At 37.6% G+C, this 72089-nt stretch overlaps 3 protein-coding genes across 4 annotated transcripts; 2 read left to right on the top strand and 1 right to left on the bottom strand.

Moving 5' to 3' along the window:
- Positions 1 to 13965: 13965 nt before the first annotated feature.
- On the top strand, positions 13966 to 46572 carry LOC141428215 (sterol O-acyltransferase 2). 2 transcript variants are annotated; one of them, XM_074088063.1, is made up of 10 exons: positions 13966 to 14189; positions 23046 to 23286; positions 25747 to 25898; positions 28809 to 28945; positions 36692 to 36831; positions 38665 to 38794; positions 39745 to 39891; positions 41502 to 41639; positions 44344 to 44521; positions 46360 to 46572. In XM_074088063.1, the coding sequence occupies exons 2-10, from the start codon at positions 23057 to 23059 to the stop codon at positions 46512 to 46514; spliced, it is 1407 nt and encodes a 468-aa protein (XP_073944164.1). In that variant the 5' UTR covers positions 13966 to 14189; positions 23046 to 23056; the 3' UTR covers positions 46515 to 46572. The 2 variants fall into 2 exon arrangements, with proteins under 2 accessions (XP_073944164.1, XP_073944163.1); XM_074088062.1 differs by lacking the exon at positions 13966 to 14189 and adding an exon at positions 21046 to 21076.
- A 4079-nt stretch (positions 46573 to 50651) lies between these two features.
- LOC141428198 (syntenin-1-like) lies at positions 50652 to 56841 on the bottom strand. The gene is made up of 5 exons (XM_074088026.1): positions 56626 to 56841; positions 56259 to 56498; positions 55570 to 55901; positions 54657 to 54920; positions 50652 to 54130 (listed from the first exon to the last, which is right to left on the bottom strand). The coding sequence occupies exons 2-5, from the start codon at positions 56487 to 56489 to the stop codon at positions 54082 to 54084; spliced, it is 876 nt and encodes a 291-aa protein (XP_073944127.1). The 5' UTR covers positions 56490 to 56498; positions 56626 to 56841; the 3' UTR covers positions 50652 to 54081.
- A 1309-nt stretch (positions 56842 to 58150) lies between these two features.
- Positions 58151 to 64920, top strand: LOC141428197 (uncharacterized). Its single transcript, XM_074088025.1, has 6 exons — positions 58151 to 58315; positions 58409 to 58608; positions 60469 to 60579; positions 60703 to 60882; positions 60987 to 64393; positions 64777 to 64920. The coding sequence occupies exons 1-6, from the start codon at positions 58284 to 58286 to the stop codon at positions 64786 to 64788; spliced, it is 3942 nt and encodes a 1313-aa protein (XP_073944126.1). The 5' UTR covers positions 58151 to 58283; the 3' UTR covers positions 64789 to 64920.
- The last annotated feature ends 7169 nt before the right edge of the window (positions 64921 to 72089 follow it).

Raw genomic sequence — 72089 nt, 5'->3', positions numbered from 1 at the left:
CCGGAATTCTAACGTAGGTAGAGTATAATTGAACAACGATTGATGCATATTTTACCAGTTCAATATTGAAATGTACCCCCGGAACCAGCAGCGCGTCAGCTTCAGTTTAATTAATGACAAATGGATAGCCATCGTAATTGTTACCCACGGAGGAATGTTGGTGGCAGTTATTTGCATAAAGATACCACTTGTTAGTGTCGAACAACATTAATAACCTAAGTCAAAGTCAGTGATTAAATGAAATGCGTAAATTTTAAAATATCAGTAGGTACTTTATTTTTATTTTCTTTGATTGAACAAATCTTTATTCTATACCTAATAATGAAAATTTTGTATTAAATAAATATAAATAGATGGCTAAGTAAACGTTACAGCATTATTTAAGCAGTAACTACTTAATTTACGTAGGTAGGTAATTCGGAACTTTTCGAAATCTTAAAAACAATTTATTTAACCTGTTTGCTGAAACGCGACACGTGATCTTCCTTTATGTCAAGAGCATATTTTATTATAGGTTGGTAGAAAAATAAACGATAAAAAGCTTTTATTGCAAATATTGGAATACCACTAAACCACTCAGTTGAGGCATGGTAGGTACGTAGGTACAATGTATCGTAAAAAGCGTACGATTATTGATATTTCTTATATGATTTGATATCCCCAGAATTCGGATGCAATATGTAGGGAATATATACTGCTCTTTACATCTGGGCTTAACATGTATCTCCAAAATAATACATCCTATGAAATAGAATTATGGTGGGATAGGACATTTTTGTTGTAAGCTATTCATTTTCTGACCACACAGTAATATTTACAAATGACTAGAGTATTGAAATTTCAGAATTATTACTGAGAAACCAGACCTTCTTCATCACTGTCTCACGGGTTACTAGGAATTAGATATCTATGTAGAGGTAAAAAATATATTGCATTATCAATATCACGCATCTGTGGGTATGAAGCTAAGTATGTACAGATTACGGATAAAATAAATATCGTCTCTACTTCAAAAATCCGTGTAGGTACCCGCCTAAAAATTGGCAAGTACCTAATACCTACTTCCTTACATATTAGAAAAAAATGTATTCGTTAAAAAAAAGTTTGTTACTGACTGTACAACCATGCATTGTCATCTAAACTACATTTCCGTGCCAAATTTCAAGTTGAAGCAATTAACCGTTGAGGAGTTCCGTCCTGCGCAGACGATCCTGGTTGGACCACCAGAGCTTACATAAGCATGCCGAATTTCGCATTTATCCGACCACTGGATCTGGGTCAAATTTGACTTTGGAAGAAATCTCCCAAACCTATTACTTAAAGGTAAATAGGTACTTTAAAATTATTGTCGAACTAGCCGTTAACCGCGACTCAGTCCGCATAGAATTCGGTTATCGCTATCCCACGGGAACTATGCAATTTACCGGGATAAAAACTATTCTATGTTCTTTCCCGGGACTCAAACTATCTGTACACAAAATTTCATCTAAATCGTTTCAGCGGCCTAGACGCGATGAAATAACAAACAAAGAAAAAGACTTACAAACTTTCGCATTTATAATATTAGTAGGATGTATTTTGATAAATCTTACTAACGCACCTAGTAAGATTTATCTTTCCAATCAAAGTTTTTAAAACTACATAAGTATAACACCAATACTGAAATTTCCAGCGAAATAGGCTGAAAGAGCTAGCTAAATAAAATAGATTGTTCACTGACCAGATAATCTGGCGAGCATGAGCCGGCTACAGTTGAGTGCTCCTGCTCGTCACACACATATCTTCCCGTAACCCTTGACCCTACTGACATTCCGAAATGTAAATCGCTGAACTAGCCAAAAGAAAGGAAAATTGTAGTTAGTGTGACAGCTGTTAAAGGAACAGAAAAGAAGGGTTAAGGAAATAATGTTTTAGAGGCTGGAAAGTAAGCAATAGATAGACGAATTTGTTTGAAGGCTGATGACCCAAAGGGGAGGCCTTCGATAATACGAGTTCTTCTATTGCACTTTTGGCCGAGACTAAAGATTGCGATTTTCACGACCACTGCGAGGAAATAAAAAACATTTATCACAAAACAAACAATAACAATCCAAAATCCAAAAGATAATGTACAGGTATTGAAACAGTCTTCAATTCGAAATGATTTATGTAGATGAGGATAATACAGAGGTATGCATACCTAAACAGGGCCTGATTTTAGTCGGCGTTTCTATCAACTTTTAAAATTCAAAAAGTAGTTATTGTGACATAACTACAATAGTTGGACATATGGTATTTTAAAGTTTTTTGTAGGTATTGATATATTGTTTAATATTGTACAACATTTTTTATTCCATCGTCAATAGTTTCCGTAGCGCATGCGATGAAAAACATTATTGAAGTTATTTCTAGAAATAAATAAATCCTTTATGTTTTAGGGATAATGTAGCAAAGTGGGTAATAGTGAAAGAATGTTTGAAATCGCTCTAGTAGTTTTTGAGTTTACCTATTCGTTACAAACATACAAAAAAAAACATCTTTCCTCTTTATATAATATTTAGATATAGGGACAGGTTACACATATGTATGCAATAAGCATGGTCAGCATTCCCCGCGCGCCTGCCTCATAAGGCTTAGCGCCCCGCTCCTTTAGTCGTCTCCCGGACACGGTTCGTAATATACGTAATTGAACCAAACCTCAGTATCTCATTTAACTCCCAGTATAATATCCTAAATTAGATATAAGTCTAGAATCTATATGATGTATATTAGGTAAAAAAAAATCGCATCATACATATTATTGTTCTTATGTAAGTATCCAAAATCATGTTCGTATGTTCACACTTATGATTTAATTTGATATAGTTTCTAATAAACAATTATTCTGTAAGGTTGTGCTTTCTATCAAGGAAACTAAGGCAGTGCAGTGTAACCGACCATAAGGCATCAAGCTAAGCTGCACACTACCTACATATTATGGCAACCACCAATTATACGAGTAAAGTGAGTTTCACACTACGAAGCTATTACGTGCATTGGTCGTTTCACCTGTAGTAGGTACAAACGAGGATATCTCGAATATCAATGTGTCCATTTTGTACTAGTCCGTGAGCCCAGCCCCAAGTTACCTACGTAACATGACATCACGATGGGCTGCATGATGCCACGTGTTCCGTAATTATGTCATGTGACGTAAAATTACCTTAAAATTTTGACCGGAAGTGAAAGATTTTCTCAAACTTTCGGCTAATTTTAGGTGCGATAGTTTTTTGATTCTTACTCAGCACAACTTTTTCCACCGTGTACCATGCATTTTATCGTGATGTCATGTTACGTAGGTAACTTGGGGCTGCGCTCACGGACTACACTCGTATAAGTATGGCTGATCGACCAACTTATCTGTGAATCAGACCAAGCAATACTTACACTTTATGCGAACAGCATTAAAACTTTTTCGATTCACAGATAAGTTGGTCAGTCTGTACCTATCTGTTCAGACTTTTAAAACCTAACAGGTAAGTTCTAGACAGAAATAATGTTTGGTCCAGGTAGTTTGTTATTTTGATTATTTTTAAAATGATTATTCAATGAACACTAAAATAAGCATACTTATTTAAGGGTATATTTAACACAAATAAAATTATTCATATAAGTAAGCGTGAAGTTCCCAATCTGCAACTGACCCCGTGAACTACATTCCTGCAAGAAGAAAACGGATGGTTAGAGAATGAGAAGGTAATATACAAACAAATACATATACGATGAGGAGTTAAATAAAAGTTGTAAAATCATGGTACATCCGAATAATAAAAATCGGTCAAGTGCGAGTGCGAGCGACTCGCGCATGAAGGGTTTCGCACTTCCGTACCATGTTTTAAAAACAAATAGTTCAATAATATTTTTTTGTAAAAATTCCAATACAAGCTTTTTTGCTGGCAGTACTTTTTGCCCCTGATTACCAAAGTAGGTAGTCGTCAAGACGAATCAAATGAGACCAAAATCGATGCGGTCGTGTCGTTTTATTACAGAGTTCCTATGGCCAACATCTAACTTCACCATCAGATCAGCTCTTCGTCATAATAATATTGCATTGTCATCGGATTTATACATGCATGCAAAATGTCAGCTCAATCGGTTGAAGATATCCACTTAAAATTTTATTTAAGTTGAAATATTTAATATTTTAATATTTTATTGAAATTATTTAATTCCACCTGAACAAACATACTTAATAAGTTACATTACATTACAAGTTAATAAAAACATATCACCAAAATGTAAGCACTAGGTGCAAGCATTTTGAATAAAGAACAATTTTAAATTCTCATCCTCTTTGGCTTGGCTGTCGCCCTGTCGGTGGCTGAATAGCGTTTTAGACTCTTGCCATACGCCGAAAAAAAAATTGGCTGAACGCAGTAATTCGGCCGAACGGCGCGTACTTATTATGAATTAGGTAGTGAATAAATCTTAACCTGATTTTAAAATTTGACCTTGTAAATAAATAGTGTTACTTTGTACCTACCTATGAATTATAACGGACATTTTTTAGTGTAAAAAACATTAAATACAGCGGTTGTGAGTGCTTTATTGAAGTTGGCTCTTGTGAAGTGTGTGTAGTGTGTGTCGGAGGTTTGTGGATCATACATTTTTAAGCATTGTAAGTCTTAATGCTGCACAAAAAAATAAACCACGGTCGTAGAGACAATTATTATAATTATCTAAGGTTTTATAAAATAGCACTAATAAAACACTAATAAAAGCACTTATAAAATCGCAAATTATGTAGTTAAACATTAAACAACATTGGGTCACGGGCGTTGCCCCTAGCAACTGACGGCCGTCATCTTGGCAGCCTAGCAATCAAAAACCGCTGAATGTAACACGTTTCTTGTATGACTCCCTTTAATTTGTAACTTTATTTTATTTTTAGTATTTGTTGTTGTTGCGGCCACTGTAATACATAATCTGTGAAAATTTCTAGTGCCTAGCTATTACGGCTCAAGAGATAGAGCCCTGTGACAGACGGACAGACAGACAGACAGACAGACAGACAAACGACAGACAGACAGCGGAGTCTCAGTAATAGGGTTCCGTTGGCACCCTTTGGGTACGAAACCCTAAAAAGGCTCTAAAGACATTTTAATTTGTTGGTACTTATCCATTGAAATGAATCACGCAAATGAAATTATTGCTGCTCAGCGATGCACGGGTGGAGGCGTCGAATTACTAATTGTAAGTTTAAATAATTAATTTATGGACCGCCTTTATTCCCTGCGCACGCCCATTGCGAGGCCATTACAGTGATTGCAAGTCCGCTGACCCTCTAGCTATAATCTATTAAATAAATAAAGCACTCGTAATAACCTTGTCTTGTAAAATTAACCACAGAAGCTCAGTAGTTGTTTATGGTTAAAACGAGCGCTTACTTTTTATAATAGAGTTGGTCGTGTAATTGTAAATTATTTTAATCTGATTATAATTTTACTTAAGTAGTCCAAAAAACTCAAAGAATTTAGGATACTACATTTCAGATGCTTAAGGCTTAGTTTAATTTGTTGTGTTTATTTTAAACAGGCAAGCAACAGGCTTATAACCTCGTAGCTTTCCGCTGCAGCCGTAGATGGTCTACGTGACTACGAGATGCGCGGGAAGCACGAAATCGCTGCACGTTTTTTCGTCGTACGTGACATAACACACCCCCTAAATAACTCTGTTAGGGTGTCCAGTCTCTTGACTGCTTTTTGTCAACTATTTACATATTAAAACAGGTGCTACAAAAACTCATCAGTGGAGAACATAAACTGCTCCGTTCTGCACGAATGACAGTATAATGTCATGACGTTAGGCTATATGGCTTTGAGTTACTTTAGGAGTACGTCACATTTCAGTTTATCTGCGGATCCCTTTTGTACAATATTCCGTATTTTATTAGGTGTCATAAACTGTATGATTGAAAGGAATAAATATACACATATTGCACTCTCTGTCGTTGTTATCGGGTCCGCAATATACGATGATAAACAGACGTAAAAAAATCGTAAAGCTGTATCAGCAATAAATTCGACACTTACTTATTACGATCGCTACCTAAGTATCTATACGTTATTTGTCTTTAGATTAGCTAGTCGTGATTTTTTCTTACTAAATAAATTATTTTTACATAGTTAAATTAAATAAAGATATAAGTAAATTATCTATATTGTATTAATATTAGCTGAACTAATAAAACAAGGCATAATATTATGAACATTAATTACTTTCGCGGGTCGTTAATATGCTTAGTTAATACTGTCGTAGTAATTCACCATTTATTTAAATGTTTAATTTATTTGGTACATAAATATATCACGAATCGATTAATCGAAGGAGAAATAAATCAATAAATAAGTAGATGTATATCTACTTATTTATTGAATCTCCACACGTACATGACTACATGTTAACGAAATAATTAAGTTTATTTAACCAAAACTTTTTTGAAAAACATCAACACAAACGCAATTCATGCAACCAAATAAAACTAAGATAAAAGGAGCAACAATATACACCTAATTAATGATCGAAAAAAATTTACTGATGATCACGTGGCGTGGACATTCGAGGGAAGTTGGAAGTTCACCGCATGCTGGCCTATCTATGGCTTAGTTATAGTTTGAAGGCGGAGCCGCAGGGGAGGCCTGCGATAATACGAGTTCATCTATTGACCATTTTTCTCGTACACCATAGAAACTTATGTCAGTTTGAACACGAATAATCTGGTCGGTATTTCCATGTCGATATTATCCGGGCCGGTAAATAGTGTCACCCCTCCCACCGATTTTAGTTTTTCTCTTTGGTTCTCTTTGCTTTGGTTTTTCTTTTGTGACATAATTATTTTTTTAAACGAGTCCTTTCTTAGTAGCCAGTACGCAACCACATATTTAAAAACCGGCCAAGAGCGTGTCGGACCCGCCCGAAATAGGGTTCCGTAGCCATTACGAAAAAAAATATTTTTCTAAGAATTTCGTATTTCATACGGAATCTTGCAAGTTTAGGTATATTTTATACCTTAGGCTGCTATACCATATATTTTTTTATTGTACCATTTTCTCGGCATAGTTTACATATATATCCGTGCAAAATTACAGCTTTCTAGCATTGATAGTCCCTGAGCAAAGCCGCGGACGGACGGACAGACAGACAGACAGACATGGCGAAACTATAAGGGTTCCGTTTTTGCCATTTTGTCTCCGGAACCCTAAAAATCAAAACTTCATCCTCGTCATGTCCGACCTGCTGCGATGCTGTGGCGTTTTTTCATACTTAAAAAAATCAAGCATTTTGTGCATATTATGCGTTTAAGAAAAAAAACACCTCATAAAAGTCATGAATAACGCATTCTCATTGGTCAATTTAATTTTACATGCAGCAGACGATTACTTTTGATTGGTCTAATTGTGGTTACAGCACGCCAGGAATTAAATTCAGAAATTATTTCTCAAAAGTCGTATCGTATTATGAAATACATATCGATGGTGGAAGTCTCAATTGGCGTAAGGGACAAAATACCGAAAATCACTTTTAAACATAGAAAATTAGAGTTTTTTTTCTCTGTCGATTGTAGTATTCAAGTTACGATACGCCCTTACTTTTGCTGTTATCAACATTTATTATTTTAAAATAAAATAGCTTAAGGGACATGATATAAAATATTTGAGCTGAAAAATGGCGTAAATGTATTATTTTTTTAATATTTGGGTCGTAAGGGGCTGTGGCAGTCTCATATGTCCTTTACGACTCGACTCATGACGTTAAAAAAAAACCAACAAATATAATAAAAGGGCGTATGGGTCAATTATTGTTTCATTGCCCTTTACACCCCAACATTTTATAACGAATAAGATAAAAAAGCAAGAAGTTGTTGGGCGTAACCTTACCGCCTGTACCTATTTCTTGTACCTAACATCAAAATACTAACGCGTCTACCTACCTTCCACGCGCCCAGCGTTTGCGCATTGCACATTCGGTCAGTCGTGTCAGACACGTCAAACACGGAGGACGTATTTGATTGCCTACGTTTGTTCTTTGTCAACGCGCGTATTTTTTATAAGATGCCAAAAGCAAAACAAAAAAAGAAGATTAAGTTGATGGATCCCCTAATGGCTTGACGTCGAGCTAACATTTCCGTAATGGAATTTCAGTCAAGGATGTTGAGGTAAATTTCTCTTAGCTACTTTGTTTATTTTAAGCTACTAAGTTACAGATCCTAATAAAGGAAGCCTGTGCCCAGAAGTGGGACGTATATAGGCCGAGATGATGATGCATACATAATAATAATTGGCCTGTATAATTAATTATGTATGTTGAGGGTTAAAAATGGTATAATCGGAACGTCGTAAGGGACATTAAAAAACAGCAATTTATAAAATAACTAGCTTTTGCCCGGCTTCGCTCGCGTTAAATGTGGGGTAACACAGATTTACTTTCTACGATCTTTATTTTCGTATTTTAATTGATTTTTCGTAGAATTCTATTTGCAAATTTTTGAATTTAAAAATCAACCTAGATAGTCATAATTCGTACAAACTTTGAACCCCTATTTCACATCTTTAGGTCAGGGTTGTAGTTTTAGGAAACCCACGTGTTTTATTTGCCCGCGACTTCGTATCTTACGTGGCATAGATTGTTCCCGCGGGATAGGAATAACTAAATTCAATAGAAAACCACACTGTCCGCGATTGAATTGAAACAGTTTTCCATTATTTCAGGTATCGATTTTTAAAAAGCTTTCACTAATAGATTTTTATAAATCAGCTCAGTTTTTCCAGAGATTCCCCCAAACCAAACAATCAAAGAAGCAGACAAAGTTAAATATTTCCTTATCCCATGGGAATTTCGAAAAATCCTTACTTAGTGCACTTCTATGATATTTATCTACATGTGTGCCAAATTCAGGTCTGTAAAACCTGTATTTTAACTACGCGCCGTCTGTCAGTCAGTCAGCCTGTCACAGTATACTGTTTTATAGGTATGGATAAATTTTGTTACGTAATGAGTTGATTGGTTTGGTGTAGGTACCTACTTAATGTGTCCTCCTAACCGTTAAGGAGTTATACCTTCTATCATCAGCTCACCTGAATAAACAGAAAGAATACAACTAAAGGTGTACCTATACATGCATATGATATTTAAAGAAACTTCCTCTAACTCCTAACCGTCAAGGAGATTAACCTTCCATCATCAGCTCACCTAGATAACATGAAAGAAAACAACTATCAGTCTACACGTAAATATAATATTTAAAAAAATATCCTCTACTCCTGACCGTTAAGGAGTTTTACCTTCCATCATCAGCTCATCAACATGAGAAGATGTCTACCAGACGGAAATACTTAAATAACTCGAGAAAATATTATATAAAACGTAATGCGTGCCTACAAAATTTGAGGGTTGCCCTTGATTTCCCTGAGATCCCGTCATCAGATTCTGATTTGGTGACATGGGACTGCCTCGGGAGTAGATATTCCTTCGAATAAAAAAATAATTTTAAAAATTGGTACACAATTGAGTGAGAAATCAGTGAACATACATAAATAAATATATATAGCGGAACGCATAACCTCCTCCTTTTTTTGAAGTCGGTTAAAGGGCTTTTTGCAGCGTACGTGCAGTATAAACTTTTGAATTTTGAAATTTCAGCTTTCTACAACCAGTAAAACGCAAAATCCTGTTTTTTCCCGTTCCCATAAGAATTTCGGGAAATGCTCTCTCAATGCTCCCCTACACTTCCCAAGGAACCCACTTGCCAAGTTTCAGCTTTCTACGACCAGTAAAACGAAAAATCCCGTTTTTCCCCGTTCTCGTATGAATTTTGGAAAGTCCTCTCTCAATGCTCCTCTACATTTACCAAGCAACCTACATGCCGAATTCAGCTTTCTACCAGTAAAAGAAAAGTCCCCCGTTTTTTCCCTTTCCCGTGTTTTCCCGTTTATGTCAGAATTTCGGGAAATCCTTTTGTAGTACTATCCTACACTCCCCAAGGAACCTAAATGCCAAATTTCAGTTATTTAGATATTTTCTCGTTCCCGTGGGAATTTTTGAAAGCCCTCTCTTAACGCTCCTCTACACTCCCCAAACAAGCTACATGCCGAATTTCAGCTTTCTAGGACCAGTAAAACGAAAAATCCCGTTTTTTCCCCTTTCCCGCGGGAATTTCGGGAATATATTTCTAAATGGTTCTCTTCACTCTTTAAGCAACCTACATGCCAAATTGCAGCCTTCTACGACCAGTAAAACGAAAAATCCCATATTTTCCCCTTCCCGTCAGAATTTAGGGAAATTCATTTGTAGTGTTCCCCTACACTTCTCAAGGAACCTCAATGCCAAATATCAGTTTTCTAGGACCAGTAAAACGAAAAATGGATTCCGTTAAACTGAATATAAATCCCGTTTATTCCTTATCCCGTGGGAATTTCCCAAAACACTTAAGACTGTTTTTTTATTATTATAATCACCTACTTCTATGCCAAATTTGAAGTCTAGTACTAATTATAGTTCATAGGATTCCATGAAACTGAATATATAAATTCCGTTTTTTCCTTATCCCGTAGGAATTTCCAAAAATCCTGAAATCGATTTTCTGATTAATGTAATACCTACTTGTAAATCAAATTTGAAGAGTCTAGTTATTATAGTTAACTGAGATAGGGTCACTCGGAATCGAATATATAAATCCCGTTTTTTCCCGTTTCCGTAAGAATTTCCAAAAATCTCCAAATTATTGGATGCTTACATTGTATAAGGTATCTATGTGCAAAATTTTAAGTCTCTAGGTCCAGTGGTTTCGGCTGTGCGTTGATATATCAACGATTGGTTTTTCATTGATTTTATCACCACATTACCCCCTTTTAGGGGTTGAATTCTCAAAAAAACTGAAACACGTGTTTACTTATTTATTGTTAAGAGTACTCCTGTGAAGTTTCGAATAAAATAGTCTAACTAATCTTGTTTCCCCATACTAACTTTGGACCCCCATTTCACCCCCTTAGAGGGTGAATTTTGAAAAATCCTTTCTTAGTGCACCCCTAGACCTTAAAAGTAACCTACGTGCTAAATTTGGAATCCCTAGGTCCAGCGGTTTGGGCTGTGCGTTGATACATCAGTCAATCACCTTTGCCTTTTATATATATAGATAAATTCTTTTATGGCGTAAGGGGTATAAAAAGCAAGAGCTAGAGTAAATTGTCGGTCGTAAGGGGCAGTAGCAAACAGACATTTAAAAAAAGGTGTAATTGGTACGTCGTAAGGGGAATTAAACAACAGCAACTTATAAAATAAGGAATACTCTTATGGGCGTAAGGGACATCAAAAGCTAAAACTAGAGTAAATTGTTAGTCGTAAGGGACAGTAACAAACAGACATTTTAAAAATTGAGGTTACTTTATGGGTGTAAGGGGCACTTAAAGTAAAATACCTTGCTTGCTTCTTTTAGTTCATTAAAATACCTTGTGAATGTTAGATCGTAGGAGGCATCAAAACAGATGGTTTTAGAACTTGTAGTGATTGAAACAACAACTCAAGCAGCATACTCCAAATGTGCAAGAAATAGTGCAAGCAAGCGTGCAAGAAAGCATGCAAGCAAGCGTGCAAGAAAGCATGCAAGCAAGCATGCAGGCTGGCAAGTGAGCATGTAATTGTGTCAATCAAATCAACAAACATGCAATTTTATCGGCCTGGGTTAGATGAACATCGCGGGTTACCCGATCCCGCGATGACCGGTCTATGGTATCTCCTCCAGCGCTCATGAAGCGGGCTGGCGTCCCACTCCCTCACAGCTGCAATCAGTGTGTTAGAGGAAGCATAAATAGTGCAAGCATGCATGCAAGCAAGCGTGACGCCAAAAGGCAAGCATGCATGCAAACAACAAATCAAGCAAGAATACTCCCAAATGTGCAAGAAAATGTTCATCATGTCAGCCGAAAGACGTCCACTGCTGGACATAGGCCTCCCCCAAAGCTCTCCACTCAGACCGGTCTTGTGCTTTCCGCATCCACCGCGATCCCGCGATCTTAACCAAGTCGTCGCTCCATCTTGTTGGAGGCCTACCGACAGCTCGTCTCCCGGTCCGCGGACGCCATTCGAGAACCTTCTGGCCCCATCGGCCATCCGTCCTGCGAGCAATGTGCCCCGCCCACTGCCACTTTAGTTTCGCAATTCTTCGGGCTATGTCGGTAACCTTAGTTCTACTGCGGATATCATCATTTCTAATTCTATCCCGCAGAGAAACCCGAGCATAGCCCTGTCCATAGCCCTCTGAGTGACTTTGAGTTTTCTCATGAGACCCATCGTTAGCGCCCACGTCTCAGATCCGTAAGTCATCACTGGCAACACACACTGGTCAAAGACTTTTGACTTCAAACACTGCGGTAATTTGGACGAAAAGACACTGCGAAGCTTCCCGAACGCTGCCCAGCCGAGTCGGATTCGACGAGTGATCTCTTTCTCAAAGTTGGACCTACCTAACTGGACCGTTTGTCCAGGTATACATACTCGTCAACAACTTCGAGCGCAGAGTCTCCGACTATTACGGGAGTTGGTACAACATGGACATTAGACATGACTTTCGTCTTGTCCATGTTCATTTTCAGGCCAACTCGGTCGGAAACTCTACTGAGGTCAGCGAGCATAGCACCGAGGTCCTCCATGGTCTCAGCCATGACTACAATGTCGTCGGCGAATCGAAGATGAGTGAAGTACTCGCCATTAATGTTGATGCCCCGTCCTTTCCAGTCCAAAACCTTAAAAGCATCCTCCAATGCAGCGGTGAACAGTTTCGGAGAGATCACATCTCCTTGTCTGACTCCCCGCTGCAGAGGAATAGGCTTCGTGCTCTGATCCTGTAATCGGATGGACATAGTGGCGTTTTCGTACAGACACTTCAACACTTCGATATACCGATAGTCAACTTGGCACCGCTGGAGAGCCTGCAGCACAGCCCAAGTCTCGATCGAATCGAAGGCTTTCTCGTAGTCCACAAATGCAAGGCAAAGGGGGAGGTTATACTCTTCAGTCTTCTGTATAACCTGCCGCAGCGCATGTATGTGGTCTACGGAAGTATAGCCTTTTCGGAAGCCGGCTTCCGAAAGAAAATGTTACAAATTACATATTTTTTAAGGGGACGTGCAAAATTATGGCTTTTGCGCGTTATTTTAAATAATTAAAGTGGTTCTTTGAGTTAATTCACTATTTTTTAAAATTTTTCTACAGGAACTTACGTCCAAATATGTAGCAAATAAAATATAAAATGTCCTATAAGACCAAAAATCGGTTACTACATTATTTATTTATTTACGGTTTATGGGTGTAAGGGGCTATGACACCTGTATGTCACGGGCGTAAGGGACAGCTATTTTTCTTATTAAGCTTTTTACGAAAATATCTATAGTTTTACGTTGAAAAGCAAGAAAATTCAAGATTTTACGTAATTATAACGTCCTGCTAAGTTAAACCTTAACAATGCTGTGAGGGTTTGAAAATTACCAAAAACTTCTTTTCGCTCTCCTGAAAAGTAGCATTTTGTCCCTTACGTCAATTGAGACTTCCACCATCGATATATTGATACGACCTTTTATCGTAATGTGTTACATTGTTGTCGTTTTGCGAGCCATAAATGAGTCAGCTGTTAAATGTATATATAGGCAGTTTTGGGTACTGGATTTAGGTTATCTATGGCCACATTTTCGAGCAGTGTCGTGAAAAAAATTTTACTCGAAAGTAGAAAGTCGTTTCAGGGTTACAGTTCAAACCAATCTTCGTACTATAAAATGAGGGAGGTTTTTTTTTTAATACTGGGAACAACATAGATTAGCTTGACCGTAATGTAAAGCTTATTGTAAGTTAATAGATAATTGTTATTCTAGTATTACATCATTGACCAACCGTTAATCGATTGTTAAAATTACGATAAGACTTTTATCGTGAATTGATAGTCATTGACTTTTCGACTGAGACTCAGTTCACCGTTAGTAGTCCATTAAATAACACTGTTGACACTGTTTTAGTGGTTTAGTTCTACAGTAAACATCCGGATCGTGGGACCCGGTGGAACGCATGTGCCACGTCACAGTGTGGTATCAGGTCTCATGGTCGGAAAAACAAGCTGCCAGACTCAAGAGACTTTTTTGTGACGAGTTAATTATAATTTAAATTTATTGGGATTGCATAGTATTTAGGTAAGTAAACGACGGATAAAATAATGAATTGTAAGCATAAAAATAGGATTAGAATTTTTTTATGATTGACTAATTAGTGTAAATTTATTAGTATAGGTATTCATAACACAGAAACATTTAAAATAATTATTATTATTTCTAAAATACTTATCTAGGTTATAAGCAGGTACCTACTAGTAAGTGTTTAACCTAACTTTGAAGGGGATTAAAAGGATTTTTTAAGCTTAATGTTCTTAGTACGGCTAAGTAATTTTATCCCACAAGTTATCTTTTCTGTTGTATAACTGGCTATCTTCTTTACTATACATTGTATTTTATCTGATGTACATATGTCACTTCAATAAACAAAGTCTAATACAACATTCGTTGTCAGCACGAAACTCTATATTAAACTGAGCAGATGATGAAACTCTATTTTTGACTTATAAAAAGCTACCGTACAACGGCATAACCTACTAAACACTGGCGAAATTGTCCTCCAATGAACAGAGTCATATTTTTATAAAAATCTAATCTAATCTACTTATAAAAACTACATATTCTTTATTAAACAGTGAATCTACTAGTTTTTATCAGTTCACGAAGATATTTTCATACTATTTTTGTTGTGACATCAAACAGCTTTACGTGTAAATATGACAAATAAATAAAAACCAGTCATAAACAGAGACGGTTATTCCGTATGGAAATTCAAAATGCGTATGTACCTACCTTCTGCATGAAGAGTTATGGGAGACGATCATCGGATATTCTGATGATAGCAAAATTCCTACTGAGATAAAATCACGTAACGATCAGAAGGAGTTATCGAAAATATGTCTCCCTTCAGATGGTATGGCAATAACTCATGTAAGGTCATGCAAAACAGCCAAGGAAGGACAAGGACAAAGGTTTAGGGCGACGTAGGTATAAGCCTCGAACGGAAACTCTACAGGTACTGCCTTGATGATTTTGATTCCAATATAGAGACGTACATAAATGCTGTCATGTTAACTGTGCAAGATTTAGCCGAGATTGGCAAAATCATGGAAGATGCTTCAACAGCTGCGATTCTTCTTGGAGGTTTAAGTCCCCAATATGCACCTTTAGTAATGGCTTCGGAAAATTCCAACAGACATTACAGTGGATTTAATTATATTATATATATTATATCGATGGTGGAAGTCTCAATTGGCGTAAGGGACAAAATACCGAAAATCACTTTTAAACATAGAAAATTAGAGTTTTTTTTCTCTGTCGATTGGTAGTATTCAAGTTACGATACGCCCCTTACTTTTGCTGTTATTAACATTTATTATTTTAAAATAAAATAGCTTAAGGGACATGATATAAAATATTTGAGCTGAAAAATGGCGTAAATGTATTATTTTTTTAATATTTGGGTCGTAAGGGGCTGTGGCAGTCTCATATGTCCTTTACGACTCGGCTCATGTCGTTAAAAAAAAACCCAACAAATATAATAAAAGGCGTATGGGTTAATTATTGTTTCATTGCCCTTTACACCCCAACATTTTATAACGAATAAGATAAAAAAGCAAGAAGTTGTTGGGCGTAACCTTACCGCCTGTACCTATTTCTTGTACCTAACATCAAAATACTAACGCGTCTACCTACTTTCCACGCGCCGAGCGTTTGCGCATTGCACATTCGGTCAGTCGTGTCAGACACGTCAAACACGGAGGACGTATTTGATTGCCTACGTTTGTTCTTTGTCGACGCGCGTATTTTTTTATAAGATGCCAAAAGCAAAACAAAAAAAGAAGATTAAGTTGATGGATCCCCTAATAGCTTGACGTCGAGCTAACATTTCCGTAATGGAATTTTCAGTCAAGGATGTTGAGGTAAATTTCTCTTAGCTACTTGGTTTATTTTAAGCTGTCCTGACAGATCCTAATAAAGGAAGCCTGTGCCCAGCAGTGGGACCTATATAGGCCGAGATGATGATGCATACATAATAATAATTGGCCTGTATATTAATTATGTATGTTGAGGGTAAAAATGGTATAATCGGAACGTCGTAAGGGACATTAAAAAACAGCAATTTATAAAATAATAAATACTTTTATGGGCGTAAGGGTATAAAAAGCAAGAGCTAGAGTAAATTGTCGGTCGTAAGGGGCAGTAGCAAACAGACATTTTAAAAAAAGGTGTAATTGGTACGTCGTAAGGGGCATTAAACAACAGCAACTTATAAAATAAGGAATACTCTTATGGGCGTAAGGGACATCAAAAGCTAAAACTAGAGTAAATTGTTAGTCGTAAGGGACAGTAACAAACAGACATTTTAAAAATTGAGGTTACTTTATGGGTGTAAGGGGCACTTAAAGTAAAATACCTTGCTTGTTTCTTTTAGTTCATTAAAATACCTTGTTAATGTTAGGTCGTAGGAGGCATCAAAACAGATGGTTTTTAGAACTTGTAGTGATTGAAACAACAACTCAAGCAAGCATACTCCCAAATGTGCAAGAAATAGTGCAAGCAAGCGTGCAAGAAAGCATGCAAGCAAGCATGCAAGCAAGCAAGCAAGCAAGCAAGCAAGCAAGCATGTAAGCAACCACCTAAGCAAGCTTGCAAGTGAGCATGTAATTTTGTCAATCAAATCAACAAACATGCAATTTTATCGGACTGGGTTAGATGAACATCGCGGGTACCCCGATCCCGCGATGACCGGTCTATGGTATCTCCTCCAGCGCTCATGAAGCGGGCTGGCGTCCCACTCCCTCACAGCTGCAATCAGTGTGTTAGAGGAAGCATAAATAGTGCAAGCATGCATGCAAGCAAGCGTGAAGCCAGAAGGCAAGCATGCATGCAAACAACAAATCAAGCAAGAATACTCCCAAATGTGCAAGAAATAGTGCAAGCAAGCATGCAATCAAACATGCAAGCAAGCATGTAAGCAATAATGCAAGCAAGCAGAGTTAGTACGCCAGTGGTGGTAGTGAAAATCATTTCATCATCATCGTCATCAACAACATCATCAGTTCGTTTATCGCTACCCCCTGGAACTATACTATTTTCCGGGATAAAAAACTTATTTACTTGGCGATTTTTAACAGCTGCAATATCTTCCTTGACCCTCTCAGCTATAAACAAACAAGTCAGCTATAGCCGAGCATTTGTTGGAGTCAGGACCAAACCACTAGATTGAGCTTCACAATCCCAAAATTCTGACACGCAACGTCATTTTTTACTCAAGAATGGTACGTGAAGCAGTTGAAATAAAAAAGCATAAAAATGTCAACCGGGACGATGGATATAAGCTTGCATCTTCGTGGAATCCTGTTATTAATAAGTGTCGACGTCGGGATGAGTGTTGTGAGTCGGTGTGATGAGGTGACAAATAAAAATCACCAATTGCGGGTAGTTCGTGATACGAGTGCTGGTACTATTAGTGATCAAGTGCGGGTAGTTCGAAGGACTCGCGCTGCTAGGCAGACTTGACACCCCACACTTCAGTCCACTCGTGACCACGGCCACTGCAATGTTGCCGAAACGTCGAGGTAAATATTACTCGTGTCGATAAGTCCCATTGGTGGTATTTTGACTATGAGTGAGAATCACGAAAGTTTAGAACGTTATAAAATTTATTTGAGTTTTATTTAACTTTTAACTTATAATATCCATTTAAAGAAAATGTTACAAATTACATATTTTTTTAAGGGGACGTGCAAAAATACTGCTTTTGCGCGTTATTTTAAATAATTAAAGTGGTTCTTTGAGTTAATTCACTATTTTTTTTTAAATTTCTACAGGAACTTACGTCCAAATATGTAGCAAATAAAATTAAAATGTCCTATAAGACCAAAAATCGGTTACTACATTATTTATTTATTTACGGTTTATGGGTGTAAGGGGCTATGACACCCGTATGTCACGGGCGTAAGGGACAGCTATTTTTCTTATTAAGCTTTTTACGAAAATGTTGTGTTGTTGTGTTGTGTGAATGTGTGTGTTTCACGTTGAAAAGCAAGAAACTTCAAGATTTTACGTAATTATAACGTCCTGCTAAGTTAAACATTAACAATGCTGTGAGGGTTTGAAAATTACCAAAAACTTCTTTTCGCTCTCCTGAAAAGTAGCATTTTGTCCCTTACGTCAATTGAGACTTATATATTATATTATTGAATGAACTGAATAAACCAGCTTTAGATAACCCAGATACTGCTCTTCGTACACGAATGAACCAGAACAAGCCTTCCACATCCGAATCGAAGAAATCTATTGTGTGTTACGACTGCATGGAGCCAGGACATAAGCGTCCAAATTGTCCCCATAAAAAGGACAAGAAGAAGAGACCCGTAAATCACAAAAATTCTCTATGTGCACTGAATGTCAATGACGGATTAGATAGAGCGTGATAAATGGTTTATTGATTCTGGAGCTTCAGCACACATGACGTCACGAGCTGATTGGATGAATAATGTGAGAAGTTCATCTATTGGGACTGTAACTATTGCAAATGGAGATGTACTGCCCAGTAAAGGCATTGGAGATATTTCCATCAGCACTTGCGGTCAGAATACTAATATAAAGAAGATTACTGATGTAGTTCATGTACCGAACTTGAATTCTAATCTTATTTCAGTGAAGAAGGCGGTAGATAAAGGTTTTAACGTAGTTTTCGATAGAACTGGTTGTAATTTTTATGATTCTGATGCTTTTTCTTGTACAGGTGATGTAATTTTACATGGTTCTATATGTGGTGGACTGTATTCTCTAGATTGTACGGTCAACCCAACGACTCAATTATCCGCTTTTGAGACGCACTATGATGTTTCTAGCTTCAAGCTCTGTCATAGACAACTAGGTAATTTATGTCGCATCGGAATGGATCATTTGAGGAAGGGACACGCAGTGGGCGTGGACTACTCAGAAGTCGATAAGGCACCATGTATCCTCTGCATTGAAGGTAAGCAGAATAGGAAACCTTTTAAGAAAGTTTCACATAAAAGATCAACTTCTATTATTATTATTATTATTATTATTGAAATGATACATTAGCAGCTCTTCTGTTCTGGAACTTATTCATTCAGGTATTTGTAGACCCTTGCCTGAAACTTAATTTCAAGGCAATGAGTATATTTTATTTTTATAGATGATTTTTCTCGTGTGCATTTTGCATTATTTATTCCTTCAAAAGCGGAAGTAAAGAACAAATTTCGTATTTTCCAATCCACAGTAGAGCGGGAAACAGGAGCAAAGATTAAGATATTGAAGAGCGATAATGGAATATGTTAATGCTGAATTTTCGAGGTATTTACAAAATGAAGGAATTCAACACCAAACAACAGTTCCCTACAGTCCTCAGTAAAATGCTATTGCAGAAGGAACAAATCGCTCAATTATGGAGAAAGTAAGATCAATGCTTTCTGACAGTTCCCTTTCTCCGGCTTATTGGCTAGATGCTGCAGAGATGGCTGTATATCTCAAAAATAGGTCCCCTCACCGTGCTCTCAAAGGGAAGACGGCGTACGAGAAATGGTATGCTAAAATATCAAATCTTTCTCATCTGCGTGTTTCATTAGCAAACTCAGTTATTAGTTATTACGTATGTTTAAATATACATTACAAACCTGATTGATTAGAATATCTCAAGAGAGAGATTAAAATATCTCAAGAAATTTACATTCGTGATTTGCTACAAAAATTTCACATGATGGACTGTAAAAGCGTGCCTAGCCTACGACGTTGGAAATTATAAAAGTTTCTGCCGAGTGAGAAGAGTAATGTAAGCGAATCTTCATTATCCTATCCGTATCAGCAATTGATAGGCTCACTCAATTTTCTGGCCGTTAATACTCGTCCAGACATTGCTTTTGGTACATAATAATCATAATTAAGTCAATTCAATAGGCGGCAAAACGTGTATTACAATATTTGAAAGGCACTATCGAATTGGGCATTACTTATGTAGCGGCTCCTAGCGCCATCTACTGAACAACAATAGAAACTCCGACCATGTTCTATATCGCGCTATCGAAGTTTCTCAACGCGGTCGCATATATACAAGTTCCGTCGCTCTTCCTTCGGACTTCGGTCCCCAGTCATAACACCTGCCTGGAGAGAGATCTCTCTATTGGAGCCTCCCCCCACATTGGTGACCCCGACGTGATTGGAGCCTCCCCCCACATTGGTGACCCCGACAATGGACACAAACGCAGCCTTCGAAGACATCCAAGACGAAGACGCGGTCTCACAGCAGGCCAGACTAACCACACCGTGCACCACTAGCATATAACTACATTACATATGCCTGGTGTCTACAGTGTGACAACCTCAACTCAACGCAGCTCACGCCACGCCGCTCAACACGGCTCACCCACAGCTACGCAGCTCAACGCAACTCAACTCAACGCTCGCCAACAAGGCTCCGAGCAACACACTCAAGCAACTGGCACCTGCAAGCGCCCACATGACGCACAGACTGCACCGCACTCCACGCCGACCTCCGGTCTAAAAAGGGGGGCTGATGTAGCGACTCCTAGCGCCATCTAGTGAACAACAATAGAAACTCCGACCATGTTCTACATCGCGCTATCGAAGTTTCTCAACGCGGTCGCATATATACAAGTTCCGTCGCTCTTCCTTCGGACTTCGGTCCCCAGTCATAACACCTGCCTGGAGAGAGATCTCTCTATTGGAGCCTCCCCCCACACTTACAGGAAAGATGGTGGATGTCTAATTAGCTTTGCGGATGCAGATTGGGCCAATTCTCCTATGGATCGTCGTTCATACACCGAATTCTATTTTTCTATGGCCAGGGGAGCCATTTCATGGGAAAGTAAGAAGCAAACCACCATTGCCCTGTCGTCCAGTGAAGCCGAATATATGAGTTTGTCCAGTGCGGGTAGAGAGGCTTCTGAGGCGATTGATGTGTGAACTTACTGGTAGGTCAGCTGTTATTACTATTTATAATGATTCACAGTCTGCCCAGAAGTTGGCATTGAATCTGGTTCACCACAATAGAACCAAGCATAATATAGACACATGATTTCATTATATACGAGATTTATTATCGAACTATATTATTAATGTCGTATGTATCAATACTTTGGAGATGTGGGCTGATGTACTAACTAAGCCATTGGCTCGTATCAAGCATCAGAATTGTATAAAAGGAATAGTTATGTTTATAATCTTGTTTTGATTACGGGGGAGTATGTTGTATAACTGGCTAATCAAAAATTTTAAACTTATTATTCTTTACTTTACATTTTATTATATCTGATGTACATATGTCACTTCAATAAACAAAGTCTAATACAGCATTTTCTTTACTAACGAACTAATTAAAATAATTGGAAAACTAAAGACTATGTAATTTACGGACACCAAACAAACAACAAATAATACGTAAGATAAGATAATTTGTCTACCGAACCGGTAATGATTTGGCGATTTATAAACAAAAAACGTTTTCTTCAATTCAAAACATTTTATTATTTATCATTACTGATAAACAATCATATTTTCGTAAAAAAAACACAACCCTTCGGAAATTTCGTATTGTTTGTTGTACTTATTTAAGCCGATTGACCTGACCTCACCTAATGGAAAGTGCAGATGAGGCCAAATGTGTATCTCACTGGTTCAATAACAGCCTACACACTCTAGTCTTGAAGATAACATTGCTGATCGTACATTATCATCCTGTACATTATCATCATACAGTACATTATCATCCTGTCTATATGTCGGCGGCCGATCGTAAAATCCGCCAGATCACGAAATTCCTAGGCATATCATAAAATGGCGCCATTGGATGTCATTTTATGCCTAAAAGTTGGTCAGGCATATCACGATGAGCCTGAGAAACAATACGGTGCAGATCGATTAGAGCAACGCATTCGTCGATATTCCTAGCTCTATACCGGGCACATCGTAAAATACTTTTCTCTGTAATCAAAACTAATTTAGATACGACGAGCGAAGCGAAGAATGGTTAGTATGAATTGTGACCACAATACACGAGCCGAGCGAGCGAAGCGAGCGTGCCACGGCAGCGGCCGACGAAGTGCCAGAACCGAATTAAGTCATTTAACCTTAGCTATGGTTTGATCAAAATGTACTTCAAATTTTTTTTACGTCCTGGCTTCATACTAATTTTGCTTGAAATTTCAAAATTCGATATGGCGGCGTTTACATGGAATTTCATGATCTGCCTAAGCTGGCCAAATAATGTAATGGTGGTGTTTCATGATATGTCTAGGCATTTCATGATCTGCCTAAAAGTCTCTAAGCAAAAACGTTAAACGGTGAGTTTTGAACGATATGGCGGATTTGAGGATCGGCCACCGACTTGTATATTTCCACCAATTTTAAACAAATCCGATCGCTAGAATTGATTGAAATTCGACTTGCAAGATTTGAAGTCAACTTACATACCTATTTACTTACGTTACGTTGTTAACATTATAAGTTAAATAAAAGATATAGACGAAAGAGTCTTAAAACGTCTAGACATGTCAAAGATGACAGACTTGTATGAATTACCATGTTCAACCTTTTTTTAAGTTGTTGTGGTACTCTGAACTCTGTATTTAGGCGATAACGCGGTGCAAGCTCTCACGCACAATATTTGTTGTTTAAATCACGTTTTCTGTTAGTACATTTCATCATTATCAATGGCGTTATTTATTGCGTCTATTTCTAATGTTTTATCTCATGTGAAAGGTTATTTGTTCTTATCTAACAACCGTCTCTACTTACTCCTAACGATCTTTATTAGATATTCCTTGAATTAGGGCAATGAAGTACGACTGCACTAACAATAACATTATTACTGTCTTGATTAGAACTCGTGGACTAAGAAGCAGTCCATTACTATGTTTTCTTACTAAATATATTTGTCTTCAGATGCTGTTAACATGGAGAAGACAAACAATATTCGACATCGTACAAGAGGCGCTAAACCAAACGGAGTCCTTGAGCCTCGAAACCAGACGAAACAGGATCCCGAATTCACAAATCGAGAATCACCTCTGACAGTACTTATACAAGGTTCTCTCCATTTAAGAGCAATATATCACATATTCGTCGTGATACTTTTGATCCTATTATGCGACACGGTCATTTACGACCTCGTGGAACGTGGCAAGTAAGTTATCGTCGAGCCCCTCTTATTCTGTAGCGTAGAAATACAAACACGTGACTTGCCTGGCGAACTACCCCCACATTTTGGCCACTTAGCACTCGAGTGAACTTGTTTTACGACCAATAGTTAAATATTTGTGCAACAAGAGAGCAAAGTTGTTTTTTGTTGCGAGTGTTGATTTTGAATCCCGAGTAAGCGAAGGATTTATAATTGAATCACGATTCGAGCGTAGCGAGTGATTATATGCTAGAATCCTACCTGAGAGCAGCGAGGGATTCAAACACACGAGATGCAAAAAAACTTTGGTCTCGTGTGACACATACAACTTTCACCTCATTATTGAGAACATAATAAAAAGATTAGAAAAAAAGATAGAAAAAATATTTTAATTTTTTGTCTATGTTTTGTTTATAGGTATATGTGGTTTTATTTAAAAAGTCACCAGAAAGTTAAGAATGCCACACAATGAGTCTCCGGCAAATAGAGAGGTTTTGAATTCGGAACGAAAAAGTGTCCAGTAGTACAGTCACCAGCATTAATATCTGCCACAGCGGAGCCTGCAGAAATATCTGACACGTCCTTCCGGCCCCAGAAATAGAGTCGAATCAGATATTTATGCACGCTTTTTATGTCAGATATCGGTGCTGGTGACTGTACGATACATATCTCATACTAATAACATGCATATTAATTTCAACTTAGTACTACTTTTAAAATATGTCATATTTTTAATACTGCATAAAGCCTCATCTTTGGGTCATTAAAAAAGTTGAAAATTAAACAATAAACGTATAATTTATTACAAATGTTATTAAACCTTCAAACATAACGAGTACACTCGGCACTGTGCTCAACATAAAAAAAAAATGCGATTTTGCTCACTCATTTTTCATAGAAAAACCTGCCTGTTTGAAGTGCTGAGGCACAGGCTGAGGTGAAAAATGTATTAAACGGTTGTTTATTGATAGAGCTTTTATTTAACTTGTTCATTCTTAGGTTTCGTTAGACTATTTTTAAAAAGCTTTATATGGAAATCAAAACATATCCATTACAACGGAAGGTATGGAATGAAGGGTAATATTAAGGGTTCTACTTAAAAGGTAAAACTATGCCCTTATGTGATCACTCTGTTGTCAATCTGTCTGACCGTCAAGACCCTTTTTTCGGGAGCAGTTAGAGCGTAAATATCAATAAAAACCATCGAGTTATTTCGTGCCCTCGCATCCTTTTCGTGCCCTTCGAGCGAAAGCTGAAACAGTAACTGAGTAGCGTATTTTGTCACAGATTTTTAAAGAAAAACATGTTGGATGGGCATATAATCCTCTGTTTGTCATATCTATGTGTCATGAAAACGCAAAACTTTTCGTCCCCGAAATTGCCTATACTTCTTTTTTTTAGCATTAGCAAGAAGGCAAGCGATCTTGACGAGTCTTTTTATTAAAAATCACTTTTGAAAAATAAGTCACAGCAAATAAGTAACAATTAACACGGAGATGTGATCATTTACATGCTTTTGGTATCATAGTTACTGTTTTTTTATAAACTGTTTTCAATAAAAAGACTCGTTAAGACTGTTAACCCTATTTTTAATGCTAAAAAAACAAAGTATAATAATATGTACCTAAGTAACAAAATAATAAATAAAATTAAAATGTTTAATTTCTTTAATCTTTACAATATTGATTATTATTATTAGCACAACTTATTATTTTTTTTAGATTATGTTACTAATAAAATTTAGTATCATGTCCCTTGCTACGGCTGGGGTCTAATTTCAGCAATAACAGTTAGGATTAATGAAACACGCCTTTACAGTAAATAAATAAAAATTCAAGTTTGTTTTATAATGATGATGATTAAAATTTATTAATATGTTGTGGGTAGTTTTGTTTGGGAAAAAATATAGGTGGGTACTTAGGGAGTAACAGTGACAAATTAGAACGTTTTTTGTGGTTTATTAGTCTAACATCTAGTAGTATGGTGTAAGGCTGCGTTGCTCTGAAGACGAGCTCTGGTGAGTTCGAAACGCGTCAGTGTATTGTGGTGGTGGTGGTAGATGGGTTTGTGTGATTTGTGTGTGCTCTTACAGAGTGGAGGTGGTGGAACTGCATATGAACACACATAATCTTGCATAAACTTGGCTATCATAAGGTAGCGGATGAGCAAAGGAATAATTTTAGTTCATTTGTGAATATCCCACTAATATTATAAATTCGAAAGTTTGTAAGTTTATTTGTTTATTTGTGTGTTGCTTTGTTTGTTTGTTACTTCATCACATCCAAACCACTGAACCGATTTAGATGAAATTCGGTGTAGATATAGTTTGAATCCCGGAGAAGGGCATAGGATAGTTTTTGTCCCGGAGAATTGCATATTTCCCGCGGGATAGCGACAAACGAATTTGCGTCGACGGAGTCTCGGTTAACGGCTAGTTAACAATAAATTCTATTATTTTTGTTCAAGGATAAACATAGCTATAAGCACGGTAGCGTATGGATTTGGAGACATCGGCCGCGGCGCCAAGCTTTGGCTATTTGAACTGTCCATCGCCCTCGTCTTCTACCCGGGGCTGGTGCTTTATTCTGCAGGAGCAAAAATCCTCAAGAATAACAAAGGTAATTAATTTACATTTAATTCAAATCACATTATTTAAATTCATCGAAAATCCCGATTAACTGGTTGAAAATTCACCTGCTAATTGGTGTTCAAATTTACGTCAAACAATGTAGATTTATGTAAATTCAATAACTTTTTGAATCAATCGAGAGCAACATAGCTAAAACTTTGATGAAAACAAAGGTAAGTTATCAATTTCGCCTCATAGTCCGGGTTTCGATATAAAATACAAAAACAATCACAAAAGTTTGGACGAGTCGGTACGTAATTATTAACTTGGTCGACGATGACAAACGTTCGACGAAATTCTACTTCTACCATATTTGCCAAGAAAAACTTTTTATGCTTTTATTGGCTTACTCACATGGCTGGTAATAAAGTTGACGTAAGCCTAGGCTTCTCATGTTATATCGGATTCGAAATTTTTTTTACGCGTGCCAATGTAAACTAAAAGTGAAGTAGTAAGAACTAGAAGTGAAGAGAGTGGCTCTATAACACAGTGTGACACAAGAAAATAAGTGACTGGACTGCACGGATATAATCCATACTAATATTATAAATGCGAAAGTGTGTGTGTGTTTGTATGTTTGTTTGTATGTTTGTCCGTCTTTCACGTCAAAACGGAGCGACAGATCGACATGATTTATTGGCATAGAGATAGCTTATGGGCCAGAGAGTGTCATAGGCTACTTTTTATCCCAGAAAAATGCAGTTTCCGAGAGTACAGCGCGCGATAACCGAATTCCACGCGGGCGAAGCCGCGGACAAAAGCTAGTAAGGTTATAAATTAAACCGTCTGGCCACGACGCTGCGGATATACTTAGCCGTACAAAACAGCAGTTTGAAATAGCGCCTGCCAAGCCAAGAGGCCGCTGCGACCACTTCACGCTAAGGGTCTTTTGTTGCAACTGACCTCTCGTCTCCTGCTCCAATTACTTACTTGAATGGTCATATATGCGTCATGGGGTTGCTGTTAAGCCGACTATGAAGTTTGTTTTAATAATACAGTTTTTTTTTTAGACAATAATCGTATAACAACTCTATTTTAAAATCATTGCACATAATATGATATTATCTATTTAAGCTCTCGTGAGTAATATTTGAATAAAATTTCAATAATTAATAAATTTCCGGCCGAGGCTTGTATAGTGTTTTTCTCAAACATGACATAAAAAAACAAAAACAAAAAATGAAGCTGGCGGGACGCTAGTCTCTGGTCGCTCTGTTGCGTGCGCGCGTGTCTCGCTGGCTGCTGGCGGCGGGTGGCTGCGGGCGGTGGTGCTGGGTATGGGCGTGAGCCGTGTCGCAGAGCGCGCGCTGAATGAAACAAAAGATAGTCGCATTGCCGGCCAGCGGCCTTCAAAGTTGTATGAAATCTCTTTGTAGGCCGCTAGAGTGACCGCGCGCACGCAGCTGAGCCACAGCGCCTGCAGCGCGATACTTCTCGGCCTATTATTTGTAACACAACGTCAATATTTCATGACATGTTTGAGAAAATACAATTTGTTTACTTGCCGTTATAAACTTGAAATGTTTCTAAACAGACGCATGTCATACAAGAGATTTAGCTAATAGGTAGGTACGGTACGGATATGGCTACTTATATCCGTATCTTTTGTCTTTCTATCGTATTGAAGAGATTATTTTCTTGTGATATTTTTGGAAATAATAGTACATAATCATCATAGACTAGCAACGATCAAAGAATAAAAACCAAACGAAGGTTGTTCTGTTTCATGTGTTTACAACAAAAGACGGCTTTTGTCTTTTGATCATGGAAGAGAAATTCTTATTTTCCTCAAAGTATGGTAGCAATGCGAAATACATCATCGTCGTTCGTTTTAGCCTATATACGTCCCACTGCTGGGCAAATACGATAGATTCAGAAAGAGCGTTGGAAATAAACTTAATAATTATTAGTTATTGTAAATATTATGTTAATTGACAAAACGTAACTCATGCTATGATTACGCTTCGCGTAAACCGTATGTACATTGATTGAGCGCCGGCAGCCGGCTTAGCTCATTGTCCAGTCAAGCCTATCCCGTAGAGCCTTCCAATTTACCGCTTCACAGACACACCGCCTTGTATTAATCTCGCCGAGACGACCTTTTGTGTTTACAGAATAAAACAAGAACTAAATTCCATTTTTTAAGGTTCCGTAGTTAAAATGGCTGAAACCCTTATAGTTTTACCATTTTGTGGCCGTTTGTCCGACAGTTAACTAAAAGGCTCTGGAGCTTTAGTATGCTGTAATTTGGCATTTGTGTACATAATAAATACGCATGCTGATGTAATGGCAGAGCAAAATATTAAAAAAAAATTTTTTTTAGGTGCGTAAAATAAGTAAGGAGTAAAATAGGAATATTTTTTCTGGTTTATCCAATGGTGTGTCGTTCGTTGGCCAGATTTTCAAAAAATAAATTGGGGTTTTTTAAAGTTTTTTTTTCGATTCAGCGATCCATTTACGAAAAATTGAGTTTTAAAATGCAAGTCACAGTTCTTAGGCTTTACAGGTTATCGAGTACCTAATGGTTGACTAAGACTTACTCGTAAAATATATTCGTCGATATTACTTATCGTACGGAACTAACGGCGCTTGGTCAAACTCGCACTTAGCCAGTTTTAATGCTAGCAGTATTTAAAAAAAGTTAAACATATTAAAATGAAAAAAATGTCCGTGATAATGGAAAGAATCTCCGATCTATCGTAAAAACTTTTGAATAGCAGCATCTCCAAGTTGCAAAAAGTTTTAATTGCTTAGCTTTGGGTCCTGTATCAAAAACTTTAAACTTAATGAAAATTGGGATTTTTAAATGATGTCTTTTAATAGATTTATCTTTTTCTTGAGGCTCCTATCACTAATTGATTCTTTAAAATATGTTCTTACCAGCTTCCCTAATTTCTAGGTTTAAGTCTGATATGGAAGGGTTTGGCGATCACTGGATTGGCAACTCTTCAGACTGCTCTAGTGGCAGTGCCTGTGTGGGACCTGGGGCGGAAACATCTTGCCTTAGCTTCAGGAGCCACCGTCACCTGCGAAATGGTAAATTAGACTGTCTTCTCTTTATTTTAAAGTATTGTAAAACACTCATCCTTATTCAACTATATTATTATTAACTATGTAGTTTATTTATCGAAGGGTTGAAAAACAGTTTTCTGAAACAATTTTTGTAACCGTGATTGAAAAACAATAGAGATGGATTGCCTCCAGAAAAATGATTTTTCTCAAACATGACATGAAATATTGACGTTGTGTTACAAATAATAGGCTGGGAAGTATCGCGCTGCAGGCGCTGCGGCTCAGCTGCGTGCGCGCGGTCACTAGCGGCCTGAAAAGAGATTTCATACAACCTTGCAGGCCGCTGGCCGGCAATGCGACCGTCTTTTGTTTCATTCAACGCGCGCTCTGCGGCACGCACGCGGCCCACGCCCAGCACCACCGCACCGCCCGCAGCCGCCCGCCGCCAGCAGCCATACAACAGGGCAACCAGACTAGCGTCCCGCGAGCTTGATTTCTTGTTTTTTTATTTTACTTCATGTCATGTTTGAGAAAAGCATTATACAAGCCTCGGCCGGAACGTGGGGTTCCCGGCCTCGCATCCCTATCCGGCCTCGCTACGCTCGGCCGCCTATATCTGCTTGGCCGGCAACCTGGCGGGCTCTACAGTAATGTACTATAGTTTAGCCCTCCCATTTATTGGTCTAAAAAATAAGATACAATAAGATTAAGTGTACAATAACACTATTTCTTCCGAAATAAGCATCGGTCTGAGTCAATGCCCCGCAATTTCATTGGTCATCAGATAAAACCATGTTTTCTGTCCGGACTGATTGATGCTGGGGAGCGACTTATCTGTAATGTAGTGTGATTTATGCGCGTTACAAGAAGGAAGTTTGGGCACAGGCTGTCGTCTAACAAAGGAACTATTTGTGAGCAACAAACTTCCCGTATCCCTGGCTCGCAGCTCGCAGGTTTTCACGTCACGTTAATTTGCAACAATAAGTTATTGGGAACTTCTATTGTTACCTGCAAAAGTGTTTCAAACAAAATTCATTACAGTTGTCTTGTGAATGTACCTATTGTGCCTCATATAAGAACAAATATAGTATTTAATAAACATCTCTACTCTGTTGTAATAATAACTAATTGTGCGTTGATTTTTGCAAATTTTAGTGAGATTATCTAGTTTACGTGAAATTGACAAACAGTTGAATACTGAGCATGATCCCTCAAACCAGAATCGCATGGCAACCAATCGAAATTATAATTACTGCGCAGGTACATGCTCGCTAACATTCTCGTGGTAATGGGTACTGCAGGCAATATGTTTTATTTAGTGTTGTGGGTTGGTGATGATAGTTAGGTTTCTGTGATTGTGTGTGTTCTTACAGTGTGGAGAAACTAGACCTCCGCAAAGTGATGGCTGATTTAAAAAAAAATTAAGTAGTTCGTTAATAAATAAGGTTTTTGTTAAGAAATTCATTTTTATTAGAAGCTAACCCACAGATGTACTGCAAATGTCAAGTCAATCTGATCACTAGTAAGTTATCCACTTGACAGTCCGGAGTGCGCGACCAACAAATTAATTTGCGATTTGAAACAAACAAACAAAGAATAATTGCATGTACATATAGTGTATGTACAGTCACCAACATTAATATCTGCCACAGCGGAGCGTGCAAAAATATCTAACACGTCCTTCCGACCCTAGAAATAGAGTCGTATCAGATATTTATGCACGCTTGTTGTGTCAGATATTGGTGCTGGTGACTGTACAAGGTGACGCTGAATAAAAGCTTCTAAAAATAGTATTTTATTAATTATTTAGTTGAAAAGTGTCCCTTTGAACTTTTTGACAGATGTTTGAACCAACCTTGTCACGGGCACGAGGGAAATCTATTTTTACTGGTCCATAAAGCCGTTAATACCATCTGTAATTTTAAACGAGGCTCGGAAGCTCCGAACTGTCCCTTGTTCTGGCACCGGCCGTAAATAGCAACATTTTCATTCGGGACATGAAGTGTTTACTTTGCAAATGAGTTTGTTTGGCAATATTAAGGGCGAGCGATTAATTAGCTGTGAAATTGGATTAATAAAATGTAGATATTTCATCCAATTCCTATTAAAACATAATGTGCTCATAATTGTTTTTCCAACCAATGCGATCAGATCGAAAAAGAGTTGAAAAATACCTTCACTTTATTTTATTTGATTAAAGCCGCGGGCGCACGGTGGATGCAGGCCGCTTACAACGTAACGCAACGTAGGTCTATGGGAGAGGCCTACGTCCAGCAGTCGATGTCCATGGCTGATATGATGATGATTATCATCATATCAGCGACCAAATGGCCTAGTGGTTAGAGAACCTGACTACGAAGCTTGAGGTCCCGGGTTCGATTCCCGTGTCGGGGTAGATATTTATATGAAAAATACGAATGTTTGTTCTCGGGTCTTGGGTGTTTAATATGTACTTAAGTATGTATCTATCTATATAATTGTATTTATCCGTTGCTTAGTACCCATAACACAAGCTTTTCTAAGCTTATACTTTGGGACTAGGTCAATTGGTGTGAATTGTCCCGTGATATTATTATTTTATTTATTTATTTATTATGATGTTACCTTACGAAGAAAAAGTAATACGGAGACATATCTTTACAGTCGACTTTACATACTACTGACTTACTGTTACACTCCACTATTAAAGCCGGTGTGTGTTTAGGTGTGCCTTGAATCATTTTGATTTAACGAACACGCTTTTTGCAACACACAGTTAAACAAAAGATTTAGAATTATGTATATGATATTGTATTGTACCGGATAACTCACGTCTTAAATCCATTTTAGCTCGACATGTTTCGGGCTAATTCGTAGCCCTTCTTCCTAAGAGCAACGCGACTCGGCGGCTGTTGCAACACGCGCACTCATGTCTTCTCATTGAATACGAGTGAGTCTTACGGTAGTTTCATGTTCAAAAAAAAAGGATTATTGTTCTGAACCGTAACTCAAAGATGGAATAGTGCGGCAAAACAGAGATGAAAGTGAAACGAAACATAAATCACCTGGTCCCTCGTCAAGTGCGGCGGTAAATAACGCCATCGCCGGGTGGCGGTGACGCCGCCCTGCCAGCCGACGGCTTCATACCTCCATGATTCCAGCCTTCGACTCTTCTCTAATCAATACAAACCTCTAACTATCAAATTAATTGTTCGGTGATATATGTATGAGTTCTGGTCGATTTAAAGTGCAGACAGAAAAAAGACCGAGAGAATACACCGGCGGAGCAATTTAGCGGTGCCAACGTAAGATTTCTAATCTGCACTGGAGCCGCGTGACAACTACGACCTAAGCCACTACTCGTATAAGTGTTTTTAGGGTTCCGTACCTCAAAAGGAATAGACGGTACCCTTATAGGATCGTTTTGTAGTCTATCTGTCCGTCTGTCAAGACAAGCTTTGCTTAGTTTGGGACGAGGTCAATGGTGTCAATTATCGTAGATTTTTTTTTCTCAGGAACGCGTGGTGATACTTGTCAAGCTGAAATTAATTATCAAATATTCAGGTCTGCCGATCCTTGAAGCAGTGATAAAAATCACTTCTAAGTTTTCCGACTTCCTCACTATATTGTTTTTTTAGGGTTCCGTACCTCGAAAGGAAAAAACGGAACCCTTATAGGATCACTTTGTTGTCCGTCCGTCTGTCAAGACCCTTTTTCTCAGGAACGCGTGGAGGTATCAAGCTGAAATTTATATCAAATACTCAGGTCTACTGTCCCGTAGAAGTGTGAAAAAATCAAACTTCTAAGCCAACGCAATCAAAAGATAGGTACAGCCGTTTAATAGGGGTGATCCAAAAGTAATGATAACTAATATGTAAAACATCTCAAGTGGCCGAAAACTACATTTATTTCTCAACGTAATCTCCAAGCAAGTCTACACACTTAATCCATCTCTTCTCCAGACCGCGAATTCCATTTAAAAAGAAATCTTTTTCGCGTTTCTCCAAATATGCCTCTACAGCGGCTATGACCTCGTTGTCGTTCAAAAATTGTTTGCCTCTCCTTCAGTCGTGGAAACAGATGAAAGTCGCTGGGGGCTAGGTCTGGTGAATACGGGGGGTGTTCTAGCAATTCGAAGCCCGCGTCCTGGATTGCAGCCATTGCAACTCTGGCCTTATGAGGAGGTGCGTTGTCTTGGTGGAACAGTATAACCGCACGTAGTTTGCCCCGTCGCTTCTCTTTGATGGCTTCCTGCACTCTTTTTATTTGTTCGGCGTAGTATGAGTCTGTGATCGTGGCTCCTTTTTCCAAGTAATCGATCATTATGACTCCTTCGGCATCCCAGAACACGGACGCCATAACTTTACCCGCTGAACTGGCGACCTTGAATTTCTTTGATGTCGGGGAAGACGGTCGCTTGCACGTCATAGACTGCTGCTTGGTCTCCGGGTAGAAATGGTGAATCCAAGACTAGTCCACAGTGACAAATCGACGCCAAAAAGTTTCAGGGTTAGCTTGAAATTTTTCAGGATTGCCTAATGACATCTCGTAACAAATCTTCTTTTGGTCGTCAGTTAACATTCTAGGCACCCAACGAGCGGATACTTTGTTCATGTGCAATTCCTCGGTTAAAATTCTTTGAATGGAATAAGAGATCCCTGTGACTTCATATAAATATCTGATTGTCGTTCTTTTATCAGTTACATACATACATACATACATATAATCACACCTCTTTCCCGTAGGGGTAGGCAGAGACCACTTCTTTCCACTTGCTACGATCCTTACATACTTGTTTCGCCTCGTCCATTTTCATTATTCCCTTCATACATGCTCTTCGGTTTAGGGTCTTGACCTGGCCTTTCTTCAAGACGTCCCGGATTTGGTCTCGAAACGTCCGCCTAGGTCTACCCCTTCCAACACTTTCATTCACACTCGCCTCATACACTTTTTTCGTCAATCGTTCTTCAGTCATTCTCTCGACATGGCCAAACCATCTCAGCATACCTTTCTCAATTTTTGTCACTACATCTTCTTTCAGACCACAACGTTTCCTTATCTCACTATTACACCCCCCCCCCTCCCCTTTTATACACCTTCCGACTGTTCATAAAGGAATGCAAAGCTCCATTCACCATGTTTCCTGCATTCACTCTTCTTTCAATATCACTCTCACACTTTCCATCAGTTAAAACTAAATTTTCAATTTTCTTGACGTTATCCCCAGTACAGGCGATGGACGGACGGCCCTCGCGGTGTTCGTCTTTAGTTGATGTCCTACTCAAGTTAAACTTCTTGCACCAGCGTGCAACTGTAGAATACGGAGGAGCAGAATCCCCCAATGTTCCCGCCAATTCAATGTGTATATCTTTAGTACACATTTTTTTCAAACAGAAGTACTTTAACGGCTCTCATTTCAAATTTTCCATTTTCACGTACCTATTTAATCCGACAAGTCAGGAATAAATGCATTTAACTCACTGACAGATATATATTTTTTTAATTATTATTTTTTTTATTTACTAGCCAGTATATAACCGCTTTAAAAAATAAAACCTCTTTTTACTTTATTCAGCCACTAAAAGTAATCAATTACTTATCATTACTTTTGGATCACCCCTCGTATGCCGCAAATTTCCACAAATTTTCGAAACTCGCAAGGGAATCAAAACCTACAGGGTACTTCCCGAGAACTCAGAATCTTGAAATTTGGTACGAAGCAACGTCTTACAGCACAGATAAAGGAAAAATTGCGAAAACCGTAAATTTTTAGTCACATCATATAATAAAAATATTTTTAATAATTTTATAGTTAGGTACTACCTACAGGTTTGTACGGAACTAGTCCGACTCGCACTACTACCTACAGGTTTGTACGGAACCCTTGGTGCGCGAGTCCGACTCGCACTTGCCCGGTTTTTTTTTCACTACAAACCTGGTGGTGCGACCCTGGGTTTAAACTGACGATCCTCTGCTTGAAAAGCCAGGTCAAACCAACAGGCTACCACGGCTTCGTTTTAATGAAATTATAATTACTAGTAAGGTAACCGTACGAGTGCTCGCCACTGTCCCAATAGTTGCCATATTTTATTTTATGTCATTAGCAATAGAAGTGACAGCAGGGTGTCATCTACAGGCTACAGGGAATTAGAGGGTCGAGCACTCGGATATTTAACTAATCATCATCATCATCCCAGCCTACATAATAAAAAAATATATATATCATAGGACACTTGACACCGATTGACCTAGTCCCAAACTAAGCAAAGCTTGTACTATGGATACTAGGCAACGGATAAACATACTTATATAAATAAATACGTATTAAACATCCAAGACCCGAGAACAAACATTCGTGTTATTCACACAAATATCTGCCCCGGCCGGGATTCGAACCCAGGACCTCAAACTTTGTAGTCAGGTTCTCTAACCACTTAGCCATCCGGTCGTATACGTCCCACTGCTGGGCACAAGCCTCCTCTCAGAACAAGAGGGCTGGGCCATAGTTCCCACGCAGACCCAGTGCGGATTGGGAGCTTCACACGCACCATTGAATTGATTCACAGGTCGGATTAATTTAACTAATATGATGGCAGATTTTACAGTTAACCATTTTTAGGGTTCCGGAGCCAAAATGGCAAAAACGGAACCCTTATAATTTCACCATGTCTGTCTGTCCGTCCGTCCGCGGCTTTGCTCAGAGACTATCAATGCTAGAAAGCTGTAATAGAACGAAACTGACACAATTCAAAATTTTCTCATTTTAAAACTCAATCATGTTTTTGTTTTAGACAAAATTTATTTTAGTAATGTGAATATTTCGAATTGTGTCGGTTTCATTCTAAAGGTGCGAATATATATGTAAACTATGCCGACAAAATGGTACAATAAAAAATTTTTTTAGGGTACCTCCCATAGACGTAAAGTGGGGGTGTTTTTTTTCTCATCGAACCCTATAGTGTGGGGTATCGTTGAATAGATCTTTTAAAACCATTAGGGGTTTGCTAAGACGATTTTCGATTAATTGATTTTTTTGCGAAATATTCAACTTTAAAGTGCAACTTTAAATCAAAAATCGAGCGTACCCCCCCTTCTAAAATCTAAACCGGTAAAATTGTGAAAAAATCAGGATGGTAGTAAGTATATCAAACTTTCAAGAAATTCTATAACGGCTATGTTTGCTTGAGAATTATTAGTAGCTTTACTCTTAAATAGCAGCCTAAGGTATAAAACATACCTAAACTTGGAAGATTCCGTATAAAATACGAAATCCTTAGAAAAATATTACTTAATTTTTTCGTAATCGCTACGGAACCCTATTTTGGGCGTATCCGACACGTTCTTGGCCGGTTTTTTTTTTCAGTCACTGAATACTTTTGAGAGATATATGTTTAGTTTAGATAGGTAGATAGATAGTACCTATATCTGAAAGAGTGCCTTAAATCCAGGGACCTTACAAATTACTGCTGAAAATCATAAACTAGATAGAACCCGGAAATTTACATTAAGCCTTTCCGATTACGAAGGTCGTCCCTTTAAGAAATTTATACTACCCGTGGGGTATTGATAAATTATTAGTCCTTAGCAAGCGGTACAAGTAATATGTTCTAGTAGAGACGAATTGCCTCCTTCAGTAGAACAACCGGGACCTCATGGGAAAAAGAAAGCTGTTATTAGTCTGTCAAATAAATAAAGTCAGCTGCCAATAGCATTACGTTACCCTATCACTCCCTTAGCGCTCAGCTAGAATGAATATAATATTTTTTCTTGTATTTATACTTTTTTTTTCAGTTTCGATTTGTGATGAAGATCCATGCTGTGACCATCGCCTGCGCGTCCCGTTGGCGTGATCGAACGGCGCTGCCGACGTTTCAGCACTATTTTTACTTTTTATTTGCACCCACACTCATTTACCGAGATCAATATCCAAGGTAAGATATTATGATTTTCCTGTTTTTTTAGGGTTCCGTAGCCAAAATGCCAAAAACGGCCATTTCGTCGACTATCAGTGCTTGACAGCTGTAATAATTTTACACAGGTCTATGTAGCAAGTATGCCGACCAAATGGTAAAAAAAAATTTTTTTTAGGGTTACTCCCACAGACGTAAAGTGGAGGGTGATTTTTTTTCTCGTTTATTGTGAGGTATCCCCCATCCCCCCTCTAAAAGCTAAACTCTGGGCTTGGAATTTTTGAAAAAAATCAGTATGGTAGTTGTACAACAAACTTACAAGTAAAACTATAACGGCTAAGTTTGCTTGGGAATTATTAGTAGTTTAAGAGCAGCCTAAAGTATATCTAAACTTGGAAGACTATTACTTGATTTATTCGTAACAGCTACGGAACCCTACTTGGGCGTGTCCGAAACGCTCTTGGCCGTTTTTTCTGTCCATTGCAACTAGCTAGGTACCTACTTAAAGGTTATTAATATAGATTAGATATAGATTCGTTTAAGATAGCATACGAACTTCGAATTTAAATTATGGTTAGCTAAACATTTAAGCACGTACTTACTAAAACTAAGACGAAAATCGTTGTTCCGTAAAACTCACCAGTCAAAGTGCAGGTCGATCCATCAGTCTGCATAGGATCCATTTTCACTCCCCAGAGGGAACACCACTTCATGATTGTACTTTTAATAATACTTTTTTAATTACATTCTAACATCACGATAAGGTGCTTATGAACAAAATAAACAAAAAACACTTAAGTAGGTACCTAACTACATAAAAAAACAAATTGTCTTTATGATACACTGCGCACAAATTACGTTGTTTATTGTCATGTACTGTGTGTGTGTAATTTAGGTATCTACCTACCTAATTATTATTTGTTTGTGTTAGCTCACGAAATCAATGATTTTTGTTACGCCGTCAAGCGTAGCATTTTACGTTAAACTCTATTAAAAATAATGATATGCAAAAGTATCAGCAAAATACAGTGTATCTTTCTCAAGGTTTTTGGTTTAAATTTTAAACCATTATCACTCACCAATTTGCTCTGAATCTACAAAACCGATTAAATTGATATTTGTTGAACACATACATTTTTGTAATCCTTGGACTTGTTTCATTAATAAACTAGCTGTTGCCCGCGGCTTCGTTCCCTTTGTAATTTTTCCAAATTCTCTTTCATAAAAACCTTCTCCTGATAATATCAAACACAACAAAAAAAGAATTAGCGAAATCGGTCCAGCCGTTCCCGAGTTTTGCGCTTAGCAACACATTTTACGATTCATTTTTATTTATATAGATTAGTTATAATTTATTAAAAACAATGCCTGTATAATAATATATAAATTATATATTTAATAGATATACTTATATATAGATGTTTTTTTTAATAGAGTAACTTTTTTAGTGCTAATAAGAAAAATAATAAGAACTTAAAGCTATCCTTGTACCTATAATGCTCCGGAGACAGGTGGACTGTAACTTCGCCTGAAACGGTCTGTAAATGGGTTTTCAGAAAATGATGTTATGCGAAAGCTAGTGTCCTGAAGCAGCCTGAAAATATGTTTCAGTTTCTGAAAAGGGTGCTAACTTCGAGTAGGTACTTTTTGATTTAGTGTAATGTCTTAGGCCTTCTTCCAGAAAGACCTAAAAAGTTTTTCCAAAGCGGTTTTTCTCTTTTGCTTGTAACTGTGTTTGTTTATTTATTTTGTACAATAAATAGTTTACATACATATTACTTATACACTTTACCGGTCTTCGAAACAACATACCTGTTCGTTGAAGTAAAGAAATTCAATGTTATGTGTTGACAGAACAAAAACGATAAGATGGAGTGCCGTAATATTCAACTTTATAGAAGTGGCAGCCATTATATTTTACAACAGTTTCCTGTGGGAGCGCTTCATCCTACCCTACTGGTCAGACTACGGGAAGGAAACCCAGGTAAATGCCTACTGCAAATTGTTTGACGTTACTATAATTTAACTAGCTTGTGCTAATAAAAAAAAATAAAAAAAGTAATTCCACATTCCGCATTAATTTTAAGAAATCCCCACTCAGTAATTTCTATGATACTCAACTTTCTTTCTTTGCATACTTACTTACTTAGTACCTGGGCGACTGAGATTTGCTCGGGCTAAAACTCGATAATAAGCGTTCTCCCAGTGATAATACCAAGCTAGACCGATTTGTCATCCCCGAAAACCCCCACATAACAAATTTCACCGAAATATATATATATATTTCGGGGAACTCGGAAACGGCTCCAACGATTTCGATGAAATTTGGTATACAAGAATTGCTCGTTTAAAGGTATTAGATTAGATAGATAGATATATATATATCTGTCTGCCTGTCAATCGGTTATATTTAGTCATGTTACGTTTTTGTTAGTTTTATTAGATTGAGATACTACAAATGAATGACAACTTGCACTTTTTATAAGAAGACTCGATGTAGGTAATTAGACAAAGAAAAATATTAATAGTAATAGATTAAATTAAACATTTATAACTACTTACTTACCTATTTAGTACTGAACGAAAACCTACTTCAGATTTAATTCAGAAGTTGTTAAAATAATGTCGTTAGCTAGAATGTCGTTAGCAACTCTTCGAAAACTTCCAGGTTGTAATTATTACGAAAATCAATTGGATACGACAACATCCCTGAAAAGCTGCGACGAAGCTACCATTGTTACGATATGGCATTACGAAGTTACATCACATTCAGGGACATTATTTTTGCCGACCTTTCCTAAAATATTTCCTTGGACGTGCTTTATGCATTCCAACACGTGAATTTATTGAATAGCTTCTTTCTTCGATAGGAAAATATACCACCATTTTATGAAAAACTTACCTTGTGGCTGTGGAAATTGGTTTATTTTTCAGGTGGAAGCGGGTACGGTGGTCCGAGGCATGTTTGCGTGTGTGCTACCGGGGGTGATATCATTCTTGTGTGGATTCTATTGCTTGATGCATGCCTGGCTGAATGCCTTCGCTGAGATGCTAAAGTTCGGTGACAGGTTGTTTTACGAGGTGATTCAAACTGAAAAGTCATTCTTTGACTTCAAATTTTAGTATAGTACAGTCAACGTCATAAATAAGTGCTCACTTTTGTACCTTGTCACTTTAACGTCATGTTTGAAAAGCCACGAAATTGTCTAAAGACTGAAAGCGACAAGGTACAGAAATGATCACTTATTTATGACGTTGACTATACGAGTAGTTTATGAATACTTAGAGATTATTTTGTGAATACTATAGCTGATATCTATAAATAACTTTGTGTTTGGAGCATTAGAGCTCTCTGTAATAAATACTAACAACCTAACTCACTCTTAAAGTAAACTATGAGATTCAAATTATCTCTAATGGAATTGCCTATTAAGTAAAACCACATGAAAAAAATTAGGTATAACAAAAAATTGAACTGTCTACAAAAAATCATGAAAATAATTTTCTACCTGTCTGAAGTCGGTGCCTCAGCACGATCCAGCAGGAGTGATTGAAGCCCAATACTCGTACATATAGGTAGTATGTAGGTGAAGTAGACGACTATATGCTGGCTCGTGCTGAGGCACCGACTTCACACTGGTAAAAAATTATTAACATGGTTCTTTGTAGTCAGTTCAAATTTTTGTTATAATATTTTTACTTAATTAAAATTATCATTATAAAAATCAGAAAAGGACATTTTTTTTTTTTTTTTTAATTCGAGCTTAGATTATTGTCATCCAAACTACATTCTGTATCAAATTTCAAGTCGATGTCAACTCTCACGACGACCACCATAATTTCACTATCAGATTATTGTACTGTTGTCGGATTGACATAAAGTACTTATGTCAAATTTCAGCTCAATCTGATAGCAAGAAGTGGATGATTGCAAAATTTCCGGGCGTGGGTGCCCCTTATTTCACATAGCATTAATTGCCCTAATGTGATTTCGCATAACAGATTTGGTATGACATAATTGTCCATAACAGTGAACTTGCATAATTATAAAGAAGCATAACACTTATTTAGCATCATAATGAATCCGCATAACTGAAATATGCATAAGGCGGGAGCCTTAGCCTTCGATGTAAGGTTTTTTTTAATAGCCCTATAATAGATATTTTAACATAGTAGTTCACTTCTCAGACCTAATTAAAATTGAGTAAATAAAACAATAATCATTTTACTTTTAGCAATAATTTTTCTCTTAACGCATTCACTGCCACCTGACTTGACTTGACACGTGTGCATTCAAAATGTATGAATAATTATGACAGCGGCACAGGGTGAAAGTCACGGAGACGCATATATGCGTTGGTGGCAGTGAATGCTTTCATTAAAATAAACATTTTATGTTTATACTCTTTTACACTTATGCAAAGTAATGTTATGCTGATTAAATTTATGCCAACTTACCGTTATGCCAATCCACATTATGCGCATTTGCATTATTCGTATTCAGTTATGCGAATTAATAATTATGCGAAATAAAGTTACCCCAATTTAAATTAGTAATTTATGCGAATTAATATAGACCCATTTATTAAGTATGCATTAAGCACTCACAATACTATATATAAATGAACTGATTCGCGCTGCGTATGGTAGTGTTAAGCTCGGTAAAGTTCGCATTATCCTCAAACCGCCAGGAGTGGTGGACAACCTCCCAGTTCGCCAAGTACTACCGCGCGTGGAACCGCGTGGTGCACTCTTGGCTGCGAGACCACATCTACAGGCCGCTCATACCTCGGACCGGTCGGGTCTTCGCTGTCTTCATTGTATTTTTTGTAAGTTACTGAACAGTTCCACTTTATAAGAAAAGTAAGTCAAATATAATAATGTATTAAAATATAAAAACATTATAATTACCTATGGTTCTTCGGTCGGCCACCTCTGCACTGCACTGAAGTCTGGAGTCTGGGCTTGTATCGGGGGGACCAGTGACAATTGATATTATGTATTACCTGTTACCCGCAATTTTGTCAACGAAATATTCGTATCGATACTATAATCCCACGGAAATTCAAGTTATAAACGTCCTATATGTATATGCGTGTATAGGTACGTGCCAGATTTAATCGAAATCCGACCAGGAATTTTTGCGTGAAAGAGTAACAAACATTCCTAGTTATGTACACATATCCTCACAAACTTTAGCATTTGTAATACTAGTTAGTAAGATAAGTTAACCACGTAGTAAGTAACCACCTTCTTATTCTGGAGAGACAAAATTGTAAAGAAATTCCCTGAATAGTTTCATTACGTCAGCAATCAAAAGTATCGATTGTTGGTCAATTAAGAATACCTACATACACTGTACACAGTCGCCATCAAATATTTCGGAGCAGTCAAGGTGGTCAAAAATATCCGAACATGCACTCTATTCTCATGATATTAGAGTTCATGTCCGGATATTTTTGATCATCTTTAGACGACCGGATGGCCTAGTGGTTAGAGAACCTGACTACGAAGCTTAAGGTCCCGGGTTCGATTCCCGGTCGGGCAGATATTTGTATGAATAATGTTTTTGTTCTCGGGTCTTGGATGTTTAATATGTATTTAAGTATGTATCTATCTATATAATTATATTTATCCGTTGCTTAGTACCTATAACACAAGCTTTGCTAAGCTTACTTTGGGACTAGGTCAATTAGTGTCAAGAGTCCCATGATATTATTAGCTTAGCTGTTGACTGTACCACGCAGTGTGTGCTGCAGGTGCCGCTAAGATGAGGCGACTGCACCGCTTTTAATTACTGCGACCGTATCACGTTCTTATGTAGGCGCTCTGCGTCGCCTTAAGCTACTACTATGTATTTGGTTCCATGCCTAACACTCACTAGGCCAGTTTTCATCGTCTTCAAGCCGTCAAATTGTCCGGTAAACTTAGTTATAGTTAGGTAGGTAACACAATTATCAGAAAGTTCCGAGAACAATGTATCTCAATGGGAAGTTATGCGAAAGTTTATTATTGGATTTCGCTGTAGTACAAGCACAAAATGAAGATATTTATATAATAAACAAAAAAATATAGGTAGCTATATGAAAACAATTTAGATGATTGTGCAACGGTTGCTAGCTGCCGGGATAAAATTTCCATAGATCAAGAGTGGATATTGTATAGGTACCTAGGTAATACTTAGGTACTCGTATCTTTGTTTCCATTTCAAATGTTCTAAAAAATGTGAATGCCGATATTTACATTGACGCTGTGAAACATTTGGACTTTAATTATTTGCTTTTCTAAGAACATATCAATAAGCAATGAATTAGTTTGTGGCCATCAAACTCAGATGATATAGCTGTATCCTTACTAATATTATAAATGCGAAAGTTACTATTTATCTGTGTAACTATCTATCTGTTATCTCTTCACGCCTAACTACTCGACCAATTTAGATGAAATTTGGTATAGAGACAGTTTGAGATTCTAATAGAATGTCTTATTTCCGGAAAATTGCATTGTTCCCGTTGCAATAAACATTTTTTCGCAAATGGAGTCGCGTGCAACAGCTAGTAGGTACTATAAAAAAATTCCATTATCATGAATTTAAATAAATACATAGTAGGTACTTACATCGAATTCGGTTTCGACGCCATTCTCCAAAAAAAAAAACATTTTGTTGAAACACACGCCGAGGTAAGGAAGGTGGAACATTTATCCTAATCCTGTCATGTGAACGGCCACGAGGATAGGTACCTAAATCCTAAAGTTTCTGTTTTATTCTTAAACAACCGCTCTTAAACTTAGAAGCTTTCTTGATGGCTTGATGTATTATGTCAATCATTTTGGGTAAACAGATTAATGGTAGCGTCTTTTCCGTGGATACAGAAAAGGTTAATAGGATTTCAGCCACCATTTGAAGATTGCTGCAAGTAATGTAGGTAGATATTATGGCACTGCAAAGTATGTGACCATTTAGAGAAAACATTAACCCTATCTATACCCATCTTAATAGGTTGGTAGTTAAACGTTTAACCACGGCTCCAACTATTTTAGTTTCTTGGTTTATGTTAATACTTATTCCTGAAGATATAGGAGTAATCCCCGCCCATTACTAGTGAAAACTGACTGACAAAATTCGATGTCTAAACTTATTGTGTGTGACGGAACAGTGACAAAAATGCCCAGCGGCACTCGCACGATTTCACTGGGAAAGTTAATTCGCGGAATATACTAGGTACTCAGCATTTCAGTTTTATTAGGTAATTGGACAGATCCGCGATTCCAGCATATTATATATATTAGGTATAGTCAAAAAATAATGGTTCTCTATCATTTGCCTGAATTTCATATGGAAATAATGTATTGTTTTGCCATAATTTTCATTTCGTCATAAAGTAATTTTATTTCTAAAGCAGCCTTTCAAAAAATCCTGAAACAATACGATTCAATACTAATTTTAAAGCTCACGTTGTTATGACCGATGAAATTATGGGAACTATAATGATACGCAACTAATGTAGGTACCTTTATTTGCGATTGTTGAAGGTATCTGCGGCAGCGCACGAGGTAATTCTGGCGCTGTCATTCGGGTTCTTCTACCCGGTGCTGATGCTGCAGTTTGGAGTCCTGGGACTGCTGCTGGTGCCGGTTACCGCCGCTAGCGGCCGACGCTATCCCAGCTTCATGAACCTGCTCATGTGGCTGTCATTTTTCTTCGGAAATGGTAACTATTTCAAGAGCTGTAGCAACACTTAACTTGCTTTGATTCATAACCTGTCGCAGAAATTATACCTAGTTAATTGTTTCACTAGGACAACAAGTATATTTCTATATAGACCAAAAGATACGGACCCGCGAATTTGTTTACTGAAATGTCCTTTGCACGGGCACACTTTTGTTACATTTGCCGCTCAGCAAGGCTACTACGAAACTTGAAACTCGAATTTCGTGTCGTGCGGTCCCTCTGGCACTTATACTATTTAATACGAGAGCGAGAGGGACCGCACGACACGAACTTCGAGTTTCGAGTTTCGTAGTAGCCGTGCAGGCTGCTTTCCGGGAAACTGATAAATACTGTAGTAAGTATCAGTTAATTTCGAAGGTGTATAGTGTATTGCACAACTAGATTGAGTCTTGCTTAGGTTTCTACTTTAACTTGAAGATTCAAAGTAGGTACCTATTTGCGTAAGTACTTATTCTCAAAGTCTTACTTTTGCCGTATATTAACACCTCATAAAACTGTTTCTCTGAATCAATTCCAATAACGTAGAGCTGCGTATTGCGAAAACGTAAGAAGGGAATATGAATAGAACAAATAACGTGCGTACGTATAACGTCAACAAACAATAACTTCTCCGACTATAATGTTTTGTTATGTTACCATAACATTCGTACCTATCGCAATTGTTTATGACTACCAATCAACCGAAGTTAGCAAAGTAAATAAACGCAGTGCAGCGCGGTGGACCATTATACTGCGCTCGGTGCAGAGATACAGTGACTTTGTTGATATAATGGAACTGAAATATTGCTGACAATGCGTTTCAGTTCGTTAAACTACAAACATGAGGATTAACGCGAGAAAGATAAAGCGCTAAAGCGCGTCATTTGAACTTTGAAGGCAATATGAAATTGCTATTAGCTATAGCAGCGTATTTCGTCAAGTTGGTGAATAGCCTACGATGAGTGTGTATAGGTACTGATGTGCCAAAGGAAACTTTCCAAAATTGCGGAATATTTCATATACTTAGGAAAATTTCGGAAACTTCTTACAATTTTGTATGGGGATTGAAACTTTCCGTTTCTTAAATTTAAATTTCCTATTTTTCTTGTGAAAATTTCCGGAAATTTCCGTGAACTTTTCCAACTTTTTGGAAACTTTCCGCAACTTGCACAACAGTAGGTAGTGTGTAATGATTTGAATAGGAACAAATGAAATATGTATTTCGCATGCATACATGTTCAACTATATAAAAACCAACTGCTCGTTTTCATTAATCAACTACGAGAAGGTACGAAACAAAAGCTTCGTAAGACAAAATACAATGTAGTAGGTAGGTACCTATTTAAGTCTTATATATTACCTAATTTAATAATATAAAATGATATTATGCCTTCTGATCGTTAAATAAATTTCGATCATTCATTACACATCACAAAATTGCATTATTTCATACGAACTTTATGGTTAAACTTGAGGTAAATAAATACCTAAGTGTTATATGTAAGTAAGTGCCACAAGAGTTGAAGTGAATGAATACTTACACAGCTATGTGAGGGATTGATTACATAAAGGGGAATGAATGAAATTAATGACTGAATTACATGACATGTTCTTGTGTGCGTGACCTCAACTCTGGTGGCACTACCTATACCCACTTACTTTTAAACGTTATGTATGCATATGTACCTACTAAACGTTATGTACTTACAATGTTTTCAAAAGTTATTTTACCAACCTAATTTTTTTTGGCTTAAAGTTAGACAAAGTTTTTAAGCTCCTGCTTACAAGGCATCTGTAGGTACATTGTTGGAACTGTAGGCTTTTGTTTGTGTCAACAGGTATTCTCTGGAGCCTGTACCCGATGGAGTACTTCGCACGCAAAAACTGTCCGCCATCGGAGAGCGACAGCTTCTTCGTGCCGAAATCGTGGTCTTGCCCAGAAATTGTCTTAAAAGCCAATTGGACCTTCCACAATCCATTCCAGATAATTTAGGAGCAAATCTTGAAGCAGCAACAGCAACTACTAAAATAAAAACATATTTTTTACTGTTGTCTAGTCATTTTATTATCCCTTGATAGTCTTGATAGTCCCTTCACTTTAGGTATAGGGTCAAGGCGGCAACAGTGGGGCACTGGCTGTTATTTCAAAAGTATTTTAGATGGCATTCTATGTCTACCACTCTTTGAAAGGTCTTCCAATAGGTACTGGTCACAATCAGTTCCCTTGCATCAACAATGTAACGAACTTGTTTAGTGAGTGTTCTTTTTGTTTTGACAAAAGAAAAACTGAATTTTAAGGTAAGGTGTAGTTATGTGTGTGTTTTATCAATGAATTATTATTTTTGCTGATAAATAATGTTAATTGAGGTCATTTTGGAATATACTGCACAACGATTTACGCAAAACCATCATGTGTGGAATAAGTTAAATAGAAAAATGGCGGTTTAGTACACAGTGGCTCAAATCATTTGAGTACACAGTGGTTCATACTGAGGTAGGTACTGAACCCAGATATTAATTTATAAAATTTAACGAAATGTAAAATTTACGTTAGTTTTCCCTTTAAGATGGCTTGTCCAGCAAGGCCCCATAAAATAGGGAAACCTACAGCTCACGGCATGAAAAACAAGAGGACATGACATGAAGAGTAAGAAAAAATGTTCAAAGATGTTCAATTTTAAGACAAAAGAGTCATTTTGTCTAATGTGATATTTATTGATTGGTTAACAGGGTTATCTCAATGAATAAGGGCTGATAAAAAGCTGAAAGTTTGCATTATTTGCGAGAGCCGTGGTGGCCGAGTGGTTTGACCTATGGCCTCTCAAGCAGAGGATCGTGGGTTCAAACCCCGGCTCGCTCGCACCTCTGAGTTTTTCGAAATTCATGTGCGGAATTACATTTGAAATTTACCACGAGCTTTACGGTGAAGGAAAACATCGTGAGGAACCTGCACACAAACCTGCGAAGCAATTCAACGGTGTGTGTGAAGTTCCCAATCCGCATTGGGCCTGCGTGGGAACTACTGCCCAAGCCCTCTCATTACGAGAGGAGGCCTGTGCCCTGCAGTGGGACGTATATAGGCTGGGATGATTGCATTATTTGGGCTTTACCATAGATGATTCACTGTGAACTGAAAGCCTATTCACTGTATCCCACTCCCAGTGAACAGTGGCTCAAATTGTAAGTAACTATGTTTGTGTGATTTTTTAATGCTGTTTATTTTCCAAAATATTACCTTTTTGAACTAAATCTATTAAAATAATCAATATGCGAGTACATTAGTTACACTATGATACTAATCGTTTTACATCTTTCTAACACTCCTCCAAATCATCGGCACATCGTTCGAAAAAAAACCGGCCAAGAGCATGTCGGACACGCCCAAAATAGGGTTCCGTAGCCATTACGAAAAAAATAAATAATATTTTTCTAAGGATTTCGTATTTTGTACGGAATATTCCATATTTAGGTATATTTTCTACCTTAGGCTGCTATTTACTCTTAAAACTACTAATAATTCTCAAGAAAACTTCACCGTTATAGTTTTCCTTGTACTTAAGTTTGATATACTTACTACCATCCTGAATTTTTTCAAATTTTTCCACCCACCGGTTTAGATTTTAGAGGGGGGGACGCTCGACTTTAATGAAATTTTGCACTTTAAAGTTAAATATTTTGCAAAGAAATCACTGAATCGAAAAATCATTTTAGCAACCCCCTAATGGTTTTAAAAAACCTAACCATTGATACCTCACACTACAAGGTTGGATGAGAAAAAAAAATCACCCCCACTTTACGTCTACGGGAGGTACTCTAAAAAAATTGTTATGCTATTTTTTATTGTACCATTTTGTCGGCATAGTTTACATATATATTCGTGCTAAATTACAGCTTTCACATTACATTACAGCATTGATAGTCCCTGAGCAAAGCCGCGGACGGACAGACAGACAGACACGGCGAAACTAAGTATAAGGGGTCCGTTTTTGCCATTTTGGCTACGGAACCCTAAAAAGTGACCCACGGTTGCCGCCTTGACCCTACTTGTCTGTCTGTCTACCTAAAACAATGCACATATGTATGAATAGGTCTATATTATGTAAGTAGCTCTACGAGATTATGTGCGTCAAAATCCAACAAAATCCGTAAATCAGTACACAGTAAGCATGCGTAAAAAAAGTTAAGTAAACAACCCCTGACTCCCAAATTATATTGCTTCGTTTTGTTAGAAATTAAAGAAAATAATTTTACTAATAATCCACCAGCTAGCTTCAGATCGTTTATTGCGGCTATATTTAAAAAAACAATAGAGACGACATTACCGGGAATGTGTTTAATAAAATTCCACTTTGCGTGCTCATTTGTTTCCGGCTCGCCGCTATGACCGCTCCCGGAAAAGTGATACATTGCGGGTCCTGCTAGGTTTCTATTTCAACTTAAGGTTTCATAACCGTTAGTACCTATTCATAGTCTCATGTTAACGGTATATTAAATAAAAAGCCGTAACAGACGATGGAACGGTCCGGCCAACCGAGAGGGACGCAGCCATCTGTCACGTCACATAATATATAATAGTGATAGTACTAACGTACAGAAAGAATGGCCAATGGCCACGCTCCGCCCCGCACCGGTTCGAGTTACCCCACCCCTCAAGGGCAGATTGCAGGAAGGAAAACCGCAGGAGCAGGAAAGCAGTCGGGTGCGCAACGCGATGCGATGTATGTCGGCCGCACGGCACTAAGTTCAGGAGCAATAATTTTGCGAAATGGTAACGGTACCCTCCCTACTTCTTTTTATAAATAAATAATGATTTCGGAAATTTATCGCGATTAATATATGAAATAATTACTACCTACCGAATAATTCATTTAAGTTTGTAATCGTATATCTATTGTAATTGAAAATAATAATGCTGAAATACTCAGACAGACACCTTTTAAGTAGATTTAAATAATAATTATTATTATTGTTAGCCTATTCTGTCCCACTGCTGAGCAAAGGCCTCCCCCCAATACTTGAACTGGACTTCTTGAAGGACTGGCCCTTGTATGCAGGGGACAGAGAGCAGTGGTTTAAATAATTAGGTAAGATTAACGATTACATTTATTTGCACATCTAAGCTACACATAAGTACCTTTAAATGTCATTGGTAATAGATACTTATAGTACTAGCTAGGATTTTGCGATAGTCAGCCCTGTGTATCTTACGCACACATTGACGCGTGTACAGACGTCGTCGTGCTTATGTAGATTTAAGAACGCGTATTTTGTACGTCGTGGCCGCCGTGTGCATCTGTTAGAATGGGATATCCATACCACCATCGTACTATAACAGATAGTTGTGTCCCTCTCGGTCCGCCGGACCGTTCGATCGTCTGTTACGGCTATTACACCCATAAACAGCGGCGTCTTTAGCCTATGTAGCGCCAGTGTGCTATTATTACTTTAGCGCCATCTAGGAAGCGCGTAGTCAAAATGGAATAGGTACAAAGTGCCGCGGCTGGCGCCCCTAACACCGCTGCGCCCGTGTGCACCGCACACCCTGCACTATAAGGTAAAGACGCCTCTGCCCATAAAACTGTTTCTCAGAATCCTCCTATTGAGAAAGACTTTCTCAGAAAGACGGAAATGTGAATAGAACAAATTTAATTTAATTTATTTATTTAATTTAAATAAATTTAGGTTTTACGGTATGACCGTAAAAGTAAAAATTTGGAATTGAAATAAAAAATACAAAAAGATTCCAAAAAAACAAACTTAATTTGATTGCTTAGTAACGATAACTCTTGTCCGGGTGAGCGGTTAGTTCCAATGGAGTGCCGAAAAAGTTTCTCGATGAGGGTTACGGCATAGATGTCGTTAGCGTCACTGCTTAAGTGGCTAAATAAGAAACAAACAAGCTGAGATATGAGGTGCATAGGGAAAATTCGTGTCGGTACCGTTGACCATCAGTGGTGTAGCGGTATAGCACGCGGTACGGAATACCGAGGACCTGGGTTCGATTCCCAGTGATGGTCTTATTTTTCTGGTTTTTCTGTGCATCTATATTTCAGTTTGTATTTTCAATTTAGGTTTTACGGGATGACCGTAAAAGTAAAAATTTGGAATTGAAATAAAAAATACAAAAAGATTCCAATCCGCCAATCTTTATTATTATTAATTCGGGGAGAATGAAGATTATACTTACATCTCTTTGCTGTGAGTATATTGCTAAGTTTATGGATGTTAAACTTTTATGTTTTATTTACCTTTCTAGTTACAACGCAGCGTCACAGTTCCCATTCCATAGGGCCTATTGTACATAATGCAAGCGATACATGCCCTAGATACCGCTCTGCTTCCAGAACAGGACATGAGTCATTTACTTGATGTGAAAGCATCTCATACCACCGCTGAACATAAATGTTTATTAAATTTGGTCATGATCGCTAGTTAGTGGGCAATTAGCATCAGAATTATTTTAACCCATTGATAAGTAAATTCTACCGTACGTTAGTACATTATATCGATGTTTTAACCCCATACATTCCTGTACATAACGACATGTTTCTCTAACCGTACATTTTTTTATCTTTTACAATTTAACATCCATTTTGTTTATTTTTTTATTTTTATAAGTTAACTAGAAGAGATCCCTTTAAGGGATAGGTTCGCGTTTGTACATCTCTTTCTCTTGTTACCAATTTAATTTATTGTTCCAATTTTTAGTGCCTATTTTTTATCTCATCAATTTATAAGGTTCTTGATTTGAATATTAAACTATTATTTTTCAGAAATTTCTTTATTCTATATAAAATGGTATTACAACGGACAAACTGAAAAATATTTTTACTTACTTATACCTAACAGATAAGGCTTAATCTCAATATCGCATATATCAAAATGTACGTAAAAAAAATTGCTTCATCCGAATATGTATTTATCAACAAAACATAACAGTTGGAATTAGATGATCATTGGGTACTATTCATTCTTAATACATTTACATTACAAGTACCTAGCAACTATTAGTCTTCCCAGCACAACAATTAGACACTAGCATGCATTCGGTTATCTTTTTCGTGTTTTTTAGCCCAATTACAGCCCATTTTAGAATCCCCTATAAATCAACTCACTATAAGGCTTACTTCATAATTGCAGAGAATTTATTCGTTACTTACTCGAGAAACCACTAATGAAAAGTCAAAAGCTGGTAGTTACCAATGGCGCTGCTTCGCAAGACAACCGCTTGAGATATATTACTTTGTTTAACACAAACAGAGCTCAAAATCCAATCGGAAATATGTAGGTACTTGACCTGAAACGACCATCTTGATGTTAATTATTTATCAGGTTGCACAAGCGGCCGACAGTGGAGGCATATCTACAAAAGTATATATCAAAATGGTTAAAAATCGTTTAACACGTTTTTGTGAATGTTTGATGGCCTGAAAATTGTTTCTATGTGTATCAGTTGTAGCTAGGTAGGTATTGCGTGTCGTAACTTTTTGGATGGTCTCTAAAGGTAAGCGTCCGCATCGTACGCTTCGGACGTATCGGATTTGTTGCATTTTATAGAAATGTGCGATCCGTACAGTGCGGATCGTGGACGCACTTGTATGACTCTCTATACAAAGAATACTACAATCCGTTTGATGCGATACGTCCGAAGCGTACGATGCGGATCAGTGGACGCTTACCTTAAGAATACAAAAAAAAATACAAGTGACCCATTTCGGGAAAATAATCTTACACGTAAAATATGAATTACTTAAATCTTAACCTTATTACTTAGAATCTTTCACATTTACCATGATGATTAATCAAAAGAAGCAACAGTTATAATGGCAACATACACTATCTACAATACAATAAAAAATTAAACTTGTTTAAAGATTCCGTAGATTAGGTTAAATTTACAGTCGATATAAGAGTTAGGCCAAGCGCGCACTATGATTTGAATTTTTCCGACACGATTTTAAAATCGCGCTGTAATATATCACAGAAAATTCACTGCGCGCACGGCGCACGCGATGAAAAAGTCGACGATTTGTTTATTCTCAACATGGATTTCGTACCAGTCGCTTGTCTTGCTTATTGCTCCTTCGGAGGAGTAGAAAAAATAAAGAATAAATTATCAATATTGGACGACTCATCCTTTTACAGCTGAGACATATCAAAGGTTTTTTTTATCTCAAAAATTGAACTTCGCCTATATCCAAAAAAAAAACTTAAAAAAGCAGGTTCCACAGTTAAATGCCGAGTAATGGCGAGTAAGCGCCGCCGCGGGGTCCGGGGTGCGATTTTATTATCGCATTGCGCACGGGCAAGCAATCGCGTTGCGAGCAATCGCGGCGAAATGTGACAAATCACAATTTTAAGATCACTGCGATTTTTTTACGCATATGCGCGCACTGACATATAAACACATACGGTGCATTTTTGCGACAGAATTATCGCACGACAAAAAATCATAGTGCGCGCTTGGCCTTAAAGTTACCCTCGCCCAGTCTCTGCGAAAGTGAAAAGCAAGCATAACGATAAGTATATTCAATGTACTAATTTAAATATATGTCAAATTATAACTTTCAAGTGTAACTAAGTAAGTATAAGAACATTAACGGCCTTAAAACTTCTTTGATCTACTGCATCAGGAACAATTATATATCTATGTTTTTGAATAAGTGGGTAGTCAAATAAGATAGTAAAACGAAAGGTTGCGAATCTTGCAATGGCACATGGACAATGGAAATAGTATCACACTTGAAATTGACTGAAATTAACAACTATAAAATTAAATCCTATTTATGCCGTTAGTTAGCTAATTTGATAAATGCTGATGCTGTTACCTCGGGAATGTAGCCCGCATTTGAAAGGAAATTTATACCCAGTTTAGAGAAAATTCCCGATCCATCCGCCACAAGCTATTGGAGTCACAAACTCGAAATGCTATAGTGATTAATTTGTGGGTTTATTGGTTTTCCCGTGCGTCAATTCACCTTGTGTTTTCCGTCTGTTGACAGTTATAATTTAATACAATCAATCGGTGACGAAACAGCTACTCGATCAAATAACTGCGTTATCAGCAAGCACACTGTTCGTGACTAACACAACATGTTCTGGTTTGCATTATGGTGACTCATGAATGTGTAGGACCTATTAAAGACTCCTAGTAAAAGAAACTAGGACAGTCTAATTAGCACCGTGTACCCAAATAAGCGGATAGCGGTAATTTAGACGGCGACCTTACGAATTCGAATATAAAAGTATTAGAGTATAAGAAAAAATTATCGAATAATTTGAGACTTTCTGGCACATTGTTTTGCTTGATGTTAGAATTTTAATTCACAGCCATTACGGACTAAAAAGTAAACCAATTAACTGAATCAAGTAAAAGTTTTTTTCTTCTTTGGCTGAATAAAATAATTATGTATGTTATTTTTTTTGGCCAACTAGGAATAGAAATTTCGTGTCAATCATTAATATTTTTTAAACAAATAGGTATAAATTCGTGACATGAGATATAAAAATGTGTCAAATTTAGAGATATTAATATTCTTGTTTCTAAATCTTGCTTTGTTTTAAACTGCTGGTGTGCGATCAAGATCCTTGAAGAGAGATGATGACATCCTGTAAAAGACAAAATATTCATTAGATCAAGCTTTCAAATTATAATAATAAAAAAACTATTGCCCGCAACTTTGTCCATCTGTATCCTATGGAAACTATGCATTTTTTCAAAAATTGCCTAATTCTCTGTCTTGAGTGAAAGAATGTTTAGAATTGAATCAGTACTTTCACAAATTACTGCCTGCCAAACACACAAATAAACAAAGGACACTTCTTTATCTTCTTAATACAGATATACACAGCTTTGTATTTAAAAGAACATAGTCCAGATGAGAATAGTCTTGCCAGAACAAAGCAAGATAACACAAGTAAACAATAAAGTAAATTCTCCCATGTTCCACTAGCAATTACTATATGATTACTTATTCAAATGACAATTAAGAGGACAACCACTAACTGATTTTCGAATTAATGTTGAATCACATTTAGAAAGGCAGATGATGAATAATAAACAAAGTGTTTATTATAACTTCGGAAACTTTAGTGACAGTGTTGTAGAATGTAGTCATGTTTGCAAAATACTTACTGGCTTATCATGTGCTTGTAAATATAATGAGGAATAATGGTTATGTTTACAACGGAGGGGCTGCTATCAATTATTCTTGATATCTCTTTATCTTTCATTCCAACCACAGTAATTGTGTTTATTTCCAGTATCTGATGGTCAGTTAGCATGCCGTTGCGAGCTGCTGAGGAGTCTTTTACGAGGCCAACCACTTTTCCATCTTTGAAGTGGAAGCCCACATGTCCAATGGAGTCTTTGTGCAGGGTAATAGTCCTCTCGAATGGCCTGAAAAAGGAGTATTAAATGCATTAAAATCGCAAAATTTTAAACACAATTTTGAACAAATATGAATAAGATAATATCTGCTAATGACAAAAATAAGAATATAAATCTACCCTAAAAGCACTCAGTCACTATTGTATGAGAAGTTTTAATTAAATATCAATAGTTTTCAATTCCGTTTTTTTTTATTCTTGCATACATTTTTGAAACATTTTCTTGTTATAAATATTCTCCTGATAATCAGAAACAACAAAAAAAGAATTAGACAAATAGGAGCAGCTGTTCTGAAGTGATGCATAATCATACATGTCTTTAATTCATTTTTATTTATATCCTCCTAACGCCCAAGTCAAATTTTTGTTTTATGAACATGAAACTTTATGTCACTTCTAAGAGAGTTCAATTTCAAATTACTGGTAAGTCCTGAGGTATAGGTATAGGTATTAGTGGGCTGTTTTCCGCAACTCGACGTCTAAGTGCGCCTATTTTGCGTGATTAGGCTGTAGGCACTATTCATGCCAGCCTAGCTCCTGGAGGAAGCCTAGCAGACCCTTCACGTTGCCGGCGACTTCCTGCAGTGACCCCGGTGTTCCGAGGTGTAGTGCCCTCTGGTAAGTCCTTTATAAATAGATAATTTATTTTTAATACATACCTATCACGCACAGCCAGAGTAATTCCATTAGTAGGCGCTTTCTTCAGCAGCTCATGGCATTTATCCATGGTCATGCCAGCAAGAGCCACATTGTTGATTTCTAAGACCTGGTCTCCAAACCGGAGTCCGGCCAAAGCTGCAGGGCTGCCCGCAGCAACATAGCATACAAACACACCACTGTTCACTGAATGTAGGCGGACCCCGCATTTACCATCCTTATCCTTGCAAAGCACAACTTGTCTTATAGCTTGTGTGACAGTTGCCTTCTGTAGAGTCAGTGATTGGGATGAAATTGGTGCAATGAGATTCGTCACGGCTCCACCAGATTGAACCTATAAATTATTTTTAAGAAGAAAATGTGAGATACAGTGCTATGGGGATACACAATGCTTCACTTGATGTTTATTCTTTTTACACACAACACACAAACATCACGCCTGCATTCCCAATAGGGGTAGGCAGAGAACACTAAATGTTACCTCTTCAGAGCCACTTTTAAAAATGTAGATTTAAAGTGTGACAAAAAAGATACAATAGTGACAGGTTGCTAGCCTGTCACCTATGGTATACCTTAAAATATATTCTTTGTTGCCTCTTAAGACATCCACGGAAGAAATGGAGAGGTCTACATTATAATGAATGATAGTACAAAAGCATTTCATAATTTATAGTTTAATAGGAGAACTTACAGTTTGAACCTGATATTCGGGCATGTTGGCTGCTATCACACTCTCAGAAAATTCAAGTCCCATGTACTCCCCCAGAGCAGGGTAATAATGGCCAGTTGGGGATGGTGCGCTCGGAGCAGCCAAAGCTGGCGCTGGCGCATAGTTGTACATGGGAGGCATTTGCTGCTGAGCCATCTGAGCCCGCACCATGTTATCCACCTTCATATCCTCCAATGACGGATACAGAGACATCTTACAGCTCTGTGAACAAATCAATCAAAATGCCAATACTTTTTACCATTGCAAATGTGATGTGACCTATTTAAGGCCAAACTTAGTTCATAGGCGTTCTATTACTCCTTGAACAAAACAGTAATTAAATACGCACCTTATTGCACCACGAAAATAACGAGCAAAAAACTTGCAACGGAAATATCCAATGCGATAATAGTTGACCTTCTAACTCCCCAAAAAAGCTTCAAATAAAGATTTAATAATATTTGAAAGGGTTTTAACAGGAAACTACAATGCTGTGGAAAGCCCACCCTGAGTCACAGCTATCTAACGTACAACGTCGCAACCTAAACTATAAACATAAATGAAATACAATAGACAGTCTGACACTGACAGTCTGACCTGCAAGGCTACTACGAAACTCTAAAATCGAAGTTGGTATCGTACCATCCCTCTCACTCTCATATTAAATAATATAAGCGTCAGTGAGACGGTACGATACGAACTTCGATTTTCGAGTTTCGTGGTAGCCCAGCTGGAAATGTCAACTTCAAGTAGTTCTAGTGTCAAATTTCTTCTTTTTTTTCATTTATTCCCTCTGCGAAAACTTAAGGGGCTTTAGTCAATACTGCCTAGTTTTTGGAAAAAGCCTAAGACAACACATTTTTTCTGACGCGGTGAAATCCTTACTTTATTTATTGTTGAACCTATTTTGTGACTCCAACAAGATGGAGCGACGACTTGGTTAAGATCGCGGGATCGCGGTGGATGCGGAAAGCACAAGACTGGTCTGAGTGGAAAGCCTTGGGGGAGGCCTATGTCCAGCAGTGGACGTCTTTCGGCTGACATGATGATGATGATGATGAAACACGTCCAATTTTTTATATAAAAGAATTAAATAAATAAAGGAATAAGAAAATACAAAATATCCATAGGACTAAAACTAGAATTAAATTAATATAACTAAGTTTAATTAAAAAAGAGAGGTGGGCTTTTTGGCATGGTGCCCTGCCCATCACGCAGGCAGCATTCCCGCGTTGAACTACGATTGCGGACTAAACCTATCGCTGAGCTCCCTATGTAGCTCCAGCGCACCCTTACCCCAAGGACCTAGTCTCGCCACCGAAAGCAAAGAAATGATATTGGGCGCCGAGACAGCTATATTTTGTGTGCGTTCCCGGGCGTCTGCCGCCGCCCCCGCACGTTTTGTAGTTGCTGCTAGGTAGGTCGCCGCCAGGGTGTCTGTACAGGTAGCGTCCCACATCAGCGCACGGCCAGTCTTCCAGGGTATCAACGACATTCCGTCAGGGCGCTTGCCATCGCTCAGTACAATCTAGGGCTCCAGAGCGGCGGGAACGTTGGCACTAACGAGCGCCCTTCTGAGAATGTCGTTGAGAGCGGCGTGGCGGGACAGGCGGCCGGCGCCCGAGCAGGAGAGGCCATGGTGGCCGAGACGGTCCACTGGAGCCCCACAAAAAACACAGTTGTGACTTTCGCAGATGCCAACTCCCAGCCGGAGACCAGCAGCTATGCGTATGGGTCGATAAAAGTTCCAGTGTTGGGCGAGGGGTATAGTTGTGTAATTTTGTTCTAGTCTATTATGATAATCATCAATTTCAATGACACAAAGTTGACATTGACAGCTAAAATGACAGTTCAAGCCGTTCATTCATTGTCTGTCAGTCACTGTTTACGAGATGAGAATTTTATCATAGGATTTCGGAGTAGAAAATATAGTTTTATTATTTAGTTTAGTGTTACAGAATTGAACAGAAAAATAAAATAAGTATATATCATTTAGTACAGTGTATCATGGAAGCTACTTCTAAAACCCGTACGCCTAGGTAAGAACTCGATCGAAGCCGTATTTTCCAGTTTAAAATTTATCGCATTATAGTTTGGTAACAGTGGGACTTGAGAGAATTATTTGTTTTCAGCCGTTGCCGTGAGTGGGAGCGTCAAAGACGTAATAAATTTAATGACGCTATAACGAGACTTGGTGAAGCTGTGCGAGCCATCCACAAAGTCAATGATTCTAACGAGAAAGACACAGAAAATGTACAACTACCTAAAATTGAAATTGTTCAAAAAGCCATAGTATGCCTTACTAACTGTGCACAAGAAAAAACACAACTGAGTAAGTCCAATGGAGAGGTAACCCTTTAACATTTGATTCAAAATGCTGCATATCCACCATAGTTGTACACAGAAGTCGATTGGTGACCAAAAGGAAAGTTGCACTAAGTGACGCTAGATTAATGGAGACTACTGGTGAATCCAATAGAAAGTTTCGAAGTAGTTACAAAATTATGATTTTTGTCCTCACAAGATTTCGTGATGTTTTCCTGATGTCAAGAAATTTTGGATGTTTTATGCAGTTTATGTTTTATGATCTCGTCCTTAGTGTTAATAATTTCTTGACAAAACAGATTTCTTATCAATTTCATGACTGGACATCTTTTTGAGAAATACTCATATTTATAATTTTATATGTTTTAATGTGTATTTGGGCACAAAAAGTTCAATTGAACTTAGATCTTAACAAACTTATATCTAACATTAACCATAAAGATGCCACTGTTAGATAATACATAAAAATTAAAGTGGGTTGGTGTATCCACATTTGTACAAAATATTCTAAACAAAATTAGAGAGGAAGTCGAATAATTTTATACTAAACTAATAAAATGAAGTTAACCATTAACTAAACCTAAAAGAGAAGCCTTAAATCTAAGCAGAGAAGCATTAAATACCTACTTCTGCTTCAGAAAATGATCTAGTGTAGATTATTTATATCTTTATTAATTGAACTATTCTAATTTCCCAATAGTATATTCAGCAGTTTGTTATTATCACCTATTGATTTGTACTTTATAAGTACTGGCTGTAGTACTGCCTGTGACTTTGTGAAGAATTTATTTATCAGTATCCTATCCATAACTTTTGAACTAATTATAACTTTAATCCTAGATTTAACTTAGATTAGATTGCTCATTCAAGGGGCATTAGATTTTTCAGGACATTGATTGGAGAAGAAAGAGACTATATACTTACTTTGTTTGTTTATGAGCTTGCCTCCTGAACTACTAAACCAATAAAAAAAATATATATGCTTTATTTTGGATTTTTTAATTACTTTGAACATGTAAAGTGTGACATTACATTTGGATTACATTTATCTCTAATAGATTTTGGTATCATTTCATTAGTAATCACACTAAACACTTCTATTAACAGTTGTTAACCAACATTGCAACTGTTAGGTACATTATTGAAAATGTGTGATTTTACCTACAAATAAATAATAAGTCAGGAAGCAAACTTGGAACCAATTCCACACAAAAAGTGGCCATACTTTAACCGAAACAACTTATCATTCAAAAATGAATCATTTTCGAGGTTGCAAGTAGCCCTGCTTGTTGATTGGTTAAAATTCAGGGACAAAGCAGGGATTGGTTGAAATGACGCATAGAACACTATTTTAAGCCCTGCCTACAATACAATACAATAACTCTTTATTGTACACCAGAAATAGTAAGCGATACAGAAAACAGGTACACAGAGAAAATTACAAGGTAAGCAATAGGCGTTCTTATCGCTTAAGAGCGATCTCTTCCAGGCAACCTTTTCACAGAAAGAAGGAAGGACTAGTTCACAGCAGGTGGTGCATTAACATTAGATCAGAAAAATTAAAATGCAACAAAAACACATCTACACATACACATCCTACTAGGACATGTAAGGCCATTTTTACAACGCAGTTACAATTCCTGGCTTATTATTTATTTGTAGGATTTTACCCAAGATTTAAAGTTGGACTTACCCTATTTGATACCAGTCTCATCTTGACAACAATTAAAATCAGGCTTAACTGCTGATATTATTGATAACATGGCAAAATTTTAGACTTCAGCCCTTTTTAGTAGAGACCGAAAAGTTGGTTAATTATTTCATTAGACACTATTTGACATTGACTTTTTCCGGAAATTAATTTCAGAGGCAGAAATTCTTGCATTGCAAGTAAAAATAGAAGCAGCGAGCATTAATAAAACAACCAAAAAAGATGCGTCAACACAGGCACATATAAGTTTTATTAAAAAAAATCAAAGTAAGTTTTCTGTGTATAAAATTTATATTGGTTCAATATATAACATATTTTTGCACTTGACTCTAGCACAAACACTGAATCCTACAATTTAACTGTGAAAAATAATATCATTGGGCTTTACAGATGAAAAATATCTTAAATTATTAATGCTGAAGAAATCAAAACGGAATGCCCTTAAAGAAAAATCTGTGCTTACTACAAATGCCACTGTTGAATCGGAAGCAAAGAAAGGAAGCAAATATTTAGTAAATAATGTTACACCTCCAAAAATTCTGCCTAAATGTGACATAATGGCAAAAAAAAGTAAGTACTTACATTAACATACCTACATTTAAAGAAAAAACAGTTTGCAGAATTGTCACTTATTATTGATTTTCACTAATTTGTTTTTTTTTTAACTATTCTAGGAACAGAAAATACAATCGTTGTCTTGCCAGCAGCTCCATACCTGTTTCCTCAAAGGCCATTGTTCTTACCAGCTGTACCACCTGCATTTGTTATAGTTGATCCGAACATGCAAACACTAAACAAGCCATCTGTACCTGTAGTCAATAGAACTGTTGGAGATACAACAAAAACCACAATGGTTAATATTTTGCCAATATCTGCATATTCTCGACCTTTGTCTGCATCAAAAGCGAAAAAAACAAATATGAAAGTGAAATGCAACATTCAAAAGAAATATAAAAAAAAATCTAAAACAACATCAACTGTCAAGGAACCTGCTGCAGTTGATACTGAGATTAGCATGACCAATGAATCGTCAAAAGACAAAAAAAAAGATGTTGAAATGTTGGTCCCTGACAAATCAAAAGAAGTTTTGGTATCTAACACATCATCACAATGTGTTATAACACCACCCAAAACTGTAACCCAAACGAAAACTGACAATAATGCTCACACTAATAAAGAGAATGATGAGGTTGTATCTAAAAATAAAGAAACTATTGATAGCTCAAAAGTAATGGAAACCTCAAACAACAATTCTGCAGAAATTACTGAAAATGTTGACATTAATCAAAAATCTCTTCCACTTACTCAGACAAATCAGAGTGAAATACATAAAGAAGTCAACATATGTATCAAAACAACATCAGTAGAGGATAAAGACAAAGAAAATAAATTACCAAATATTTTAGATACTGCTTTATGTGAGAATGGAGTGGATGGTGGGAATGCACGGCTTGAACTAGCAGAGGAGTTCCTAGCTGCGTCTCCTACGGCTGCTTTCCTCATGTCGTTTCCGCTTGTCAGTGGTAATCGGGCTGATAGCCCTGCAGACGACACATCTAACGCAATCCAACCTAATATCAAAGAAAACGCTACAGCACAATTAGCAATACCACCCCCTTCTACTGATACATACTTTGAAAAACCTAACTCTACTGATATTAAAACCAAAGCAATACTTAAACAACTACCTGCTTCATCTAATACATCAAATAAACAACCATCACAGCACAAATATGTTGATAACAATGCTATCAACAAGCCAGCTGAAATCAAGTCATCAAATTCAATACCAATAACAAATGTCTCCACTGACAACCCATTCCTGAGTCTAACAATGCCATCAATAATCATAACGACGACTCAACCCGATACATTCACCCTGGACTTCGACTGCAGTATGAGTAAAACTGTACCTAGTCAGTCATCTAGTTATGTAACTAGCAGTAATTTGTTTTACAAAAGTGATCCATTCAGTAATGTTAAAAGTACTATCTACAGCACAAGCAGTATAGCATCAGGGCACGAATTTAACACCCTTGGGTTATATCCTTGTGCAATGGAGAAATATAGTAAAAACAAATCAGATTACACTAATGTCGAAGATAACCTCATGAAGATTGGATCTTCAAGGTTAACATACGATATTGATCTTGGTTGGTCGCATAAAGGATTCGATTTTGTCAACTGTTCTACTAATGCTAATTCATTTAGTAAAGATATATTGACTACCGCAACCGCACCTTCATACTCGTCAACTTACAACCCATTTAACCCAGAATTCCATGTTCCTTTAGTCTCAAGCTCAAATAAGAAAGACACCACAAACAAACCAATTTCTTCATTTGCGGACACTATAACGAGTTTTTACTCGGCACCACAACCTACAAACCTGTGGTCAGAGGAAATGTGTTTTTACAATAACAGTAGCGCTCCTAAAACGTTACCCAACAAACATCAGAATTATCTGCATCTGGACCATGCCCAACCAAACAGTTCCATCAAGCCAATCCTAACTAAACAGTACGATAGTAAACCAGATGCGGGTTTGGGCAATGTTGTGAAGCCTCCAAATGAGACCATTAGGCAACAAATACCTGATAAATATCACAAGAAGTCGCCAAGTAAAATGCACATCAATTGGATGACGTCTGAGCTGAGACCAATGCAGAATAATTGTAACCCATCCAATACGGGAATGAAGGATACTCACAAACAGGCATACGTCCAAGTGGAGCACAATGCTAAGAAACAAGAACACAACGAGGGAAATTATTTCCCTATTACTATGCATAATTTCCCAACTCAACCACCTCAGGAAGATTTCCAGGTTTGGCCGTCGACGAGACCTCTTGGAACAACAGAGATAAGCATTGAGCCGCCTCCTATTAATCTACCGACTTTGGTAGGCGATTTAGCACTAGGTCCACATGACAAAAAAAAGAACGCAGACATAACGAACAGAGTTGGAGCCCAAACTGATATTCAGAACTGCAGTAATTTCTTATCCGTTACGCAGTTGATGAATCGTTCTTCTGATAATTCGACTTCGCGATACCATGGATCCAATACTGAAGCACCAAAACCCGTTCCAGCTAAACAGACTAATACACAATTTCCTAATGACAGTAGCCGTAAAACAATGACAACACGCATCGAGACCAATATACCTCAACCATGTTATGTTTTCAATGACTTAAAACCAATTAACTCCTACGAAAATATGGGCCAATTTTCACAATCAAAATCAAAGGCTAACAAAAACGATAAAAGTGCCAAAGTACATAAACATAGCTACTCAGCTGAAGCCTTGATACGAAGTGGTACTTGCACACAAAAAGTCCAAGACCAAATTGGTCCTAAATTCATGACACCATCTCAGAAATACAGCGACTTTAATACAACGCAAGACACTAGCGTGGCACAAGTATCTCACTTTCCTCCCATACTTGATTATTCTGATAACAGCTTCAGTGGACAACAATTTTCTGGTACGACTTTATATAACTCAACTACGAATACCATATCGAATTCATTTTACTCTAACTTTATGTCATCAAGTGCAAATATAATGTCGGGAAGTTATGCGAGTGCGCCCTTTACGGGTGATTTCATGGATTACAATCAACCCGAGTGCAATTACAACAACAATAAATATGAGGAGTTTAAAATGCGGAGTAATTCATCAGTCTTCCAAGATAAAGTACCTTCCAATTACAAGAGCTCAAGAAGAGACTCAGGAGCAAAACATAAACTCGAATGCTCTAAAAAAGAATCTAGTAAGAAGTATCAAAATAAGCGAGCTAAATTGAGTAACGAGGTCGAGGAGTGGAGCGACTCGTCTAATTTGTTTTGGCAAAACAAGGGTCAAAACAAAAAGCATCCGAACTTAATGTCTGAAGAGTTTACATTCGCGAACTACGTTGGAAATCAGATGGCACCACAGTACCAGCATGAGCTATTTAACAGCCACCTAGTGGGAGGCATGCAACCGGGCCCTGGCGGTGACCGCTCGCTTGCCAGCTTCCCCGCCACTTCACGCGCCAACTTCAACCTCAGCACTATATTCCCGGAGATAACAATGGTAAGTTAATTTCACTTTCGGGTCAGTTGTACAACCAAGTCAAACCCCATCAACAATACCAACACTCTTTAGCTGCAGTGGCCTCTGGTAAGTGAGGGCTGCGGACGCAGGACAACTATTGCACTAGTTTGTTTACCATTTTATGACATATCTCAGACATAGTCCAAGTTACACTATTGTCTGTCGTCAGTATCTGGATATCAACAAAGATCACTTGTTTTTAAACAGTCCTTCTTTATTTAGAGAAGAATAATAGACTGGTAGTCATACGTCATAGTCTCTGTCTGTCTGGGTCTGTAGATTCTGTAGCTTACTGTTAGAGCTACAGAATTTTGAACATTGTCATCCGGTGTAATTCTAAAAACACATTTATTTTGTTTCAGAAAGTGCAGTAATGAAAAGAGTTCCGAGGCTATTACTCCACCCAACAAATGATGTTTAAATAAAATCTTATTTTGGTTGTATCAGCCAATTTAGTATACGCACCAAACTATGTAACTGTGATTTAATATAACTATTAATGGATAAATATTTAAATAAAATGTTTGTAAAGTTGGCCCTTTTGTTTATCTCACAGGGTGCCCACATAGTCCACCTCACGAGAAGCAGTGTATGTCCACGTAGTGAGCGAGCATTCTTTATCTTACCTAATGTATGTATCCATAGTCTAGAATCTATAACTATTTAGCCTGCATAGCCTGAGCCTGACCAGATTTGATCCATCTACGTAGATGACATTATTGTTTCAAACTGAAACACCGAAGACATAGAACACAAAAAATATTAGGAATTTATGATATTTCGCAACATGCTGTCTCCGTTTTCGATCGTGCTGAAAATAATCCTACTAATATTATAAATGCGAAAGTTTGTGTGTGTGTGTGTGTGTGTGTATGTTTGTTACTCCTTCACGCTAAAACGGCCGGAAGCCGTGGTGGTCTAGTGGTTTGACCTATCGCCTCTGAAGTAGAGGATCGTGGGTTCAAACCCCGGCTCGCACCTCGTGAGTTTTTCGAACGACCACGAGCTTTACGCTGAAGGAAAACACCGTGAGGAAACCTGCACAAACCTGCGAAGCAATTCAATAGTGTGTGTGAAGTTCCCAATCCGCAATGGGCCCGCGTGGGAACTACTGCCCAAGCCCTCTTATTCTGAGAGGAGGCCTGTGCCCAGCAGTGGGACGTATATAGGCTGGGATGATGATGATAGCCGATATTCCCACGGGATAGGGATAAAATCACGAAATAACAACCGCTGGGCTTAGAGTCATGAAATGTGGTATGTAGGTAGCTGCACGTCTGGAATAACACATAGGCTACTTTTTATTCCGATATTCCCACGGGATAGGGATATACCCCCTTATTCATAAACGACAATCAAACCTATTTTAGTTAAAATGCCGCTAAAATTCGTTTGTCCTTATCTGTCACTTTGACATTTGTATTTGTTAGAAAGGGACAAAGCATTTGTTAGTTAACATAGGCTTGTTAAGTTTTATGAATAAGGGGGAAAGTCTTTACATTTCAACTGCTGGGTTTAGAGTCTTTAAATTTTGGACAGTTGTTCTTAACACAACCTCGATGAAGACCACGATATAAGTGTTGGGAATTCCCGGGGGAATTTCATAAAATCCCGGAACTTCAATTGTACTAGTTCAAATAGTTTACGCGTGCGAAGCCGCGGGTAAATTCTAGTTAAGTATAGGTATAATTCTGAGAGGAGGCCGGTGCCCAAAACCAGTAGGACAAAACCTATAGCCGGAAATGAAATGATGAGATGAACTTCCGATTCCGTGGGAATATCTGAAGTCTGTTATGCCTACCAGATATCTACCGACATACCTTCTCGTTGTAGGTAGGTATAGTTCATAAGAATTCGTCCAGATATTTTAATTGAAAGATGACAAACACATAAACGCACTCCCAAACGTACCAACTGCACCACCAAATGAAGAAACTTTTTAGGGCATCGCCTCAGTATATAAAAGGTACTCTGTGGGCATCGCCACCCGCCCTCTTGCAACCTATCACGACATTCACAATATTGCTGCATTGTATATACTGACTTAAACGACAGCATTGGGAGGGTGCGAAGTACTATGTAGGTGGGGGTGATGAAATCTATCGCAGCGCTCATGTCGTGCACAGAGCCAATATGTAGAGATAGACTTAGTACAGCGGGCTGGGCTACTCCGAAATTCGAAAATCGTTCGTTCTGTCCCTCTGAAACTTATACTATTCAATACGAGAGTGATAGGGATACGGTACGATACGAACTTCAATTTCGAATTTCCGAGTAGGCCCTCTGATTTCTATCATTTTAGAAAGGTATTTCCGAGTGAAGTTATTTCATGAATCGGTACCTAGGCATTCACTGTACCTACGGCGAGCGTTTAAACCGCGTAATGTACTGAGAAAACCTTGCCGCGCCGCTGGTCGCGCGTAGTCTCAGTCAGGCCTAAAATACTTACATCCCTATCTAACCAGATACCGTCCGACGTAGTTGGGTGGGGCTCTTTATCGTTTCAATCACCATTCCCGTGTGTTACGGAAATCGACTAATAATATATCTGTCAACTAATAATCTGAATCATCATCAGTGGGGTGGTGTGGGTTGGTTGCAGAAATGCAATTGATTTAGTTCATGGACATTATCTTTAGATTTTCGTAAAACACGGAAACGGCGGATGAAACGCTCCAGAGCCCTAGGTACCCATTGCTTTTTATATACAAGAATCGCTAGCAGATAAGTATATCATAAGCCTATATTTATTTATTTATTAGGAACAGTTACAAATTACAAACAGATACTATTGTAATTGACACATTTATACTAGGTACACAATCAAACTTTGTAACTTAACTACAACTGTCCACCACAATCATAATGTGGCTAAAGGAGCATGCACGATGAAATAAGTTTATAGTTTATATATTATAATCTATTACCATAATAAAAAAAAACGATTGACAAGATTAGTTATGTATGACTGCAATTTTCTGCTACTCTAGTCGTATTCAAATTCAGTACAATTTATCATCACTTCCAAACGATATTATCGAGCGATGGTTAATATATATTATATGTAGGTACCTCAAAGAGTAGTATAATATACGGGGAAAAGAGAGCCCTCTCTCGTCTCATTCATGCAGACCGTTTTGAAGCGCCGTCTGCATTTCGTAACTAGTACCATTGATGTATATATCCATCCATACGTATAGCTATTAATAGTCACAGGTATTCTTTTACTTTACTGGATTTGCTTCCCAGCTCAAACCACATAAAAACTAAAAACAGGGCTGCAAAGAGAAGTGAGACCGCTTGAATTCAGTCTTCTTAAGTTTAAACCAGCCTCAATTTTCCGTTTGCAGCACTGTCTTTACTTTTTATGTGGTCTGAGCACTTGAGTTTCGATTGTAACGTAGCCATCTTGTTCCTTGTTGAGCGCGAATAGACGCCTGGCCTGACATAGAGGGTTGCTACACAAAAATATTTGTAACGACTGAGCGGATACAATTATGTGACTTTTATATTAGAAATTACAATACGATTGTCAATTTCGAAAATAAAGTTCATTTTTGCGGTAATTATCAACGACAAAATATTTTTTAATAAATAAAATTTTGTGATCTCAAGCTTTCAGTGACATCTATCTGAAACAAACGACAACAATCTGTTTTATTTTAGGTTAGATAAAGGAGATGGCGGCGCTATCGACATGAATTAGTACGGTATAGGCGACTGTCCCCCCCTGAGGTACCTACTTAGTCATACAAAATTACAGCTTCTAGCACTTCTACAGTTTCTAAGCTAAACCGCTGAGTCCGCGGACGAACGGACATGGTGAAACTAAGGGTTCCTTCCTTGTAGAACTGCGGAAATCTAAAAAGCTTGCTGCGCTATCGGTCGCGCGTAGTCTAAAAGGGGCCGTTATGTTAGCAACAAAAGTAAGCTCGCTAAGCATACCTACTATTATATATACCTCTACAATGTGGATCAACTGTATATAACGTAAATGTAACCATGCAATTTCTGGGCTTTATTTTTAATATCTGTAAATGTAGGTACTTTAGGAAACATCAAAAGCTCGTAAAACTGAAAATACCAAATGTTTTCTGGAACGACCATTTTTCCATGAGTAAATAAAAGTAAAATTACATTATCGGACGCGTCTGGCAATATTTTTTTATCTGTAAATAAAACGTTGATATTTCTGTTAGGAATAAATCTCTATGTGACCTAGATTTTTTCTTGTCGCAGTGGAAAAATCCTGGCTACAGATGGTGAATTTATTGACTGCATAATGTAGGAACTTGGAATTAGTTCAGGAAGTGTTTAAGTAGTCGTTCGTAACACGTGGACTCTCTCTGAAATTTTTTGCCATTTCTAAAAATGTTATTTCACCAAAGAGCGTATATCTAAGAAGATATTCTGCGACCTGCGACCTGCGACCTGATCAAAATGTAGGTACCTACGAGTAGTCTAGTTAAATGAGAAAGCCGAAAAATTATAAAAAATAAAATAAAAAGTAATCTTCTTAGAAACCAAATTAGGAACAACCCAGTAGGCTTATTGAATTTGTTTATTCCGGAATGTAATATCTACCTAGTTATTAAACCTATCAAACCCACATGGCCTCTCAAGCAGAGGATCATGGGTTCAAACCCCGGCTCGCACCTCTAAGTTTTCCGAAATTCATGTGCGAAATTACATTTGCAATTTACAACGAGCCTTACGGTGAAGAAAAACATCATGAGGAAACCTGTACAAACCTACGAAACAATTTAATGATATGTGTGAAGTTATCAATCCGTACTGGGCCCGCGTGGGAACTACGGGCCAAGCCCTCTCGTTGTGAGAAGAGGCCTGTGCCCAGCAGTGGACGTATATAGGCTGGGATGATGACGATGAAATATTAAGTATACCTACCAGGATAAGGTGGGATCCGTATAATATGCAAAAGTATCTTTGTAAATCCAGTGTTAGCAGAGCCCAGCTCCTAAGCCAAACCACACACAGTTTCGGATCATTTATATTGGCATACTTGTACTATTACTTATTCTGTGATATTGTTTAGGTACTAACTCAGACAAAAAGTTAAAGATTTCAGATTTTATTAGTTGTAGGTACTATAATAAGGATTAAGGTTTATGTTATAAGGTTTTCAAGTTTTCAAGTTTTGTTATAAGGTTGGAAGGACTCCAGGCCAATTACTGTAGAAACATATTTTTAATTAATCGCGCGCTGTTCCCTCGGGAATTGTGCATTTTTCCGGGATAAGAAGTAGCCTTTGTCACTCTCTGGCCCATAAACTATCTCCATGCCAAAAATCGAAAATCGAAAGACGGACAAACATACAAACACACGCATTTATAATATTATTAGTATGGATATAATATTGCAGAATGCTTCTGAATCTTGGAAACGGCTCCAAAGATTTCGATTAAATTTGGTATGTGGGGATGACAAATCGATCTAGCTTGATCTTGGTCTGGTGGAGCAAAGTTCGGTCGGCCAGGTGCTTTCACCTTGATTCCTCGACACGTTCCTGAGAAAAAGGGTCTGGGCAGACGGTCAGATAGTTAGACCCACATCAAAGTGATCCTATGAAAATAGATCCCAAAAGACGTAGGCTAGGTAGGAGTCAACTTGAGTTTTTTAGCTCTACAAAAATATAGAAATTGAAGTTGCAGGCTACCGCGAAAGTCAAAGGTGTCACTTGACACTTCCCACGTGGCAAAGCCAAGTATGGCACACCAAGCGGAGCGCCTGTAATCACAAGATTAAAACTTCCTCTACAAAATGCTTCCGAGTTCCACACGCTTCCTCCAAAAGTCTCTAACATTCGACATTAAGATACGCTTTAAGTTTGTGATTGTACTCGTAATACCTATAATAATACCTCTACAACTTTATGAACAAGTAGAGAAAATGCAAGTTTTAAGGCGATGATTTTAAGGATAAAGCAACCTCTGACAAAGACCTCTAGTCAAGTAGCTATTTGGTAAGTATGACCAGACCGACCTACTAAAAGTTTTTATAACAGAACTTGCCGCTTGAATTATTTTCTCTGAGGTTTCTAGATCCGTACTATCCGGGGATATGAACAGAGTTTACTACCTCAGAGGTTCTGTTTTAGATAATCGATGTCTGATTGGAGCGTTAGACTACGTTTTTAATTACCTATTCAATCGGTGGAACTTAATGTAACTTCTTACAGTTAAATGAAATGTATCTAACTCTTAAGTAACTCAAGCGTTCTATCGCTTTCCCGAACAATTTTAGGCATCTTCCTGATATCTATTAACGGTCAGATTGCTGAAATCAGAAGCTTGTAATCTCATATTAATGGGTTTCAGACCCCAAGCATCTTGGAGCGATCCTGATAAAGACATGATTAATGATTATGTCTAGTCTTTCCTCTTTGTCTGAAGTTTTTGGAATGAGCACAGCTGATAAGATTAAATGCCTATTAAAAAGAAAGAAAAGAAATCTACCTACACACTGCTTTTATTATTTTGATATAATGGTAAAATAATACGTAAATCCTACCAAAATAAACCCGTCGTGTTTGTTATAATTTTGGTAGTCTTACTGTTTTTATGAGATTGATTATGATCTGCAGACATTAGATTATAGCTTTAGGATCTAAATGTCTCATTAACTGGGTACCTAGGCAGTATGAAAAGTAAGTCGCAAAAGCTGAACTAGGTAGGATCCCTTACGCTACACATGGCATATTGACATTCCACATCTGCCAAATAAACAACCACATTCTCCTCACACAAGTAGGTCCCTACTTAGTATTGTGCCGCCGTTATCTGCAAGCAATTAGAATATTTTTCTCATTCCCTAATTCACAGGCATGATGACCACTTAAAAACTGGCCCTCATTTAAGAAGACTCAGTGTCTGTTTTAACATTCTCTGTCAAGTTCCTGAAATTTTATATTTATGATGCCCTCTCTGTTTATTCGAATAAAATATAAACAAAGACGGTGTCGCAGATATGTCACATAAAATAACGTAAACTTAACAGAGAGTAGTGAAATAGGTCCTCAATCTACAGCCTACGCCACCCGCTTTGTGAGTTGTTAGCTAAGTTTGCCTTGGGGAATTCGTTACGAAAATCATTCATTATGTTTATGTAGCAAAAACATCAAATTTGAATTGCGACAATTTAAGATTCGTTGAGAAATATAACTAGCAACATCAAAGTGGACTTACTTTTTGATCAGAAGAAAGGTGCCTGATTCACAAAAGCGAAAGCCTCAGGTAATTCGGGACTTGAGGGAAACTGTCTTAATTGGGTTAAAAATATTTCGATTGACAAACGGATTTTAGAATTAGCAAATTAAACTTTAAAAAAAGTTAGGTTAGTTGAAATTACTAAACTTATTGAACATTTAAATTAAATACTCGTATGTAACTAGAACGGTTATAAGTTTATGAGCTCTAGGTATTATGGCTTAGTCATCGTGCTCTGAAATGAATCCAAAATATTGATTGATTGAAATTTTACACTTTTTTTAAAATGAATTAAATATAATTGTTAAAGCGTATTATGCAACTATGTTTTACGTAGAAATAAGAATATTTTACGTAAATATGGGCAAAAATGTAATAACATTAAACGCATTAACTATATCATAATTCGAATGTGTAACCTAACGACGCATTACGTACATACGTACATG

The sequence above is a fragment of the Choristoneura fumiferana genome, chromosome 5 (genome assembly GCF_025370935.1).
Source record: "Choristoneura fumiferana chromosome 5, NRCan_CFum_1, whole genome shotgun sequence".
Classification (NCBI taxonomy): Eukaryota; Metazoa; Arthropoda; class Insecta; order Lepidoptera; family Tortricidae; genus Choristoneura; species Choristoneura fumiferana.
This window is presented reverse-complemented; position numbering and strand designations above follow the sequence as displayed.

Excerpts from the sequence above, each read along its gene's own strand:
- LOC141428215 (XM_074088062.1), top strand. Across the intron at positions 28,946-36,691 it reads CCACCGTCACCTGCGAAATG|TTTCGATTTGTGATGAAGAT; the intron begins GTAAATTAGACT and ends TTTTTTTTTCAG. Across the intron at positions 44,522-46,359 it reads GTCATTTTTCTTCGGAAATG|GTATTCTCTGGAGCCTGTAC; the intron begins GTAACTATTTCA and ends TTGTGTCAACAG.
- LOC141428197 (XM_074088025.1), top strand. The coding sequence starts at position 58,284 with ATGGAAGCTACTTCTAAAACCCGTACGCCTAG. Across the intron at positions 58,609-60,468 it reads ACAAGAAAAAACACAACTGA|AGGCAGAAATTCTTGCATTG; the intron begins GTAAGTCCAATG and ends AATTAATTTCAG. Across the intron at positions 60,883-60,986 it reads TGACATAATGGCAAAAAAAA|GAACAGAAAATACAATCGTT; the intron begins GTAAGTACTTAC and ends TAACTATTCTAG.
- LOC141428198 (XM_074088026.1), bottom strand. The coding sequence starts at position 56,489 with ATGTCTCTGTATCCGTCATTGGAGGATATGAAGGTGGATAACATGGTG. Across the intron at positions 54,921-55,569 it reads ACTCTGGCTGTGCGTGATAG|GCCATTCGAGAGGACTATTA; the intron begins GTATGTATTAAA and ends CTCCTTTTTCAG. Across the intron at positions 54,131-54,656 it reads TACAAGCACATGATAAGCCA|GATGTCATCATCTCTCTTCA; the intron begins GTAAGTATTTTG and ends TGTCTTTTACAG.